At 44.6% G+C, this 71,458-nt stretch overlaps 3 protein-coding genes and 1 pseudogene across 12 annotated transcripts; all 4 read left to right on the forward strand.

The window, feature by feature from the left end:
• Positions 1-11,340: 11,340 nt before the first annotated feature.
• Positions 11,341-18,514, forward strand: LOC123090971 (RNA cytosine-C(5)-methyltransferase NSUN2). Of its 5 annotated transcripts, none has more exons than XM_044512347.1 (15): positions 11,341-11,655; positions 11,756-11,838; positions 12,402-12,468; positions 12,557-12,672; positions 13,859-13,925; positions 14,043-14,091; positions 14,265-14,350; positions 14,562-14,815; positions 14,883-14,962; positions 15,667-15,752; positions 16,326-16,418; positions 16,735-17,080; positions 17,206-17,708; positions 17,813-18,041; positions 18,114-18,514. In XM_044512347.1, the coding sequence occupies exons 1-15, from the start codon at positions 11,395-11,397 to the stop codon at positions 18,314-18,316; spliced, it is 2,523 nt and encodes an 840-aa protein (XP_044368282.1). In that variant the 5' UTR covers positions 11,341-11,394; the 3' UTR covers positions 18,317-18,514. The 5 variants fall into 5 exon arrangements, with proteins under 5 accessions (XP_044368282.1, XP_044368281.1, XP_044368283.1 ...); XM_044512346.1 differs by having other exon boundaries at positions 11,342-11,655; positions 11,750-11,838; XM_044512348.1 differs by having other exon boundaries at positions 11,342-11,655; positions 11,750-11,838; positions 14,910-14,962.
• Positions 18,515-20,491: 1,977 nt separating this feature from the next.
• On the forward strand, positions 20,492-22,220 carry LOC123090972 (lecithin-cholesterol acyltransferase-like 1). Its single transcript, XM_044512351.1, has 2 exons — positions 20,492-20,984; positions 21,099-22,220. Exons 1-2 carry the CDS (start codon positions 20,584-20,586, stop codon positions 22,015-22,017), a joined length of 1,320 nt encoding a protein of 439 aa, XP_044368286.1. The 5' UTR covers positions 20,492-20,583; the 3' UTR covers positions 22,018-22,220.
• Positions 22,221-22,907: 687 nt separating this feature from the next.
• LOC123090973 (serine carboxypeptidase-like 18) lies at positions 22,908-26,622 on the forward strand. Of its 6 annotated transcripts, XM_044512352.1 has the most exons (13): positions 22,908-23,138; positions 23,222-23,367; positions 23,480-23,556; positions 23,642-23,764; positions 23,863-23,965; positions 24,371-24,408; positions 24,519-24,620; positions 24,713-24,793; positions 25,149-25,220; positions 25,845-25,963; positions 26,053-26,166; positions 26,284-26,329; positions 26,417-26,622. In XM_044512352.1, exons 1-13 carry the CDS (start codon positions 22,954-22,956, stop codon positions 26,498-26,500), a joined length of 1,290 nt encoding a protein of 429 aa, XP_044368287.1. In that variant the 5' UTR covers positions 22,908-22,953; the 3' UTR covers positions 26,501-26,622. The 6 variants fall into 6 exon arrangements, with proteins under 6 accessions (XP_044368287.1, XP_044368288.1, XP_044368289.1 ...); XM_044512353.1 differs by lacking the exon at positions 25,149-25,220; XM_044512354.1 differs by lacking the exon at positions 24,713-24,793.
• Positions 26,623-34,858: 8,236 nt separating this feature from the next.
• On the forward strand, positions 34,859-36,291 carry LOC123090975 (lecithin-cholesterol acyltransferase-like 1; annotated as a pseudogene).
• The last annotated feature ends 35,167 nt before the right edge of the window (positions 36,292-71,458 follow it).

Raw genomic sequence — 71,458 nt, forward strand, 5'->3', positions numbered from 1 at the left:
TGTCTTCTCCACAACCACGATTCTATTCCACATATAGTGCTATGTCCATGACTCATGCTCATGTATTGCGTGAAAGTTGAAAGAGTTTGAGATTATTAAAGTATGAAACAATTGCTTGGCTCGTCATCGGGGTTGTGCATGATTAAATACTTTGTGTGATGAAGATAGAGCAACAGCCAGACTATATGATTTTGTAGGGATAACTTTCTTTGGCCATGTTATTTTGAGAAGACATGATTACCTTGCTTAGTATGCTTGAAGTATTACTATTTCTTATGTCAATATGAACTTTTATTTTGTATTATTTGGATCTGAACATTCATGCCACAATAAAGAAAATTACATTGAGAATTATGCTAGGTAGCATTCCACATCAAAAAATTCTTCTTTTATCATTTACCTACTCGAGGACGAGCAGGAATTAAGCTTGGGGATGCTTGATACGTCTCCAACGTATCTATAATTTTTGATTGTTCCATGCTATTATATTACCTGTTTTGGATGTTTATGGGCTTTATTTTATACATTATTATCATTTTTGGGACTAACCTACTAACCGAAGGCCCAGCCCGTATTGCTATTTTTTTGCCTATTTCAGTATTTCGAAGAAAAGGAATATCAAACTGAGTCCAAACGGAATGAAACCTTCGGGAGCGTGATTTTTGGAACGAACGTGATCCAGAGGACGTGGAGTGCAAGTCAAGAAACAGCCGGAGCCTCCACGAGATAGGAGGGCGCCCCCCCCCCCTATAGGGCGCGCCCCCCTGTCTCGTGGGCCCCTCGGGCGTCCACCGACGTACTTCTTCCTCCTATATAAGTCTACGTACCCCGTAAACATCCAGGAGCCACCTGAAGAAATATTTTCGCCACCGTAACCTTCTGTATCCGCGAGATTCCATCTTGGAGCCGTCGTCGACGTTCTGCCGGAGGGGGGATCCACCACGGAGGGCTTCTACATCAACATCCTTGCCCCTCCTATGAGTTGTGAGTAGTTTACCACAGACCTATGGGTCCATAGTTATTAGCTAGATGGCTTCTTCTCTCTTTTTGGATCTCAATACAATGTTCTTCCCCTCTCTTGTGAAGAACTATTCGATGTAATCTCTTTTTGCGGTGTGTTTGTCAAGATCCGATGAATTGTGGGTTTATGATCAGATTTATCTATGGATAATAATTGAATCTTCTCTGAATTCTTTTATGTGATTGAGTTATCTTTGCAAGTCTCTTTGAATTATCGGTTTGGTTTGGCCTACTAGATTGATCTTTCTTGCCATGGGAGAAGTGCTTAGCTTTGGGTTCAATCTTGCGGTGTTCTTACCCAGTGACAGAAAGGGTTGCAAGACACGTATTGTATTGTTGCCATCGACGATAACAAGATGGGATTTATATCATATTGCTTGAGTTTATCCCTCTACATCATGTCATCTTGCTTAATGCGTTACTCTGTTCTTATGAACTTAATACTCTAGATGCATGCTGGATAGCGGTCGATGTGTGGAGTAATAGTAGTAGATGCAGGCAGGAGTCGGTCTACTTGTTATGGATGTGATGCCTATATACATGATCATGCCTAGATAACGTCATAATTATTCGCTTTTCTATCAATTGCTTGACAGTAATTTGTTCACCCACCGTAAAACTTATGCTCTCGAGAGAAGCCACTAGTGAAACCTATGGCCCCCGGGTATATCTCTTATCATATTTGCTTTCGATCTACTTTTATTTGCATCTTTATTTTCTGCATCTATATTACAAAATACCAAAAATATATTTATCTTATCATACTTTCTCTATCAGATCTCACTTTCGCAAGTGGCCGTGAAGGGATTGACAACCCCTTTATCACGTTGGTTGCGAGTTCTTTGTTTGTTTGTGTAGGTTCGTGGGACTTGTTGAGGAGCCTCCTACTGGATTGATACCTGGTTCTAAAAAACTAAGGGAAATACTTACGCTATTGTGCTGCATCACCCTCTCCTCTTCGAGGAAAATCAACGCAAGCTCAAGACGTAGCAAGAAGGATTTCTGGCGCCGTTGCCGGGGAGGTCTTCGCTCAAGTCAAGACATACCAAGTACCCATCACAAACTCATCTCCCTCGCATTTACATTATTTGCCATTTGCCTCTCGTTTTCCTCTCCCCCACTTCACCCTTGTCGTTTTATTCGCCCTCTCTTTCCCAGTCTCCTCTTCTTCTTTTTGTTTGCCTTCCCATTGCCATGGTCGAATCAAAAAGAACTAAGGGATTTCTCCCGAGTTCTAGTGCCTTGGATAACCCCTCTATCCTCTCTAAGCTCATAAACAAAGATGCTATGGAAAGACCCACCGGGGTCACCAATGAGAGCTTAAATGATTTTGATGAAGATGACTCCAGAATTTTTCGCTATTTGCTTGATGAATCTTTAAAATATGCTTGGGATAGGTTATTAAGGATTCGGGCTAGCTATGTGCCACAATATCAAATTGATGTTTACTTAAAAAGTTTCTATGTTGGCTTGCCCGCTTCTTTCAAACAAGTTCTTGATTCTATTTTTGAAGAAGGTTTTATTGAAGGAGGCGCTATAGATACCTATGAAAAAATAAAAATCATATTTGGGCATCCTTTAAATGATAAAGTTGAATCAACTACTCTCTTGTGCTTTTATCAAAATGAAATTATCAAAGAAATGAAGTCTAGCTTAGATGCAAATTTCCGTAACGTGCTTAATCTTACTTCATCCATTAATGGCAATGTTCTTACCCTGAATAGAAGGATGAATGCCATAGAAAGGAGATCCTCTTTTTCCTTATCAAGTGCCAAAGATGGCACTACTTAGATCTATCTTCGCTTTTATGCCTAGCTAGGGGCGTTAAACGATAGCACTAGTTGGGAGGAAACCCAATTTTCTTTATGTTCTTTGTTTTTGTTCCTGTTTAGTGTTAAATTTTGTTTCCACTTTCTGTTTAGATGTGTTTTTAGCTTTTAATTAGTGTTTGTGCCAAGTAGAACCTATAGGATAACCTATGATATGAGTTGATTTGATTCTGCTGAAAAACAGAAACTTTGCGCTCACGAGAAAAAATTCAATAAATCACAGAAACGAGATTTTGCATTGATTCTTTTTGATTATGTTTAATAAACAAATTGTTTAGGACGTCCTATTTTGGTAGGATTTTTGAGGTTCCAGAAGTTTACGTTAGTTACAGATTGCTACAGACTGTTCTGTTTTTGACAGATTCTGTTTTTCGTGTGTTGTTTGCTTATTTTGATGCATCTATGGCTAGTAAAATAATTTATGAACCATAGGGAACTTGGAATACAGTAGGTTTAACACCAATATAAATAAATAATGAGTTCATTACAGTACCTTATGTGGTGGTTTTGTTTTCTTTCACTAACGAAGCTTATAAGATTTCCTGTTGAGTTTTGTGTTGTGAAGTTTTCAAGTTTTGGGTAAAGATTTTATGGACTATAGAATAAAGAGTGGCAAGAGCCTAAGCTTGGGGATGCCCAAGGCACCCCAAGATATTCAAGAATAGCCAAAAGCCTAAGCTTGGGGATGCCCCCGAAAGGCATCCCCTCTTTCATCTTCGTTCATTGGTAACTTTACTTGGAGCTATATTTTTATTCACCACATGATATGTGTTTTGCTTGGATCGTCGTGTATTATATTGGTCTTTGCTTGTTAGTTTACCACAATCATCCTTGCTGTAACACACCTTTTGGGAGAAGCCTATTTGCTTAGGATTTGATAGAATACTCTGTGTGCTTCACTTATACCTTTTGAGCTTGATAGTTTTTGCTCTAGTGCTTCACTTATATCTTTTAGAGCATGGTGGTGGATTAATTTTGAAGAAATTGCTAGTCTCTCATGCTTCACTTATATTATTTTGAGAGTCTCTTAGAACAGCATGGTATTTGCTATGGTTATAAATTGGTCCTAGAATGGTGAGCATCCAAGTTGGGTATAATAAAAACTATCATAGAAAGTGAATTGGATGCTATGATCAATTTGATGCTTGATAATTGTTTTGAGATATGGAGGTAGTGATATTAAAGTCATGCTAGTTGGGTGATTATGAATTTAAAGAATGCTTGTGTTGAAGTTTGTGATTCCCGTAGCATGCACGTATGGTGAACCGCTTTGTGATGAAGTTGGAGCACAATTTTATTTATTGAGTGTCTTCCTTATGAGTGGCAGTCGGGGACGAGCGATGGTCTTTTCCTACCAATCTATCCCCCTAGGAGCATGCGCGTAGTGCTTTGGTTTTTGATGACTTCTAAATTTTTGCAACAAGTATATGAGTTCTTTTGACTAATGTTGAGTCCATGGATTATACGCACCCTTTCACCCTTCCATTATTGCTAGCCTCTCTTGTACCGTGCAACTTTCGCTGGTACAATACACCCATCATATACCTTCCTCAAAACAGCCACCATACTTACCTATTATGGCATTTCCATAGCCATTCCGAGATATATTGCCATGCAACTTTCCACCATTCCGTTCATATGACACGCATTACTTTTGTCATATTGCTCTTTGCATGATCATGTAGTTGACATTGTATTCGTGGCAAGGCCACCTTCACAATTTTCATACATGTCACTCTTGATTCATTGCATATCCCGGTACACCGCCGGAGGCATTCATATAGAGTCATACCTTGTTCTAGCTTTGAGTTGTAATTCTTGAGTTGTAAATCCATAAAAGTGTGATGATCTTCATTATTAGAGCATTGTCCTAGTGAGGAAAGGATGATGAAGACTATGATTCTCCCACAAGTCGGGATGAGACTTCGGACTTTACAAAAAGAAAAAGAGAAAAAAAAAGAAAGGCCAAAAAAAGGCCAAAGAAAAAAAAGAATAATAAAAAAGGAAAAAAAGAAAATGAGAGAAAAAGAGAGAAGGGACAATGCTATTATCTCTTTTTCCACACTTGTGCTTCAAAATAGCACCATGATCTTCATGATAGAGAGTCTCATATGTTGTCACTTTCATATACTAGTGGAAATTTTTTGTTATAGAACTTGGCTTGTATATTCCAATGACGGGCTTCCTCAAAATGCCCTAGGTCTTCGTGAGCAAGCAAGTTGGATGCCCACCCAATAGTTTTATTTTGTTGAGCTTTCATATATATTATAGCTCTAGTGCATCCGTTGCATGGCAATCCCTACTCACTCACATTGATATCTATTAATGGGCATCTCCATAGCCCGTTGATACGCCTAGTTGATGTGAGACTATCTTCTCCTTTTTTTGTCTTCTCCACAACCACCATTCTATTCCACATATAGTGCTATGTCCATGACTCACGCTCATGTATTGCGTGAAAGTTGAAAGAGTTTGAGATTATTAAAGTATGAAACAATTGCTTGGCTCGTCATCGGGGTTGTGCATGATTAAATACTTTGTGTGATGAAGATAGAGCAACAGCCAGACTATATGATTTTGTAGGGATAACTTTCTTTGGCCATGTTATTTTGAGAAGACATGATTACCTTGCTTAGTATGCTTGAAGTATTACTATTTCTTATGTCAATATGAACTTTTATTTTGTATTATTTGGATCTGAACATTCATGCCACAATAAAGAAAATTACATTGAGAATTATGCTAGGTAGCATTCCACATCAAAAAATTCTTCTTTTATCATTTACCTACTCGAGGACGAGCAGGAATTAAGCTTGGGGATGCTTGATACGTCTCCAACATATCTATAATTTTTGATTGTTCCATGCTATTATATTACCTGTTTTGGATGTTTATGGGCTTTATTTTATACATTATTAGCATTTTTTGGGACTAACCTACTAACCGAAGGCCCAGCCCGCATTGCTATTTTTTGCCTATTTCAGTATTTCGAAGAAAAGGAATATCAAACGGAGTCCAAACGGAATGAAACCTTCGGGAGCGTGATTTTTGGAACGAACATGATCCAGAGGACGTGGAGTGCAAGTCAAGAAACAACCGGAGCCTCCACGAGATAGGAGGGCGCCCCCCCCTATAGGGCGCGCCCCCCTGTCTCGTGGGCCCCTCGGGCGTCCACCGACGTACTTCTTCCTCCTATATAAGTCTACGTACCCCGAAAACATCCAGGAGCCACCTGAAGAAATATTTTCGCCACCGTAACCTTCTGTATCCGCGAGATTCCATCTTGGAGCCGTCGTCGACGTTCTGCCGGAGGGGGGATCCACCACGGAGGGCTTCTACATCAACATCCTTGCCCCTCCTATGAGTTGTGAGTAGTTTACCACAGACCTATGGGTCCATAGTTATTAGCTAGATGGCTTCTTCTCTCTTTTTGGATCTCAATACAATGTTCTTCCCCTCTCTTGTGAAGAACTATTCGATGTAATCTCTTTTTGCGGTGTGTTTGTCAAGATCCGATGAATTGTGGGTTTATGATCAGATTTATCTATGGATAATAATTGAATCTTCTCTGAATTCTTTTATGTGATTGAGTTATCTTTGCAAGTCTCTTTGAATTATCGGTTTGGTTTGGCCTACTAGATTGATCTTTCTTGCCATGGGAGAAGTGCTTAGCTTTGGGTTCAATCTTGCGGTGTTCTTACCCAGTGACAGAAAGGGTTGCAAGACACGTATTGTATTGTTGCCATCGAGGATAACAAGATGGGATTTATATCATATTGCTTGAGTTTATCCCTCTACATCATGTCATCTTGCTTAATGCGTTACTCTGTTCTTATGAACGTAATACTCTAGATGCATGTTGGATAGCGGTCGACGTGTGGAGTAATAGTAGTAGATGCAGGAAGGAGTCGGTCTACTTGTTATGGATGTGATGCCTATATACATGATCATGCCTAGATAACGTCATAATTATTCGCTTTTCTATCAATTGCTTGACAGTAATTTGTTCACCCACCGTAAAACTTATGCTCTCGAGAGAAGCCACTAGTGAAACCTATGGCCCCCGGGTGTATCTCTTATCATATTTGCTTTCGATTTACTTTTATTTGCATCTTTATTTTCTCCATCTATATTACAAAATACCCAAAATATATTTATCTTATCATACTTTCTCTATCAGATCTCACTTTCGCAAGTGGTCCTGAAGGGATTGACAACCCCTTTATCACGTTGGTTGCGAGTTCTTTGTTTGTTTGTGTAGGTTCGTGGGACTTGTTGAGGAGCCTCCTACTGGATTGATACCTTGGTTCTCAAAAACTAAGGGAAATAGTTACGCTACTGTGCTGCATCACCCTCTCCTCTTCGAGGAAAATCAACGCAAGCTCAAGACGTAGCAAGAAGGATTTCTAGCGCCGTTGCCGGGGAGGTCTTCGCTCAAGTCAAGACATACCAAGTACCCATCACAAACTCATCTCCCTCGCATTTACATTATTTGCCATTTGCCTCTCGTTTTCCTCTCCCCCACTTCACCCTTGCCGTTTTATTCTCCCTCTCTTTCCCAGTCTCCTCTTCTTCTTTTTGTTTGCCTTCCCATTGCCATGGCCGAATCAAAAAGAACTAAGGGATTTCTCCCGAGTTCTAGTGCCTTGGATAACCCCTCTATCCTCTCTAAGCTCATAAACAAAGATGCTATGGAAAGACCCACCGGGGTCACCAATGAGAGCTTAAATGATTTTGATGAAGATGACTCCGGAATTTTTCGCTATTTGCTTGATGAATCTTTAAAATATGCTTGGGATAGGTTATTAAGGATTCGGGCTAGCTATGTGCCACAATATCAAATTGATGTTTACTTAAAAAGTTTCTATGTTGGCTTGCCCGCTTCTTTCAAACAAGTTCTTGATTCTATTCTTGAAGAAGGTTTTCTTGAAGGGGACGCTATAGATACCTATGAAAAAATGAAAATCATATTTGGGCATCCTTTAAATGATAAAGTTGAATCAACTACTCTCTTGTGCTTTTATCAAAATGAAATTATCAAAGAAATGAAGTCTAGCTTAGATGCAAATTTCCGTAACGTGCTTAATCTTACTTCATCCATTAATGGCAATGTTCTTACCCTGAATAGAAGGATGAATGCCATAGAAAGGAGATCCTCCTTTTCCTTATCAAGTGCCAAAGATGGCACTACTTAGATCTATCTTCGCTTTTATGCCTAGCTAGGGGCGTTAAACGATAGCGCTAGTTGGGAGGAAACCCAATTTTCTTTATGTTCTTTGTTTTTGTTCCTGTTTAGTGTTAAATTTTGTTTCCACTTTCTGTTTAGATGTGTTTTTAGCTTTTAATTAGTGTTTGTGCCAAGTAGAACCTATAGGATAACCTATGATATGAGTTGATTTGATTCTGTTGAAAAACAGAAACTTTTTGCTCACGAGAAAAAATTGAATAAATCACAGAAACGAGATTTTGCATTGATTCTTTTTGATTATGTTTAATAAACAAATTTTTTAGGACGTCCTATTTTGGTAGGGATTTTGAGGTTCCAGAAGTTTGCTTTAGTTACAGATTGCTACAGACTGTTCTGTTTTTGACAGATTCTGTTTTTCGTGTGTTGTTTGCTTATTTTGATGCATCTATGGCTAGTAAAATAATTTATGAACCATAGGTAACTTGGAATATAGTAGGTTTAACACCAATATAAATAAATAATGAGTTCATTACAGTACCTTATGTGGTGGTTTTGTTTTCTTTCACTAACGAAGGTTATAAGATTTCCTGTTGAGTTTTGTGTTGTGAAGTTTTCAAGTTTTGGGTAAAGCTTTTATGGACTATAGAATAAAGAGTGGCAAGAGCCTAAGCTTGGGGATGCCCAAGGCACCCCAAGATATTCAAGAATAGCCAAAAGCCTAAGCTTGGGGATGCCCCCGGAAGGCATCTCCTCTTTTGTCTTCGTTCATTGGTAACTTTACTTGGTGCTATATTTTTATTCACCAGAATGGAAGCCTTTGGCTGATTCCTCGTGACTCCGCGCCTGTGGCTTGCCTCCCTTGCACCAAAGAGGAAACTGGCGCCTGCGCCCGCTGGCGCCCGCCTGGCCTTGGTCGTCATGGCTCACGTCAGCTGAGCCTCGTGAGGTGCACCTTGCATAGAACTCTCCGCCCCTCGGGAGCCAGCCTGAAGAGGTCGATCCCCTCGGGGGTCTTGGCGTTGTCCGTCTTGCGAGGCTCAGCCCCTCGCGAGGGTCTTGAGCTGTTGATGTCGAAGCTGGGCCGTACCAGGCCGTCAATGGAGCCATGTGGTGGGCCGCAGGCAGGCAAGTCTGGATACCCCCATATCCAAAACGCCGACAGATGCATTGCTCGTAGCGCAGGCGCTGAACCGGAGAAAGCCATACTTCTCCAAGGAGGTGCAGCTGATTGAAGATATCAGGATCCAGAGGAACTTGTGGTTCTCACTGTGTGAAATCACACATTCTCCACGTGAGGTGAATCATGCGACTCACTGCTTAGCAAAGTTAGGCTTAAACGCCAACTTAGGAGGTGTTGATGTGTATGATGATGATGTACCAGCTGAACTTGCTGTGATTGTATCGGGTGATAGTGCCCACGTCTTTGAGTAATAAAGCAGTCTTTGCTTTCCAAAAAAAAATTGGGGTAGAATCAAAAAAAGGAAGAAAACCCCTCTTTTAGTAGGGCTTCAACCATTTTAGGAGCATTTCTCTCGATTTTATCCACGGACAAACCCTACCGGGCATCGGTGCCCCCTCCGGCGCAACCCTTGACTGGTGCCATGGCGTGGCGATGTCGCTTCTCCCTCATCGCCCCGTGCGGCAGCACCAGGCTTCCAGCCCACGCCGCCACCCTCGCGTCCCGCCATCTGCACCACCTCTACTGACAGTTGGGGAGAGGGGTCTGCCGCCACCTGGTTAGATTGGCCCGTACAACTTCGATCTCCCTCTGCTCTAGTCAAATAGACCAGGCTTCCCTCCGGTTGACTCCCTCCATTCCAGAGTCCAGACTAGGAGCAGCTGAGTAGGAAGACCAAGACGCCCAATCAATTACATTTTTTATCTGTGAATTGGTGCATTTATTGATAAAATATGTATTATTTTATTGCTTAAAAAACTGACAATCGAACCGGTGAACCGGCAGTCCGACCGTAAAAACATGAACTGGCAGCCTCACCGGTTCAATTACCGGTTCGGTTTTTAATCTATGCTTATCAGCTTGCTCAGCTACTTGCGCGACAGCTCCTAGGCAGGGCTAACGTTTCTTGAACTGTGTTGAAGTGCTATCGGTTCTGTATACTTTTTTGTGTGCATGTTTATTTGCACTGGTGACGAACTTTGATGTCTAGTGTATGTAATATGTTGTCTGGCTGCACTTTATTATATAGTGTATGACGATAGCATATCAGTGACAAATTTTGATGCCCAGTGAATAGTCTAGGTTTATTCTTCATTACTATGCCGTAATTTTTTTTATTCTATAGTGTATGTTAATTCATGGTTACTATATAAGCTATCGTCGCTTTCTTAGAAGGCCGAAAGTTTCGGCGGAGGCCAACATGCCAAAACATTATCGGTTCGTCATCGGTAATAAAAAAAGTTAAGCGAAGCAAACGGGCTGGCCAGCATCTTAAAGAGACATGGACTGCATGTTGTGATCATTTGCCAATCACCCGTCATAAAAGCTTGGACGTTGAACAAGTTGTCCTCCGACACTCAGAATTTCATATCATGTATTGGGCTCCACGCAATTCACATATTAGTGGAAAGAGACTGAGTGTGAAGTGGTTTAAGGTAAGAATATGAGATATGATCATCCACTTTATCCCATTCTTAGGTACATCTTCTCATTCTCCTATTAAATCATCGAAATCACCCTCTTACGAACCTAAGTTCTTGAGCAACTCATCTATGTTCACATCCTTGCGGTTCACAAACACTGCCTGAGATTTTGCTTGACGAGCTTGATTGAGCATCCCCTTCCACCACCATGAATGCCAAACGGAAAGAACACCACACAAGAACAGTAGATCGACTCGAAACAACCCAGCCTAGAGAGACAGATGTAGCTATCCATGAAACAACTTGTGCAACTGATGTCGAGTAGGAAACTAGGCGGGTCCGAGATTGAAGAGATTGGAAACTTAGGATGGACAAAGGTCCACACGAGTAGAGAGCATCCTAAGTTGGCACTAAGGGATCACGATATGTTCAATTGAGGCTACAAGTGGAGGTGGGATTAAGTAGGACTAACTAATCCATCCCACTTAAATTACTTTATTAATGGACTCCCATTGAAAAGGAAAAAAACAATAATCGGGCTAGTCAACTTATCCCATTAAGATCCCACCTTGCCCGCTAAGCTAGACAACCCAGGTGTCGCAGCATGCTACCGTCCGCCACTGCGCCCCCGCTCCCTCCTTCCAATGAAGTACATGAAGTCGGCCCGTTGGAGTTGCTCTAATCTTCTTTAAAAAAATAAAATCCCACGCAGCTATTCCAGCACCCACAATCCCGGCGGACACGAGGGCGAGCAACATGATAGCCCTACGGACACCCATCTCGCTCCTTCACCTCGGCGCCGCCGCCGCCGGCCAGAGGAAGCGATGCACCGGAGGCCACAGGAGGCGCGGCCACGCGCAGCGCCGCCACTTGAGCGGGGCGCCCGAGAGCCTCTGGAGGCGCAGACCCCGCCCTCCCCGTTCTCCCGCGCCAACCGCCGCCGCCACCCGCAGCGAGTCCAACACCTCGTCGCAGCCACCGCCCCTTGAGAACGCTGCCTTCGAGGAGTACTACAAGGTGCGGCTGCTTGCTCGTTCAGTCATACGTTGTAAATAAATTCTACTGAAATGTCGTTCCTTATGGCCTGCGTGCACATGTATACGCCTTGCAGGAGCAGCGAATCGTTCGCGAAGAGGAGTGGGACGCCTTCATGAGCGTGCTCCGGAGACCATTGCCAGCCACTTTTAGGGTCAATGCTAGGTGATACTGGTTTCTCTGAAATGATGTGATGCACTTACCAGTTACCACATTGGCCTTCCTTCCATCCTTTGATTTGACTACTTCCACATTTTTGGGCACAAACATTGCTTGTTGTATGTGCATTTGGACTGGATCCCCTGTTCTGTTCTGTTCATTTCTCTGCTTTCTTACTCCTAGAAACTGATAGCCCCTTCCAAATTATGTATAGTGTGATTTTTGTTCACAAGCTGGGCTCTACAGAATTGCTGATCCGGGATTTCTAACTGCGAACCGTTGCAATCACTAATACACACAAACGTGGCATGCTAACTGTGAAAGTTCATGTACTTTTTGGGCAAATAATTCCGATCTAGCCATTGCATGTGGTACCTCTACAAGCTGAAGTATTTCTAAAATATATACTAAACAAACCACAGAATTGGAGGGTTACCTTTTCTCGGCAATACCATGCTCCTTTCCCAGACTGTTATCTTTTGTATGTTTGATACAGTGACGATTACTTCATTCTTCTGGCCATGTTGGTGATTCTTACTTAATAAGTTGAAGTCACCTTTCCTTTTCAGCTGCCGGTTTTTGAAAGACATTTGCTCCAGATTAGAAAATGACTTCAGGAGATCTTTGGAAAATGAGGTTACATCTTGCTTGATTTATACACTTCAATTGATGCCAGTTCTTGTATTTTCTGATGCATTTCTTAACAAAAAAACTATTTGCAAAGGTTAGTGATGAATGTGGAGAATATGCTCTCAGTCCCCTGCCTTGGTATCCAGGCAATCTTGCATGGCATTTGAACTTATCTCGGAAGCAACTGAGGAAGAATCCTGCACTTGAGAGGTAGTAAAATCACATGATGATTATTTTAAAATAATATTTCTGATGGCATTGTGTAACCATCTGTCTTCATGTTGTAATCAAAGTCCTCCATGCACCAAATATGTGTCTTTAAATTCTGCAACATTCCTGCCTCAATGAATTCTTGCAGCCAAGCTTTTAAATCTAGGCCGATACGACCGATATATAGGCCGATATATCACTTTTGGGGCCCAACCGATATGAACATGACATATCATTTGGTAAATATCATTTTTCAACATATCATCCGATATGGACCGAAATATCGACCGATATGGCCGATATCTAGCTCGATATGTCCACCGATATAGAATGATACGTAGAAGACAACAATTCTTTATTAGAAAGCAGTGAAATAAGAGTATATTATCAAAGTCATGCACAATGTTTCATACAAATGCATATATATCGTATTGTTTTTAATCATAGAGTAAGGATTTTGTGAATCTTTCCTTAATATTTTCTTAATCAATAAGTTAAACTAGGAATCTAAAAGTGTTATGTTAAAGCATTGACATCATACATTTTCATTTACTAAAAATAAATGTTTTGAACGAGAATAATAAAAAATAGACATATTTTCTCCGGTATATCTACATATCGTCCGATATATCACCCGATATCCGACATCCGATATGTCGAAGCCAAACCGATACGAACCTGATATCCGATATTTTAAAGCTTGCTTGCAGCATATATCCAAATTGTTGCGTTTGTGGTTTGTAACACTCATGTACTAGATCATGTGAAATCCAGCTCTCCTTTTATGCTTTGCTTTAAAATTCTTATACCATTCATAGGTAGCAAAACCTGTCATACATTTCATTTGGGCCTTTATTATACATTTCATGAAATCTTTTTGGAGATTTTTTAGAGTGCCAATTGAAAGTAATTACACAGAATTAGCACAGATATTTATATTGTGCAGCACAGTAGCTACTCTTTATGTGTATAAAATAAGACTGCGTACTGAACTGTGAAATTTGGGGAGTGCTTAGTTTTATCGCTTGCCATTATTAACACACTGTAATATCTCAACTTATTTATCCACGATTTTCTCACATTCAGATCATTGTTATACTTAAAAATGAGTTGCTGTTGCAACTTCATGTACTTTTGTATCTTTGATTATACCACTGTTTGTAATCTAACCATTCGTACATCCCAGTTTTCATGAGTTTCTAAAGCACGAGAGTGAGGTTGGTAACATAACCAGGCAAGAGGCTGTTAGTATGGTGAGCAACTCTTACCGAACACCTCATGGCTATTTTCACCTCAGCTATCATGTATTTTAGTATCTCTTCGCAATATTACATTACACCATGTTTTGATAATTGAAATAATTTCTGCAGGTGCCACCACTATTTCTGAATGTACAAGCTGGCCACCATATTCTTGACAGTATGTTAGCCTACTACTCTTGGCCATAATCATGGACTCCAGTGTGTTCATACAAGTTGACTGCCTTCCAAGATATTATCGTATATTAGGACTCTTCGATTTGATAGGGAAACACAATAACTCTGTAATATATCCTCGCAATCTACTTATCTGGCTTTTTTTATCTTGTGCAGTGTGTGGTGCTCCAGGATCTAAAACGTTCCAGCTACTTGAGATGATTCATCAATCAAAAGAGCCAGGGCTACCTCCAACAGCGCTGGTACTGTTATACATGTCACATCTGTTACATATAGCACCACAATCTAATAGCTATGTTTCCAGAGAAGCTCCTGCTGATTTGCAGAGAAGAACTTTGGTTTCATTATATATTATGTGTAGCTAGCACGACACTTGTTATAGTTCACAAAGAAATAATCAGAAAAGAAAGTTGTAGTTATACACGTTCCTTTCCTTTGCGAGATTGTTGTTAGGTCATAGCTAATGATTTAAAAGTACAAAGATGCGACGTCCTCATCCATAATACAAAGAGAATGTGCACTGCCAACCTGATAGTGACAAACCATGAAGCACAAAGCTTTCCCAGTTGTTCTCTTGCGAAGGATGATTCAGAAGCTTACAAAGATCACTGCAAACCACAAAGGCTAGAATTCGACCGTGTACTATGTGATGTCCCCTGTAGTGGTGATGGAACACTCCGGAAGTCTCATGACCTTTGGAGAAAGTGGTAAGCAATTAAGCATTGAACCTTAATTCTACCACTGCTGTTATGTTTCCATTCAATTTTTAATCAGGGTCATAATATGTGCACTGTTCCGGAGCTCAAGCATGGGGAACGAATTTCATCTTCTCCAAGTAAACATTGCTATGCGTGGTAAGGTTTCCTATCATGTGAATTGTAGATGATACAGTTTCAGGGAGAAAAACACAAAATACAGAAAAATGCAACGAGAGAGGAGGCGGGTATAGAGATAATTCAACATGTTATCAACTACTCCCCCCGTCCCATAATATAAGATGTTATTACCTTGGTTCTGGGTGTAACCACTTAGCATTATGTTATCTTGGTTCTGGGTGCTGATATTTTTGCAAACCAAGCTATCAGCTATGAACCACTTAGCTATATGTTATCAACTATTTCATGACCCTGCATATGATCTTTGTACTTAGAGGTTTAAGGGTTTCTCTGTAATGGTTATTATAAAAGGCATCCGATTATAAGTGGTAATTCTGCTACTAGTGGAGGAAGAGATACCAGTAAAATCAGTCGCCAGGACCACTCAGATGGATCCCACACTATGAAAAGAGAGGCATCTGCTTAATCACATTTGAATTAAGCATTTGACTATTTGTTTTCCTCCTTTTTTTCCCAACATGGTCAGAAACCTGTATCCATGAGTTTTGAATCTTAAGGTTTATGGAATGGTAGAACCGAAGTTTTGAATCTTAAAGGTTTATGGAATGGTAGAACGGAAAACGGTGCTGAATATAATTTGGATCTATTTTGTGGCCAAAATGTACGTTAGTCGAAGTTTCCTTATAGCGTGTAGTATCAAAAGTTTAACTTTGTTTTTTCAGGTATTGCCTTACTTAAAGTGGGTGGTAGGATGGTTTACTCAACTTGCTCAATGAATCCTGTCGAAAATGAAGTTGTTGTAGCCGAGGTATTTGTTTGATTTTAGGAGCATTGATACATTATAGATTCCACCTACTGTTGAGCAAGTAGAGAGTATTATCTTTTACAAGGTATAGATATAGACTGAACTTGAGCCAAATCTGTGTGCACTTGAGGACCTTTTGGAGTACCTCTAGGTTTGTCTTTCTAGTTGGCTAGTTGCCTTATTTATCTTATAGCACAGCAGAAGTAGGCCTAGTAATGTACCTCCTTTCGTCGCTTAAAATGATGTTTACTTAACATGCTCACTAATCCGGATATGGGGCTTAAGACAAACATAAGCCCGTCTGAATTGCCTAATCATAAGATTCTTGATAGAGTTATTTTCTGGGGAGCAAGATTCCCAGTGGAGTACAAATGACAGTTTTCATGCTGACCAACTAATGCAGTTGGCTGGTTAGCAGCTACCATTTCTTTCTGTGTATTTATTGCATCTATGCTGTATCTCAGAACCTGGATATGTATAGAGCCTTTCTAAATTAATCCTTTTCTGTACTTGTTTTTTAATTTATGTTGCATAACATGATTCGTCGTCGTATTTGTTATTATTTTACATAATCAGCTTCTCCGGAGAACTGGAAGCTCTGTTGAACTACTTGATGTTTCTAATGAGCTACGAGAATTGGTCCGCCGCCCTGGACTTAGCACTTGGAAGGTTCGTTGACTCACATCGTGATTCTCTTGCTATTCTGTTTTCTCTGTGCTCTGTCCACCAGATTGGTGCTTTTTCCTAACTATTAGTTTTCTAGTATTTTAAAAAAATAATTTTCTATTTTCTTTTGTGTTTAGTCCACAATATAGGTGCCTGTTGTTTCTGCTAACTATGATATTATCGAATTCAACCTTTTTCTGTTTGGTGCTCAGTTGAGCAGTTGCTCCATACTGGGCAATACTGCATACTAGATATTAGGTGCCAAAACTTTGCTCTTCTAATCTGCTTTCCCCAATGGTTCCCCTTGTGACTTTTGCAGGTGAATGATAGAGGATCTTGGTTTCAGACTTATGAAGATGTTCCTGACAGTAGGAAGAATATAATATTGCCTAGCATGTTTCCTTCAAGGACAAGCATCCACGAAGGCCATACAGTGTATAACAGCTTTGATGTTAATTCAGAGTACAATGTGCCGTTCTCAAGAAATTTCAACATTGGAGATACAAACAATGTTAATTGTGATACAGGTGGCATTTCAAATAGTAATTCTGTTCAAAGCTTGGGTTCAAAATTTCCTCTGCATCGTTGCATGAGAATTGTTCCTCATGACGAAGACGGTGGGGCATTTTTCATTGCAGTTATTCATAAACTGTCCCCGTTGAATGGTAACCTCATGTTTTTGTTTCTGCATAAGATATTCTTTTACATTTCATAAATATTTCCTTATGTTCTGATTTACTGATATGCACTATCAATGATGCACTTAAATGTATTGTTGACATTATTTCAGAAAACCAGGTGATCAAGGTGAGAAAAACTGAGAACCTGCTATCAACAAACAGGACAGTGAAACTTCAGGAGCAATGTCAGCATAGAATTGTTTCTGAAGCTCTTGATGATAAGAAGTTGCTTGATGGACAGAATAAATTAAGCGTGGCCAACCAAACTTCAAAGGATGACAACCGTATTGAAGTTAAGGTGGTATCTGATGATGTAGAATATAGTCAGACAGAATCAGGCGATAGAAGTCATAGAATGGATAAGTTGGATTATCAACACAAGTGGAAAGGAATTGATCCAGTCCTATTTTTCAAAGATGAGGCTGTGATAAAAAATATAGTATCTTTCTTCGGTATCGAGGAATCGTTTTCACTAGAAGGTCATCTGGTGACAAGAAGTACTGATAATGCAAGGAGAATGTACTATGTATCAAAATCAGTACGAGACATTTTAGAACTGAATGTACAAGTTGGTGAGCAGATTAAAATTGCTTCTCTTGGCGTAAAGATGTTTGTAAGCGCTCCAATCAAGCAGATTTTAATATATTTTCATGGAAAGAGTGCATATTTTCTTTAGCCGAAGCAATGAACTAACTCTGTTTCCTTGTTCACGGTCAGGAAAGGCATAGATCAAAGGATGGATGTTCATGTGCATATAGGCTATCTTATGAGGGGCTGTCATTGCTCTTCCCATACATGAGGAAGCGGATACTACACGCATCTCCAGTCGACTTCCAGCATCTTTTACAATATCGAACCATTAACTTTGCTTGTTTTGCCGATGCTAGATTCGGGGAGGAGGCTTCATCTTTGATGCCTGGTTGCTGCGTTGTAGTGCTGCGTGAAGGTAACATTATGCCCTATGTAGACCTGAAAGAACCCATCACTTATGGTAATGTAAATCTTGTTAATATTTCAGGGTGTCAAGTTGCGGATTCCATAGCCAAGGACCCCTCCCCAATCGCCATTGTTTGCTGGAGAGGAAAGGCGACTATGAATGTTTTGGTTTCTCCGGCCGATCGGAAGGAACTGCTAGAATATCGCTTTGGGTTCAAAGCATTCAAAGTCGAAGATGAGAAATCCAACAAAGAAATCGATGCATTAGCTGAAGGGAGCCTATAACAATGCTGTAGATGATCAGAACTTGCATTCCAATGAGGCATAGTAAACAAAGTTTACCGGCATTGCCAGGATTTGCTGCTGAATGTCGAAGGACTATTTAGAGCAACCCGAAGGTGATTATCTGCTGGTTTTCAGTGCACATTTTTCACTAATCTTGTAATACAAGTTAATTTCATATGAAAAAGAAATGTTAATAGCTTTTGAATGTGCCAGACCATGCACCATCGAGGAAAAAAAACATGTCACCATGAATTAATCCATACCAACTTAGGTAAAAGGGCAAAACCACAGAGCAGGTAGTTGCTTGTTGATTGAAGAACCTGCGGCAAAGAACAATATGTAGAAGAATTCTTTCTTTCTGAAAGAAAGAAAATTGTGGATGCAATATCTGACTTTTCATTATGTGGTAGTGATGCACTGGTAATTCTGAAGTGAATGAGATGAAGTAATGTGCAAATGTTCTCAAATGTCTTAGGATAGTCGCCACTGGTATTTGATCTTTTTTTAAGGACATTGCTAGGCAGCAAACGGTTGCAGCGTTGCACAAACGAGCGCGTTTCTATTTTGGGCAGGTGTCAGCGCATAGGCCCACGGTCCATACATAAACGGCTTTGCTGCTCACGCGCCACATATATTAAGTGTTGAAGAGGCGGGAATCCATGCTTGTCTTGCTGGGTCTGTACGTTTGGTTGCCTGCATCTAGCCCAAACAACCCCGTTGGATGCAAGGAAAGCTGCTTGGTTCTGTACATAAGGTTCTCTCCCTCTAGTCCTCATCCCGGTGGTGCGTCTAGTATCATTAGTGGGCGTGTGAAGATGCGTCTCCGGTGGATCTATCTTTATCTTTGGTGAACCTGCTCGGATCTGATCGTCGTTCGTCTACGTTCGTGAGTCTTTAGATTGGATCCTTTTGATTTACGATACTCTTCATCGGCGGCGGTTGTTGTTCTCGTGCGCTGGTCTTATGGGGTCTTAACAAGATGACTTTTCGCTTGTATATTACAACAGGTTTTGCTGGCTCCGGTGAGGGAAGGGCGATGACGGCGGCGCGTCTAAAGCTCGTTTCAGTGCTTGTAGTTGTCGCTTGGTGGTCTATGAATCTGCATGCAATTTTTAGTCGCCACTGGTATTTGATCTTTTTTTTAAGGACATTGCTAGGCAGCAAACGGTTGCAGCGTTGCACAAACGAGCGCGTTTCTATTTTGGGCAGGTGTCAGCACATAGGCCCACGGTCCATACATAAACGGCTTTGTTGCTCACGCGCCACATATATTAAGTGTTGAATAGGCGGGACTTCATGCTAGTCTTGTTGGGTCTGTATGGCGCATTTGGTTGCCTGCATCTAGCCCAAATAGGCCCGTTGGATGCAAGAAAAGCTGCTTAGTTGTGTACACAAGATTCTCTCCTTCTAGTCCTAATCCCGGTGGTGCGTCTAGTATTGTCGATGGGCGTGTGGAGTTGTGTCTCCGGTGGATCTGTCTTTGTCTTTGGTGGATTTGCTCAGATCTAATCGTCGTTTGTCTACGTTCGCGAGCCTTCAGGTTGGATCCTTTTGATATGTGATACTTTTCAGACGGCGGGTGCTGTTCTGGTACGCTAGTTTTAGGGGGTCTTAGCCAGACGACTTTTCGACTGTATATTACAACAAGTTTTGCTGGCTCCGATGAGGGAGGGGCGATGACGACGGCGCGTCTTCGGCTCGTTTCAACGCTTGTAGTTGTCGCTAATTGGTCTATGAATCTGAATGTAATTTTTATTATTTCTGGTGTCCGTTGCACTGCCACGATTGAATATGAATATTTTTGGGGCGCTATTTTTTTCCAGAAAAGCTTAGAAAGGGGTTAAGCTCTGAAGAAAGGAAGAAGTTTTTTAGTGCGAGGGGTAGAGATGCTCGAAGCTCGGTGCGTATGAACAGAGCAATCGATTGCACGGCGCATAGTAACAAGTACTAGCAACGATGCAGCGTGTGCAGTGAGTGACTGGTCACTGTCCCCACTTAAATCGCAGGTAGGCTACCAAGGAACGCTACGCGGCTACGCAGTACTGTGGCGTGATTAAGCAGTAGTTAGACGCGAATTGATCGCAGATTCACAGCGCACCCGAGACTACCGACCCCTCCAAGGACGACGTAACTACCATTTCCACCGTACGCGCGCCCTGCCTTTTTAGCCACTACTACAAGCCATCCGATCCCAAGAGACAAAACAGCGAACACCAAATCCCAAAACAAGCAAGAAAACCAAAAATTCCATCACACAAACGCCCATCATGGAGAGATATCCGCTACGTATGGTCGTGCTGTTAGCTATGCTGTCGCTGAGCTCGTGCTGCGCCTCGTCGGCCGGCGGGGGCGGCGGGCAGCTGCTGCACCCGGTGATACTCATCCCGGGCTCCGGCGGCAACCAGCTGGAGGCGCGGCTGACGGACGACTACAGGCCGTCCAGCCTGACCTGCCGGGTGTGGCCGCTGGTGCGCGGCCGCGGCGGCTGGTTCCGCATGTGGTTCGAGCCGTCCGTCGTCGTCGCGCCCCTCACCCGCTGCTTCGCCGAGCGGATGATGCTCTACTACGACCGCGACGCCGACGACTACCGCAACGCGCCCGGCGTCCACACCAGGGTCTCCGAGTTCGGCTCCACCTCCACCCTCCGCTACCTCGACCCTACCCTCAAGTAATCCATCGACCTCTTCTTCTTCTACTACTATTTCTTCATGTCAATGATGCAGATGTCGCAATCAGCAATGGGCCAATGGCAGTGAGACGACATGCCAAAATTGACGTGCAGGGTCCTGACGGGGTACATGGACGTCCTGGCGAGCACGCTGGAGAAGGCCGGGTACGAGGAGGGGCACGACCTCTTCGGCGCGCCCTACGACTTCCGCTACGGGCTGGCCGCGCCGGGCCACCCGTCGCAGGTGGGCAGCGCCTACCTGGAGCGCCTCCGGCTGCTGGTGGAGTCCGCGTGTGCGGCCAACGGCGGCAGGCCGGCGATCCTCATGGCGCACAGCCTAGGCGGGCTATACGCGCTGCAGTTCCTAGCGCGCGCCCCGCCCGCCTGGCGCGCGGCGCACGTCAAGCGGCTGGTGACGCTGTCCGCGCCGTGGGGCGGCTCCGTGCAGGAGATGCTCACCTTCGCCTCCGGCAACACCCTCGGCGTGCCCTTCGTCGACCCCACCCTCATCCGCGACGAGCAGCGCAGCTCCGAGAGCAACCTCTGGCTGCTGCCCACGCCCAAGGTGTTTGGCAACACCACGCTCGTCGTCTCCCAGCGCCACAACCGGACCTACTCCGCCAAGAACGTCACGCAGTTCCTCAACGACATCGGGTTCGCCGACGGGGTGGAGCCGTACCGGGCGCGGATACGGCCGCTCGGCGAGGTCCTGCCGGAGCCGGGCGTGCCGGTGACATGCCTCGTGGGCACCGGCGTGGACACGGTGGAGAGCCTCGTGTTTGGGGACGAGGGCTTCGACGCGGGGCCCGTGGAGGTGGTGTACGGTGACGGCGACGGGACGGTGAACCTCGCCAGCCTCATGGGACCGATCAAGGCCTGGTCCGACTCGCCGTCGCAGGTCCTGGAGGTGGTGGAGCTGCCCAAGGTGTCGCACATGGGCATCCTCAAGGACAAGAGCGCCCTCGACCAGATCCTCAGGATTCTTGATTCCATCAATCTAAACGCCACGAGCACCACGACTTATCAGTCTTAAAACAAATATATGTTTGCAACAGTAGGTTTTTTCAGGGTCTTTTCGTTGGGAAAATGTTGTTGGGATTTGATAGCTAGTGGCACTTGCCAGATGGGAGTAGAGATCAACCATCTTCTTATTGACTTCAACAAGGATTCAACAAAGAGACATCTAGTGTTGAGTCGGAATATGGGCATATTTTATTTTAGAAAAGAAGAATTATCCCCGTCCTATGCATTATAATGATGCATGCAACCATTTTATTAAGCAAATATCCGAAAAGTCTGTGATGTGGTACAAGCTCGCTCGGAGCTAAAAAAGTAAAGTTAAGATAAAAATTGCCCGGCAAAAATAGGACGAGATGACTAAACATCTAGACCTAGGTCCATGTTTTTTTAAACTCCTTGGATTTGAGGAGTTTTTTTTCAATAAAAATGAGTTAAAGTTTGAAAAGGCATTTAAGGAGTTAAATTCAGTTAGAGATGCCCCTAAGATAGCTACTCCATCCGACTCGAAATATAAAATCATTTCTGATACTATAATAGTGTAAAAGATGGTCTTACATTTTGAGACGGGTGGAGTACTTTCTCGTTCTTTCCTTTCCTTGTTCCCTGTGCTTGGACAAAATCTTGCATTTCCATTATGTGACTAACAAAAAGGGCATTCGTAAAAAACTGAATTCTGATTTTGTCCACAGTGAGCTTGAATATCCTGGTTCACCGTTTCTCCGTGGCGTATATATACTGGTTTTTCATCTCTACTTGTTACATATTCTGGTCGACAAAACATTCTCCTGTCGACGGAAATTAGTGAGTAGGCGAGCTTTCCTTTTCGGAAAGAAGGTGACATGCCAACCGTTTCCACGTGACAATACCTTCCACGCATCCAAATTGATTCGAGCAGCAGACAGCAGTACAGGTACGGCTACGTGCCTAGAGGCACAAAGAAAGAGAAAGAATGTCCTCGAAGCTTCTCCGGCTGCGTACCGCCAGGCAACGCCACTTCCTGCCGCCGCCGCTGCTGCAGCTCGTCCCCGTCCTCCTGCTCCTGCCGCCGTCACGCCCGGCGTCGGCGGCGGCGGCGACGGCGGTCACGCACCTTCCCGGATTCGATGGCCCTCTGCCCTTCAACCTTGAAACAGGGTAAGCTCTAGGTGCGTACCTCCACAACTAAAGCTTGGTTGAAATGGCACCAGACTCATGGCCGGAGTGGCCGTGTGATGCAGGTACGTGGGCGTGGAGGAGGAGACCGGGGCGGAGCTTTTCTACTATTTCGTCGAGTCGGAGAGGAGCCCCGGCACCGACCCTCTGCTCCTATGGCTCACCGGCGGTCCCCGCTGCTCGATCATCATGGGCCTGGCCTTTGAAATCGGTCAGTTCACCAAATCGACTCCCACTTTCTGACATTTTTTTCGAAAAGGACTCCCACTTTCTGACATAATTCCTGCTCATATACATCTATCCGCCATTGTTTTGCACCATAGGTCCTCTGAAGTTTGTGTTGGCACCGTATAGTGGCGGTTTGCCGGAGTTGGTGTATAACCCATATTCATGGACAAAGGTGAGATTATAGATGATATCTTCGTCGAAATCAATTTCATTTTTGATCAGCTTTACATGGTTTAGTGACGACAATTCTCGATCAGATGGCAAACATACTCTTATTGGATTCACCGGTCGGTTCCGGTTTTTCGTTCGCTCGTGATCCCAAAGGCTACTATGTTGGGGACTACTCGTCATCTTCGCAGGTCCAAACATTTCTAAATAAGGTGATGAGAGGCATCACTGATGTCGTACCATCATACTGTTTTGCATGGAGAACTTCAAAGTGTTGATTATTGGCCGCTCTATGCATGTTTATGTACAGTGGTTCACGGATCATCCGCAGTACCTTTCAAATCCTTTCTACATTGGTGGAGATTCATATGCTGGAAAGGTGATTCCACTTATTGCACAAGGCATTTCAGAAGGTAATTATTAGCTCTTTAGAACATTGCACATCCATGCGCATTCCTGAATGTATAATAACAAGCGGGAGAAGAGAAGTAGATGGGATCATAATCAACACGACGGCGGGAGAAAAGAAGTAGAAGAGAAGAGAAGTAGATGAGAAGAGAACACTGTTTGCACACTTTTTAGGATAAAGTAACTTTTTATGTTTTTGCCTCAAATTCTAACATGGACAAAGGGGAGAGAGCTGATGTCATGGTAATGATGTCTTGTCCGACACATAGGACAAAACCGGTAAAACCTGCCGGGGGTTACAATCAGCACATTTTTCTAGAGTTGTCATATGAACTGAGGCGGTAATTTGGAATTTCACCAAGAGTTGAGGAGGTAATGTGGACTTACCTCTTGATTATAATATTCTCCAGGAATTGACATGAGGCAGCAACCTGTCATCAATCTCAAGGCAAGTTATTAGCTATCCATTGAACATTTAACTCGACAACAACAGTATAATGGAAAAGAGTGCGAGACCGTGTATTTATTCTATTGCCATGTTAATGCAATTATTTTTAGGGATATATGGTTGGCAACCCTATAGCAGATCCAAAGTTTGATGAAAATTACAAAATTCCTAGTGCTCATGGCTTTGGGATAATATCTGATCAAATATATGAGGTGATGCCACATTTGAACACTTCAACAATAGCATGTGATTTTTTTTGCAATATGCGTTGATCTAAGTTGTAGCATGGTTTCTTTTTGTGAAGAGTGCTGTGAAGAATTGCAAAGGAGATTACGTTAACCCCGTGAATGAAATGTGTGTTGAAGTGTTGCATACTATCAATAATGTAAGATTCATGTATTGCTCTATTGTTATGAACTAGTATGGTATTGCAAACATCATCTAATGCACTTCCCTTCTATCACAACTCATTTCTGAAATTTCAATTGAACACATCTTGTACAAAAAATGTGACATTGTTGCGCCAAAGACCATAGACGATGCTTCAAGAAGAAATATTTTGTTGGAAGAATCTACCCAGTTAAACAAGCCACCTGCTCGTCCAACTATAGATTGTTTTGTCAGTCTCTCTTCATCCATGGGGTGTCAGTTTGATATAAGAATTTCGGTGAATGTGAAAATTGTCACATGATGTTGTTCCCATAGCACAAACTTATCTAGAATTGTTTTCTAAATTGTAGACATATGGTTACTATCTGGCTTACTTTTGGATGAACAACAACATGACTAGAAAAGCTCTTGGGATCAAGGAGGTACACACCATGTCTGTTGCATGAAACTTATTTCATAGAGTATGCATCCGAAGGTATCATTATGTAGTTTTAACTTCTTTAGATATAAAATTAGACATGGTAGGGTAAAAAAATGTTGTAGAAGTAGAAAAAGTAAAGAAAACCATCACCTTTTGAATCCTGGACTTTGCATCAACTCTATATTTACTCATGAATTTTTGTTAAACATCTAAGTACACTAGACACTTCTATAACATCCATTGACATCATGTGGTTTGCACTAACATGACATCCAAAGCTAGTGTCACTTGGATGGTTGCGACATAGATACAATACACACGTTTGCTAACAGTGTGAGGTGAAGGTGAGGGCGACCGGTTTAAAAGGAGACGATTGGTAACTGGCAACTTTGTACAAGCCTTTATTTGCATTTTATTTTCCGAGTGTACACAATTTATTAATTCTAAATTGTATGGTTCTCTTTAGACGATTTCAAAGTTTTCATACCAAAACAGAACTTGGTGCAAGGTTTGGATTTGAGGTTGACTTTTTAGCTTAATAGGTGCCATGTAGGAGCACACCTGGCATTCTTTTTCCATTCCACATCATTTGGAACACTACTGATGAAAGTTAATTTGGCAACAGGGAACAACGAGTGAGTGGATACAATGCAACATAGGGCTCCCCTACACATACGAGACACCGAGCAGTATACCGTATCATCTCAACCTCACTATGAAAGGTTATCGTGCACTTGTGTACAGGTAAAAACAAGGGCATGAGAAAAAGTTTACTTCACATTGGCTCAAAATGTTCCTTTGCACCTCATAAGTGAAACTACTTGTGAGCGCAGCGGAGACCATGATCTCGAGGCGCCATTTCTTGGCACACAAGCATGGATAAGATCCTTGAACTTTTCCATCGTTGCTGACTGGAGAGCATGGCATCTTAGTGGGCAGGCTGCTGGGTTAAGTCTTTCTACCTCCCTATTTCAAATATAAGAAAAACTTCATGGCACATCCCTTGTGTGTTGGCTTTCTCCCCACTCTTTTTTGACATGGGATGCATCTTTTATTTTTTGTAGATTTACCATAGAATACACAAACAATATGACATTTGCCACAGTGAAGGTGATCTTGTTTTCCTTTCCAAATCATGTCCATGGGTAACCATATATGTACTAACATGGTAGAGGTCATTAATCATTATTTGTACAGGGTGCTGGTCATACTGCTCCAGAGTACCGGCCTAAAGAATGTTTCGCCATGGCTCAAAGGTGGTTGGACAATGAGCCTCTCTGAGGCATATACCCTTACCACTTTATTTTCTGTATTAACACATATCATTCTTATGCCTTTCTGCATCCATACATGAAAAGATGAACGCAATAACAGTTTTAAATGAACTTTATTTACCCTTCCTAGAAAGATTTGTTGTGGGAGAGAAAAGCATCCATCAAGGCCAGATATACCCGATCAAATTTGAAAAGAATTAAATGGGCGAATTGTGTTAGGGCATCTCGAACGGTGACCTCAAACCTCCTGCATACGTCTAGACCGCATTGTCTGGACCGTGGAAGCTACCCAACGCAGACCTATATCGGTTCGCAGCGCGGTCCATGCCGGCGGGAGGACTCTTGCTCCGTTTTTAGGTGTTTTTTGGTGCCTGTTTAGTGTTTGTGTCTTGCTCAGAAAGACGAGACAACGACGGCTATCTAAAGTTGGAATAAGGTTCTCCCTGCCTAGCCTCTATTATGGTGATGCGTCTAGCGCTATCGGAGGTCATGTGGAGATGTGTCTCTGGCGTTTGTCTTCGGTGGATCCACTCGGATTCGGTCTTCCTTCGTCTGTGTTTGTGCGTCTTCAGATTGGATCCTTCGATCTACGTTTCTCTTCATCGGCGGCAATTGCTATTTTGGTGCGCTGGTCCTTAGCACCACGACTTTCCGACTGTCTACTACAATAAGGTTTGCTCGGCTCCAGTGAGGGAGGGGCAATGACGGCGGCGCGCCTTCGGCTCGCTTCAGTGCTTGTAGTCGTCGCTAGGTGGTCTACGGTTCTGGATATAGTTTTTACTTCTTGTGTTCTTTGTATTGCCTTGATAGATGATAAATATCGAAAGCTTTTCCCGCAAAAAAGAAACCTATCTCCTGTGTGAACTTCCACTGAGAACCTCCCACCAGGCAACATGCATTAGTATATTCTTAAGTGGATTTCAAATCTTTTTTTTTGCGGCCAGAATATTGTTGCATTTACTTGTGTTTTTTTGCGGGTAATGTTGCATTTACTTGTGGAATCTTAAAACTCTTATCTTAAGATTACTTTTTATTTGATCTGCTGGAACTTCTCACATGATTTGAATCTTAATGAATATATCTATACATTCTATGCAGTTTTTAGAAATCAAATCTTCTTCTTTTTTGCGAATAAAGAAATCGAATCTTCAATTCCGCGTCAACACGTGGGGCACCATCCAGTAAAAGTCAGTGAGTGCAACCACACCATGAGCTTGGATTTGCTTCCGGCCAACTCTAATCACAGCATCTCGAACGCAATAACATTAAAATAACCGATATTAAAAAAAACATTAAAATAACCGACCAAGTCTTTTGTTCAAAACTTTTCAAATGATCGTAGCACGTATGTATGACACGCCTTAAGTTCTCGTTGACTTTCAGTAGATGAGCATTCATCGTTGCTGCACTCATCAACGCGACGTCCACATAGACGTGCCAGACAAAGCACGTCCGATTTGAACCGGCCAAACCCAACCGGAGTCCCGCAGCAGAACAGATGAGCAAGCGAGTGCGAGTCAGACCTCCCGTGCTCCGCAACCAGCCCTCCACCTACGACCCGTCACGTCACTTGACCCAGAACGAGTCGCCGATCCCTTCATATATAGCCCCAGCGACAAGCACAAACACTGCAATTTGTACGCCGTCTCCCCGCTAACAAACGGCAAAGGCGTTGCCTTCGATCAGATATGTCGGCGGCGAGCAGGGGCGTGCGCGCGCTGGCCATGCTGGGGCGGTGCGTGCGGGCGCTGGTCCGCGCGTGCGACCTCTACGTGAGCCGGATGGCGGCCTGCGCGGCGGGACGCGGGCCGGTGGGCATAGCGGCCGTGTCCCGGAGCCGGAGCCACGGGTTCCACTTCCACCACTCGGCGGGCGGCGACGGCGCCGACGCCGACGTGCGTGAGCTCATAAGGGCCGCCTCGCGCGCCGGGCTGCCCAGGCCCGCCGGCGTCGGGCCGCGGAGCCAGAGCGTGGCCATCGGGAGGATCGACGAGGACCGCCCCTGCGAGTTCGGGCTCGACGACGGCGCCGCGGCACATGCGCTGGGCCCAAGGAGCAGGAGCTGCGCCGTCGGGTCCACGGCCAAGACGCCGCGCAGGCTCGGCGCTGTCGCGACCGCTTAACGCTCGCCGACGGCACGGATGGCGGTCCGACCGTCGACTCACTAGCTAGAAATGTGCGGAGGCGCGTAGGTGACAGTGTGCTTGAATATACTAGTTGCCGGTTCGGACTGATGCGTCCGATTAATTTGAGTGCTACGCTCACTTGCTGCGTGTCAAAGTAGTGAAAAACTATGGAGTTTTTGTTCTTTTCCCGGCCTCAGGGACTATTCATAATATTTCAAAGCTGTCAGCTTCCTTGACCGTCGCCATTAAAGAACGGCATGCCCCAACCATGCCGGCCGGGTGGACGTGCTCAGCGACTCTCTTTTCTCTCGGACTCGAGGCGATCGATGTATCCGGTTTTCTTCATTCAACAACGGAATGTTTTGTGTTCGGTTAGATGGCGGCTGATTTGTCTTCTTTTCGAAATCAGTATTTTTTACAAAAATCACTCCCACCTCATCAATCAGGTTGAGCGTCACTTCGCGACTTTCTTTTTTCATAGATTTGTTTATTCAAAACGTTTAGCTCATAAACCATGTGTCTAAATCTCGAACCGTTTTTATCGTTGGATTCCTCGCGCCGACGCATTTGAGGCGCAAATTTGGGCCGCAAATGAGTCGGCGCGGACGCCAGACGGACACGAATTGAGTTTGGGTCGGCGCGTTGGGTCGCCATTTTTGTCCGCGCCGACCCAAACGGACGCGGGTGGACGAAATGGATCACCCCATTGGAGTTGCTCTAAGCTTGGTTGAAACAGCGCCAGACTCATGGCCGGAGTGGCCGTGTGATGCAGGTACGTGGGCGTCGAGGAGGAGACAGGGGCGGAGCTCTTCTACTATTTCGTCAAGTCAGAGAGTAGCCCCGCACGGACCCGGTGCTCCTGTGGCTCACCGGCGGTCCCTGCTGCTCGGTCATCATGGGCCTGGCCTTTGAAATTGGTCAGTTCACCAATTCGGTTTCCACTTTTTGACATACAGTACGTACTAGTTGCTGCTCGTATTCATCTATCCGCCGTTGTTTTGCACCGTAGGTCCTCTGAATTTTGTGTTGGCACCGTATAGCGGCGGTTTGCCAGAGTTGGTGTATAACCCATATTCATGGACAAAGGTGAGATTGTAGATGACGAAAGGGCTAGTTATCGACTAGAGGGGGGGGGGGGGGGGTGTGTGAATAGACGATTTTTATGAAAGTCTTCAATACATGAAAGTTTCGAAGACCAATAATAGAAACAACACTATTTGAATGCAGCGGAAGGTAGACTACACTAGACAAGCCATAGTCAAGTATTCAATGAAGTGAAAGCACAAAGACTATTAGCAGCTAGGTAGTAAGGATCAGAAAGGAAGATAGTGCGAAGCCAATCAGGATACATGCTTACAACAATGGAGACAGGCTTAACACTGAAGGTCTGATAACTGACTGAGAAAAATAGACTAATGACTGAAATGATACTAAAATATAAAACAATGAATGTTTGAAGACATGCTTAACAATGGAGACATGCTTACAACAACGGAGGCATGCTTAACACTGAAGGTCTGATAACTGACTGAGAAAAATAGACTAATGACTGAAATGATACTAAAATATAAAACAGTGAATGTTTGAAGACATGCTTAACAATGGAGACATGCTTACAACAACGGAGACATGCTTAACACTGAAGGTCTGATAACTGACTGAGCACTTATACTAAAAATTGAATACTAACACTGTCTTTTTTTTGCGGGAAATCTTCCGATCTATTCATCTTCAATCATGGCAGTACAACGAATACCAAAAATAATAAAAATTACATCTAGATTCGTAGACCACCTAGCGACGACTACAAGCACTGAAGCGAGCCGAAGGCGCGCCGCCGTCATCGCCCCTCCATCGTCAGAGTCGGGCACAACTTGTTGTAGTAGACAGTCGGGAAGTCGTCGTGCTAAGGCCACATATGACCAGCGCACCAGAACAGCAATCGCCGCAGATGAAGAATAACATAGATCGGAAGGATCCAATCCGAAGACACACAAACGTAGACAAACACCAACGAGATCCGAGCAAATCCACCAAAGATAGATCCGCCGGAGACACACCTTCACACGTCCACCGGAATACATCAGCGACAAATATAGATTAACCGAATCATATGGTTAATCCTGTCGACTGAGACTACACTAATTCTCGGTCGACTGAATTTTAGCAGCCCCATATTAAAATACTGGAGTTGCATTACAGGAGTTGAAAAGTCGGACGTGTCATCTTGACTTTCACTAGATGAGCATTCATCGTGGCTGGACTCATCAACGCGACGTCCACATAGACGTGCCAGACAGAGCACGTCCGATTTGAACCGGCTAAACCCAACCGGAGTCCCGCAGCAGAAGAGATGAGCAAGCGAGTGCGAGTCAGACCTCCCGTGCTCCGCAACCAGCCCTCCACCTACGACCCGTCACGTCACTTGACCCAGAACGAGTCGCCGATCCATTCATATATAGCCCCGGCGACAAGCACAAGCACAAGCACTGCGATTTGTACGCCGTCTCCAGGCGCTATCAAACGGCAAAGGCGTTGCCTTCGATCAGATATGTCGGCGGCGAGCAGGGGCGTGCGCGCTGGCCATCCTGGGGCGGTGCGTTCGGGCGCTGTTCCGCGCGCTGGTCCGCGCGCGCGACCTCTACGTGAGCCGGATGGCGGCCTGCGCGGCGGGACACGGGCCGGTGGGCATAGCGGCCGTGTCCCGGAGCCGGAGCCACGGGTTCCACTTCCACCACTCGGCGGGCGGCGACGGCGACGACGCCGACGTGCGTGAGCTCGTCAGGGCCGCCTCGCGCGCCGGGCCGCCCAGGCCATTCTTAGGTAGATCTCGGGCATGCCTGGATTCTTATGCCTAAAACGTGGCTAGTGCCTAGGTCAACTTGTGGGCTTGGTTGGGCCTTTGACGCATTCAGCTGATTGTGCCTCGATTGTCCGCATTGCACAGAAAAGAAAAAATATGTCGAGAAGATTGAGATTTGTACGAGCATTCGTTTGTCAAATTAACATGCATGCATCAACAGCACGAGATGGGGCAAGTACAGCCAGCCAGCTTAGCTTTTGTCAAAATATAAAATTTCAGTGTCGTACTAAGAAATATGGTGAAAACAGGTCAAACATTCAAAATCTACAGGACAACTGGTAGGTGTGTTTTACGAGTAATAATAATGATACTTGTGAAGCAGAAAAACCATACAAGATGAGCAAACAAGAGAAAAATTCAAGAGTTTGATTCATCGTGTTGATGTTGACGTTTCATAGCCACATCAAAGTAGGATTGCAGACGCTGGTTGGATTTTAGAGCTAGCACACAAATCGTTGTGACTCATGCCATCAACTTTTACTTTACCTATCAGATTTCCTACAACCAAAAAAATGCATTGCATACATACACGCACCATAGAATCGTACCAATGACACGAATAAAGAATGAAACCAAATAAATGGCCGGAAAATGGGCACTTCATACATGTGAACACTCAATCGTAGTTATTTCAAGCAAAGACATAACCCCATACCAAACCGAATCAAACATGTTTGTTTTGTTCTGAACAGAAAATACAAAGCAAAATGCTCAGGCTCAGATGCATGCATCATCAACCCTAGCACCAATTCCTCCTCCCACAGGCACACCTCTCCACAATCTTTGCTGCGCAAACCAAACGCCTCTACAATCTTTCCTTGGCAAACCAACCAAAACGCCTCTACAATCTTTCCTTGGCAAGCCAAACGCCTGAACCGTTGCAGCAACTCGACAGTCAAAAGCAGAGAAAGACAGCCACTAGAATCATCTTCCTAGTTACCGCCACCAACCAAACCTACATACCAAACATGAATGGTCAAGCTGGTTAATGCAAAAGAATAGATCAAAAAAAGCTATGTAAAACAGATACAGACTTAAAAACTGACAAAACCAAATAATAAGAGCAAGCAAGCAGTTCAGCTTTCAGACAAAGCGTTTGAATGCAGATTGTTCTCCCACATTTTCAGACCCAGATAAATATACAGTGAAACACATGAAATCATTTTGTGAAGACCGTGTCGTGTGGAACAACTCAGATCAGACCACTTTTATTTAACCCAAAAGCTGTGTTTTTAGAGTCTAGCTGCAAACAGTAGTGCGTCACTCTTGGAACGAGAGCAAGCTGGACCTAACAAACTCAAAATAATACGACAAGCAGGCATGGAAGGCCAAGCTTGGCAGCAAATGGCGCAAGAAATGTTGCATTCGACCACCATAAAACCCCTAGTCCAAACACTACCTCACCGCCAAACCGTCATCGCAAACGCCTCCTCCATGCATGATGTAACATCTTTAGATATCTCTCTCACTCTCACAGGATATAATGACATGCCAACCATTAATCAAGGAGACCAAAGAAGAGTCCAGACTAGTAGCGATTACGGTAGACTAGTGGCACTTATTCGGCTAACGTTTGTCTTGAGTGGATCCACGTGGATCTTGTCTTCGTTCGTCTATATTCGCGTGTCTGTAGGTTGGATCCTTCTGATTTACGCTTCTCTTCATCGGCGGCGGATACTGTTCCGGTGCGCTGGTCGTATGGGGCCTTGGCACGACGGTTTTCCGATCGACTGTGTACTACGTACAACAAGGTTTGTCCGGCTCCAATGAGGGAGGGGCGAAGACGACGGCGCGCCTTCAGCTCACTCTAGTGCTAGTATTGGCTGCTAGATGGTCTACGGACCTAGATGTACTTTTTTACTTCTAGTATTCTTTGTACTACCATGATAGTTGATTAATATACTTCCTCCGTCCGGAAATACTTATCGCACAAATAGATAAAAATAGATGCATCTAAAACTAAAATATAACTAGATTCATATATTCTCAAAAAAAAAAGAGAGAAGAATATATAAATGGGCCTAGCAGGTTCATATATATTAGACTAAAGAAAGAGGCCTAAGTCATGACGCGAAGCGTCTGATGATCGGGTTTAAAAAAAAACTGGGACGGAAGGCGTATTACGGAAAGACGTGTGTCTCTGAAACGCGCATCGGGGACGAACAGAGGAGGGAGAGAGAGACAAGATTGATCGATTGAATTTGAGGGCGAGAGAGAAAAAAAAGAGGAATGGGTGCCGACGGGCTGTCCGCGCGTCACGGGCGAATCGTCCATTCTCTGGATCTCAGCGCAACCGTTTGACATTGATTTTTTTGACCTGATGATTGACGCGCTGCTTAATCCTCCTGTCGTCGTCTTGTCTTGTGACGAGTCGCGGCGTGCACAAACAAACAAACGCCCTCACTGCTGCTAGGCTCGATCCCGCGGTGCACACTAACGCGTTCTATGGAGTGGTGACCGACCCTTCCAATCCAATCCAAGGACGACGTAAGGCCATCTCCACCGCAAGACCCTATCTTGTCCGCCGGACACAGTTTAGGTAAAAGCGGACACATGCAACGATCCAGCGGCTGATCCTATTTTACTTTTTCGTCTGTTTCGTGTCCCTTTCACCCCATCTCTAGTTCAACGTTGGTCTGGATTTGAGGCAAAAGCGGACAGAAAACGGACGCCTCGGCGTCCTCGCCGTCCGTTGTGTCCGGGCGTGCCCCACATGTCACCCTCTCTCTCTTTTCTCTTCCCTGGCCCATCGTGTCCACCCACCCATCCACACATGCAACCACAGGCTTGTCTACCAGAGCGGCGCGGCGTCGGCCGGAGCGGGGCGCTGGCGCGGCGGCCGGAGCCGGACGCGGCGCGGTGCAGGCGGCGGCCGGAGCGGGGTGCGGGCGCGAAGCAGGCGGCCGGCGAGCTCGGCGCGGACGCCGGAGAGCGCGCGGGCGCGAGCTCGGCGCCGGCGAATCTGGCAGGCGCGGGGCGCGGGTGGCCGAGCGGCGTCAGCTCATGGCGGGGCGGGGCGCGCGAGCCTTCCTCTCTTCCCCATCGACGAGAGCTCGCGGTGGCCGGGCGAGCGGGAGCGGCAGAGCGAGAACGCGGCCGGCACAGGCGAACGCACGGCCGGGCGGCAGCCAGCGCTGCGGGGCACGACGGGGCACGGCTGCGGGCGCTGCGGAGCCGGAGCAGGGCCGCTGTGTCCTCGTCTCCCGCGGGCGTGGCCGCAGGCCGCAGGCAGCCGGGCGGCGTGGCAAGGCGGGGCCGACGAGCACGGTGCGTGGTGGGCTGCTGGTGCTGCAGGACACGGCGGCGCGCGGGCACAACAACAGAAGGAGCTGCGGCGAGCGCGGCGACCGGCCGCAACTGCTGATAGCGCCGGCTTGCTTCCTAGCTAGCCAGCCCGTGCGCGTGCTTGCTAGCTAGCTAGCGAGCCGCCGCGGGTGCATGCTAGCTTGGGCTTGCAGGGCGAGCGCGGCAGGCGCACGAGCGTGCAGACGGGCCCTGCCGGCGCGCGAGCACGGGCGAGGCATGGTGGGGTCTGGCGGGACAGTTTGCGATGGTTTATTGCCGCTGCATGCACAAGTTGGCGAACGACCCAAACCGGACATGCATGTCCGTTTTTTTATCCCAAACGGACCAAATCCGGACAAAGGCGGACATCTGTTTGGTGTCTTGCGATGGAGATGGCCTAACTACCGCTTCCACCGTACGCGCGGCCAGCCGGCCTTTTTATTAGCCACTCCAACCCATCCCGTCTCGATGTGGATGCTGCAGGTGTCGCGATGCACGCTGGAGAAGGCCGGGTACGAGGAGGGGCACGACCTCTTCGGCGCGTCGTACGACTTCCGCTACGGGCTGGCCGCGCCGGGGCACCCGTCATAGGTCGGCAGCGCGTACCTGGAGCGCCTCAGGCTGCTGGTGGAGTCCGCGTGCGCGGCAAACGGCGGCAGGCCGGCGATCCTCATGGCGCACAGCCTCGGAGGGCTCTACGCGCTGCAGTTCCTGGCATGCGCCCCGCCCGCCTGGCGCGCGGCGCACGTGAAGCGGCTGGTGACGCTGTCCGCGCCGTGGGGCGGCTCCGTGCAGGAGATGCTCACCTTCGCCTCCGGCAACACCCTCGATGTGCCCTTCGTCGACCCCTCCCTCATCCGCGACGAGCAGCGCAGCTCCGAGAGCAACCTCTGGCTGCTGCCCATGCCCAAGGTCTTCGGCAACACCACACTTGTCGTGTCCCAGCGCCACAACCGCACCTACTCCGCCAAGAGCGTTACGCAGTTCCTCAACGACATCGGGTTCGCCGACGGGGTTGAGCCATACCGGGCGCGGATATGGCCGCTCGGTGAGGTCCTGCCGGAGCCCGGCATGCCGGTCACGTGCCTCGTCGGCACCGGCGTCGACACCATGGAGAGCCTCGTGTTCGGGGACGGGGGGTTCGACGCGGGTCCCGTCAAGGTCGTGTATGGCGACGACGACGGGACGGTGAACCTCGCCAGCCTCATGGGACCGATCAAGGCCTGGTCCGACTCGCCGGCGCAGGTCCTGTAGGTGGTGGAGCTGCCCAAGGTGTCGCACATGGGCATCCTCAAGGACAAGAGCGCCCTCGACCAGATCCTCAGGATTCTTGATTCCATCAATCTAAACGCCACGGGCACCACGACCTATCAATCTTAGAATATACTACTCTGGAAGCCTTCCTTCCTCCAGCATCACGGACCTTTTTTTTAGAGTTGGCAACTTGGCATCACGGGCTTGTACGTGGATGAAGTTCATGTGGGATGGTTGGTTTGCATGTTTCGCCAACATACACGCACGCCACTAAACTACACCCTATATTTGAAACTGCCTTATGGTGATACCATTACGCAGTTAGCTGAAGGCTGAGTGTTCCCCGAAAAATTAGGAGCCACCTCAGGAGGCGATTAGGGTTTCGAGTGGAAAAGAGGGCGGCCGCCGGTCAATTCTTGCCGGCGGGCTGCACACAGGGAATCCTGATGGCCGCGGCATCAGATTCGTCGAGCGGCAAGGAGGCTCTCTCGCCAAGGGCGGCCAGGGCGCGCATGGAGGAAGCCATGGGGAAATTAGATCTCACGGAAGAGGAGGCAACGCCATTGATCCTGGATGATGTTAATGATGGCGCGAGGCCAATCTGGGTGATCGCGGGGAAGGTTCTCCACCGGAATTTGTTGCATATTCAGACGATCGCCAATGCTTTGCGCCCGGCTTGGGGAAACCCTAGAGGTCTGGTGTTCCGATCGGCTGGTGAGAATATCTTTGTGGCGGAATTTGAGACTTAGCAGATCGTGATCGCGTGTGGGATGGCTCACCATGGCATGTGAGCAAGCATGCTGTGATTCTCACCGAGTTCAAGGAGAGTATGCAGCCGTCAGAACTGCAATTTGACAAACTCAGGATTTGGGCTAGGGTTTTGAACCTGTCGTTCAATCTGAGGAGTGACACAAGGGGCAAAGTTGTGGCTAGGCAAATTGATACGAACACATCTGCTGTCTAGTTTGATCCTGTTGGGGGGTTCCTGTGTGCAAGGGTGACCATAGATGTAAGGAAGCCTTTGCGCAGGTGGATCTTGATTGACTCTGCGGCGAGAGGCAGCAATGATTGGTATGACATACAATACGAGCAGGTGCCCAATTTCTGCGTCTCGTGCGGACGATTGGGCCACTCGGATCTTCATTGTCCGATGCCTGGATCACGGGATGAGAACGGTGATTTATCATTCAAAACTAGCTTGAGAGCGCCGGAGGAGAAGAAGAAAACAGTGTCCAGCGAGAGCTCGTCTAAAGAGCAGCAATCTAGTCAGAATAGCAACAAGGAGGCTCGTACGATGAATGCAAAAACAGATGCCGATACTGAGGTTGTTTCCCCTCCAAAGAAAAACATCCAGAAGAATAAGAGGAAGGGAGGTCCTCAAAGTTAGAAACAAGTGTATAGACAGATTGCGCTGCCACCGGTGACTACCGTGGAGCAGGTGCAAGAGAAAGAAGCCACCAATGCAATGGTGGTTTTCAGAGCGGGAGAGAATGCATCGGTGGGTGAGGACAGAGACGTTGGGACAGAACGGGAGCTGAAGAAGAAAAAGCCCACACCCACCAATTCTCAGAACTCGGATGAATCGGCGATGCCTGTAATGCAGCCCCGCCGGGCACAATGAGTTGCTTAAGTTGGAACTGCCGGGGGCTTGGGAACCCCGCGACTGTTCGTGAGCTTCGCAATATTGTGAAGCAAGTGTTGGGGAACGTAGTAGAAATTCAAAATTTTCTATGCATCACCAAGATCTATCTATGGAGATACTAGCAACAAGAGAGAGGAGTGCATCTACATACCCTTGTAGATAGCGAGCGGAAGCGTCCAAGAGAACGGGATTGAGGGAGTCGTACTCGTTGTGATCCAAATCACCGAAGATCCTAGTGCCAAACGGACGGCACCTCCGCGTTCAACACACGTGCATCCCGGTGACGTCTCCCGTGCCTTGATCCAGCAAGGAGAGAGGGAGAGGTTGGGGAAGACTCCGTCCAACAGCAGCACAACGGCGTGATGGTGATGGAGGAGCATGGCACTCCAGCATCGCCAAGCACCGCAAGAGACGAGGAGGGAGAGAGGTAGGGCTGCGCCTTGGGAGAGTTCATCTCATGTCTTGGGCAGCCCTAGACCTCAACTATATATAGGGGGGAGGGAGGGGACTCCGCCCCCTCTAGGGTTCCCACCCCAAGGGGTGCGGCAGCCCCTAGATCCCATCTAGGGTGGCGGCCAAAGGGGGAGAGGGGGAGGCGCACCCGGGGTGGGCCTTAAGGCCCATCTGTCCTAGGGTTTGCCCCCCTCTTGTCTTGAGGCGCCTTGGGCCTTGGTGGGGGGCGCCCCAGCCCACCTAGGGGCTGGTCCCTTCCCACTATTGGCCCACGCAAGCCTCTGGGCTGGTGGCCCCTCCGGAATATCCTACTCACCGCTCACTGCGGCAAACTGCCCCCGCTTCGCACAGGGACAAGCGCGGAGTGATGCTTTTTGGGCCGGCCCACTTAGGAACTTCGCACTCCGGTTTTGTGAACCTTCTAGTAGGTTCCATGAACCGTTTTTTTCTTTTATTGGTTTTTCATGTTTCTATTTTTTTTCGTTTTCTGTTTCTTTTTTTTATTTCTTTTTTTCTTGTATTTTTTGGAACATATTCGCAGTTTTCCAAAATGTTTAGGATTTTATTTTTTATTTCTTTTTCTTTTCTTCTCTTTTTTTCAAAAATATCGATATTACAAGTTTTGTTCGTGTTTCAAAAAAATGTTCTCAAAATTCAAAAATTGTTCTCTCTACACAAAAAAGTTCAAAACTTTCGAAATTTAGAAAATGTACCAGATTTCAACTTTTGGTTCACATATTCAAAAAATGTTCGCTCTTCCAAATTTGTCCGGGAATTTTCAAAATTGTTCTCTGTTTCAAAATTTGTTCTCAAGATTCAAAAAATGTTCATGCTTTACAAAATTGTTCGGGATTTTTCAAAATTGTTCTCCATTTCAAAATTTATTCTCAAGATTCAAAAAATGTTCGTGCTTTAAAAAATAGTTCACTTCCAAATTTGTTCTCAAGATTCAAAAATCATTCATGCTTTAAAAAATTGTTCTCAAATTCCAAAAATGTTCATGTTTTCGTAAATGTTTGGGAAATTTAAAATTTGTTCATTTTCATAGAATTTGTTCGCATTTAAAAAAAACGTATGTTAAAAAAATTACTCAAATTTTGGAACAAAAAGTTGGAATTTTAAAGCACAAATGTTCCCGTTGTCAATAAATGTTTGTGTTTTCAAAAGTGTTCCTGTTTTCTAGAAAACTTGAAGAGTTTCATAAAATGTTCCCATTTTCCAAATTTGTTCCCGAGTTTAAAAAATGTTCGTGTTTTCTAATTTTGTCTGCGTTTATTATTTTCTTTGGAGTTTAAAATGTTCCCGTTTTCAAAAAATGTTTGTGTATTCAAAATTGTTCGTGTTTTTAGAAAAAAACTCAAGAGTTCAAAAATGTTTCCATTTTCCAAATTTGTTCCGGAGTTTAAAAAAAGATTGTGTTTTCAATAATTGTTCGCATTTTTATATGTTGTTCGGGAGTTTAAAATGTTCCCGTTTTCAAAAAATGTTTGTGCTTCCAAAATTGTTCGTGTTTTTTAAAAAAAATTCAGGAGTTTGGAAAATGTTACCATTTTCAAAATTTGTTCCGGAGTATAAAAAAATCTTCGTGTATTTAAAAATTGTTCGTGTTTTAATATTTTGTTCAACAGTTTAAAATGTTTCCGTTTTCAAAAAATGTTAACCTTTTCCAATTGTTCTCGGAATTTCAAGAATACCCGATTTCAATTTTTTTCGTAGACCCTAATCATGTTCATACTTTCGAATTTGTTCAAAGTTTTAAAAAATATTCCTGTTTTTGCAAACTTCATTCAAAGTTTTGAAAATATGTTCCCGTTTCTCAAAATTGATCAATGATTAAAAAAATGTTGATGTTTTCAAGAATAATCAAGATTTCCCAAAAATATTTTATGTTTTAGAAAACTGTTTGAGTTCCTTTTTCTGAAATACTCTTTACTATGTTTTAAAAAGGCGCGTTTCATAATAATATGCAAGTTTGCAGAGAAAAGGTTGCGTTTGAACTTTATTTAAAAATCAGATCTGTTGTTGGCGTTCCTTCTTAAGAATTTGCGCTGCAGTTTAAGTCAGTAACAAATGTTAGGTCAGGTGGCAATGGACAATCAACCGTAGCAGGAGGTCTATGGTTCGAACCCACTGCATCGTGTATAAATTTTTGTGACTTATTCGCCCGCTACAGTATCCACAAGCCACGCTACACGCTACAGTATGGCACGCCCCGATGGGCCGGCCCAGTTGGCAGGTCCCTTGTGCGAAGCCCCGATTGTGTGCTGCAATAAGCGGCACATAGGAGCTCCCGGCCCCTCCCGGTGGACCCCTGGACCCTTCCTGTGGTCCCGGTACATTACCGGTGATGCCCGGAATACTTCCGGTGACCAAAACCTCACTTCCTATATATAAATCTTTACCTCCGGACCATTCCGGAACTCCTCGTGACATCTGGGATCTCATGCGGGACTCTGAACAACATTCGGTAACCACATATATCTATTCCCTATAACCCTAGCGTCATCGAACCTGTGTGTAGACCCTACGGGTTCGGGGACCATGCAGACATGACCGAAACAACTCTCCGGCCAATAACCAACAGCGGGATCTGGATACCCATGTTGGCTCCCACATGTTCCATGATGATCTCATCGGATGAACCACGATGTCAAGGATTCAATCAATCCCGTATACAATTCCCTTTGTCTACCGGTATAGTACTTGCCCGAGATTCGATCATCGGTATCCCGATACCTTGTTCAATCTCATTACCGGCAAGTCTCTTTACTCGTTCCATAACACATCATCCCGCGATGAACTCCTTGATCACATTGTGCACATTATGATGATGTCCTACCGAGTGGGCCCAGGGATACCTCTCCGTCACACGGAGTGACAAATCCCAGTCTCGATTCGTGCCAACCCAACAGACACTTTTGGAGATACCCGTAGTGCACCTTTATAGCCACCCAGTTACGTTGTGACGTTTGGCACACCCAAAGCATTTCTACGGTGTCCGGGAGTTGCACAATCTCATGGTCTAAGGAAAAGATACTTGACATTTAGAAAAGCTTTAGCAGACGAACTACACGATCTTGTGCTAGGCTTAGGATTGGGTCTTGTCCATCACATCATTCTCCTAATGATGTGATCCCGTTATCAACGACATCCAATGTCCATGGTCAGGAAACCATAACCATCTATTGATCAACGAGCTAGTCAACTAGAGGCTTACTAGGGACATGGTGTTGTCTATGTATCCACACATGTATCTGAGTTTCCTATCAATACAATTCTAGCATGGATAATAAACAATTATCATAAACAAGGAAATACAATAATAACCATTTTATTATTGCCTCTAGGGCATATTTGCAACAGTCTCCCACTTGCACTAGAGTCAATAATCTAGTTCACATCACTATGTGATTGTAATGAATCGACGCCCATGGGGTTTGATCATATCTCGCTTGTGAGAGAGGTTATTAGTCAACGGATCTGAACTTTTTAGATCCATGTGTGCTTTGCAAATCTTTATGTCATCTCCTAGATGCAACTACCACGCTCTATTTGGAGCTATTCCAAATAACTGTTCTACTATACAAATCCGGTTTACTACTCAGAATAATCCGGATTAGTGTCAAAGTTTGCATCGGCGTAACCCTTTACGACGAACTCTTTTACCACCTCCATAATCGAGAAAATTTCCTTAGTCCACTAGTTACTAAGGATAAGTTTGACCGCTGTCCTGTGATCCATTACTGGATCACTCTTGTACCCCTTGACTGACTCATGGCAAGGCACACTTCCAGTGCGGTACACAGCATAGCATACTATAGAGCCTACGTCTGAAGCATAGGGGACGACCTTCGTCCTTTATCTCTCTTCTGCTGTGGTCATGTCTTGAGTCTTACTCAATACTCACACAATATAACACAGCTAAGAACTCCTTCTTTGCTGATCTATTTTGAACTCCTTCAAAATCTTGTCACGGTATGTATTCATTTGAAAGTACTATTAAGCGTTTTGATCTATCCTTATAGATCTTGATGCTCAATGTTCAAGTAGCTTAATCCAGGTTTTCCATTGAAAAACACTTTTCAAACAACCCTATATGCTTTCCAGAAATTCTACATCATTTCCGATCAACAATATGTCAACAACATATACTCATCAGAAATGCTATAGTGCTCCCACTCACTTCTTTGGAAATACAAGTTTCTCATAAACTTTGTATAAACCCAAAATCTTTGATCATCTCATCAAAGCGTATATTCCAACTCCGAGATGCTTACTCCAGTCCGTAGAAGGATTGCTGGAGTTTTGCATACTTGTTAGCATCTTTTAGGATTGACAAAACTTTCTGGTTGTATCACATACAACCTTTCCTCAAAAAATGGTCGAGGAAACAATATTTTGACATCCTATCTGCAAGATTTCATAGATAATGCAGTAATTGCTAATATAATTCCAACAGACTCTTAGCATCGCTACGAGTGAGAAAGTCTCATCGTAGTCAACTCCTTGAACTTGTCGGAAAACATCTTGACGACAAGTTGAGCTTTCTTAATGGTGATACTTATCATCATTGTTCGTCTTCCTTTTAAAATCCATCTATACCCAACAGCCTTACGACCATCAAGTAGTTCTTCCAAAGTCCACACTTTGTTTTAATACATGGATCCTCTCTCGGATTTTATGGCCTCTAGCCATTTGTCAGAATCCGGGCCCACCATCGCTTCTCCATAGCTCGTAGGTTCATTGTTGTCTAGCAACATGACCTTCAGGACATGATTACTGTACCACTCTGAAGTAGTACGCATCCTTGTCACCCTACGAGGTTCGGTAGTGACTTGGTCCGAAGTTTCATGATCACTATCATCAACTTCCACTTCAATCGGTGTAGGTGCCACAGGAACAACTTCCTGTGCCCTGCTACACACTGGTTGAAGTGATGGTTCAATAACCTCATCAAGTCTCCACCATCCTCCCACTCAATTCTTTCGAGAGAAACTTTTCCTCGAGAAAGGACCCGTTTCTAGAAACAATTACTTTTGCTTTCGGATCTGAGATAGGAGGTATACCCAACCATTTTGGGTATCCTATGAAGATGCATTTATCCGTTTTGGATTCGAGCTTATCATGATGAAACTTTTTCACATAAGCGTCGCAGCCCCAAACTTTCAAGAAACGACAGCTTAGGTTTCTCTAAACCATAGTTCATACGGTGTCATCTCAACGGAATTATGTGGTGCCCTATTTAAAGTGAATGCGGTTGTCTCTAATGTTTAACCCATGAACGATAGTGGTAATTCGATAAGAGACATCATGGTATGCACCATATCCAATAGGGTGCAACTATGATGTTCGGACACACCATCACACTATGGTGTTCCAGGCGGTGTTTAGTTGTGAAACAAATTCCACAATGTCTCAATTGTGTACCAAACTCGCAACTCAGATATTCATCTCTATGATCATATCATAGACATTTTATCCTCTTGTCACGAAGATCTTCAACTTCACTCTGAAATTACTTGAACCTTTCAATAATTCAGACTTGTGTTTCATCAAGTAAGTATACTCAGCATCTACTCAAATCATCTATGAAGTAAGAACATAACGATATCCACTGCGTACCTCAGCACTCATTGGACTGCACACATCAAAATGTGTTACTTCCAACAAGTTGCTTTCTTGTTCCATCTTACTGAAAACAAGGCTTTTCAATCATCTTGCCCATGTGGTATGATTTGCATGTCTCAAGTGATTCAAAATCAAGTGAGTCCAAACGATCCATCAGCATGGAGTTTCTTCATGCGTACATACCAATAGACATGGTTCGCATGTCTCAAATTTTTGAAAAAACGAGTGAGTTTAAAGATCCATCAACACGGAGCTTCTTCATGCGTTTTATACCAATATGACTTACATGACAGTGCCACAAGTAGGTGGTATTATCATTACTATCTTATATCTTTTGGTATGAACATGTGTATCACTACGATCGAGATTCAATAAACCATTCATTTTAGGTGCAAGACCATTGAAGGTATTATTCAAATAAACAGAGTAACCATTATTCTCCTTAGATGAATAACCGTATTGCAATAGACATAATCCAATCATGTCTATCCTCAACGCAAACACTAAATAACAATTATTTAGGTTTAACACCAATCTCGATGGTAGACGGAGCAGGCGATGCTTGATCACATCAACCTTGGAAACACTTCCATCACACATCGTCATCTCCCCTTTAGCTAGTCTCCGTTTATTCCGTAGCTCTTTTATTTTGAGTTAATAACACTTAGCAACCGAACCGGTATCTTAATACCCTGGTGCTACTAGGAGTACTAGTAAAGTACACATTTAATTCAATGCATATTAAATATACTTCTGTCAACCTTGCCAGCCTTCTCATCTACCAAGTAACTGGGGTAGGTCTGCTTCAGTGATCGTTCCCTCATTACAGAAGCACTTAGTCTCGGGTTTGGGTTCAACCCTGGGTTTCTTCACTGGTGCAGCAACTGATTTGCCGTTTCATGAAGTACCCCTTCTTGCCCTTGCCCTTCTTGAAACTAGTGGTTTCACTAACCATCAACGATTGATGCTCCTTCTTGATTTCTACTTTTGCGGTGTCAAACATCGTGAATATTTCAAGGATCATCATATCTATCCCTGATATGTTATAATTCATCACGAAGCTCTAGTAGCTTGGTGGCAATGTCTTTGGAGAAACATCACTATCTCATCTGGAAGATTAACTCCCACTTGATTCAAGTGATTGTTGTACCCAGACAATCTGAGTACAAGTTCAACGATTGAGCTTTTCTCCCTTAGTTTGTAGGCCAAGAAGCTCGTCGGAGGTCTTATACCTCTTGACGTGGGCACGAGCCTGAAATCCCAATTTCAGCCCGTGTGATGGATGCTAGCATGTAACACATCATATCACTTTGCAACCTCACGCACGGTATTCCCACGGGTGCCACCTTACCTGGACCGGGACTGTTTGCGCATTTTGGCTCACGTATATGATAGTGCCGCTAGCATCCATATGACAAAGAATCCGGGCTGACATGGCTAGTCGTGAACCCAAAGTGGCACTAACTTACAGGGACAGGCATACATGACCCAACAACGAACGTGTCGGTCATCAGCGAGTGAATCCGGGCTGTAGCAACTGGGCTAGCAGGACTCCGGTAAACCGGGCTGTAGCAGGCTAACAGGACTCCGGTAGACACCGCGTGACATTTCCCCGAAGGGACAGACACAGGATCGAAGAAGAACACATGCCGGCCAGCCTAAGTGTTCCGGAGCAGTAGCAAGCTACCATGGCTCAGTGGAAGCAGGAGGTGGAGCTCGGGCGCGCGCGTCGACACGCCTCTGCCTACTGGCAGAGGTTGAAGATGGTGGGGAGTTGGGCTGGGCCTCAGCCACAGTGCTGGGCCAGGTGGGGTGCTAGGTGGGCTGCAGGTAGGTGGCCCACGTAGTTCTTCTCTCTTTCTCTTTCTTTTGTTTTAGTTTTCTTTTTTTTCCTGTCTTGTTTTTATTTAGTAAATATACCAAACCATTTGATAAAATGCTAAAAATAACTGTGGGCACTTGTGAAATTATTCCCAACAGCCCTCAAGTAGTTTCAGAATTTTTAGAGCATTTAAAATATTTATAGGATTTATATGCCCTAATTCAAATACAATATGAGTTAATTTAAAAATCCAAAAATGATCTAAGAATATATTCATCATTTTTGGCAGAGGTTTCCACCTTAACCAGAAATCATGAACTTTTCTTAGGGACATTTTGGGTTTATTGAAAAGATTTTATGGTTGACCCTATTTGATTTAATTTTGGTGCTAGGGTTTGTCAATCCCCAATTCAACTTAAATAAAATTTAAACATGATGCAACAAGATGCAACACCAGGCAGTACCAGAAGCTAGGGATGTGACAACTCACCCCCACTAAACAAGAATCTCGTCCCGAGATTCAAGACGTGAGGTAAGTAGACAGAGGGGACACAAAGCTAACATGAACTTCATGATCCAATTGCCCTTCTCGAAGATGTCGATTCATTTCTCCAATTGATCTTGACGTCTTTGCTTTCAAGACCTTCATCAAACACGAGGACAAAGACAACTCTACAATGATGGATCATCTTAATGATCACAAGATCAACTTACGAAACGAGACGTAGAAACATCTCTCGAGCTGAGACACGAAGCACACATCTAAAGGAATGGAGTGGAACAGATGACGAGGGTTCACTAGGTAGACAACAATTCCACACCTAAGAGGGTGGTGAACGGTTGTCAACGTAGCGAGAATTTGAGTTGCCATGATACCATAGCGAGACACCTCAGAGAAGGTGACTCGTGGAACCACTACCTTAAGTGGCAAAAAGAATTACTTTTGATTCAGAGAGCATTGAAACTCTTCATACCAGCCCAAGGAAATTCAAAATTGATCGTTTGAAGGAATTCGAAAGAATGTCATATCCAGTTTGGAACAGAAATTACAGTTATCGAACAACTTGGCAAAAGGAAGGCACATTCAGATTGATACTGAGGATATAACCTAGTGTCTGAGCGTGCTCTCAAGAACTTGAGCATTTCCATATTCATCAAGGTTTTACCTATATCCGTGTCAAGCATCCTGGCAACACAACGTACTACCATGATGAATACCGGTGGAAGAGATGCAGATGCAAAGGAAGATAACACCGTCTCAGATTTCACCTTGGCGGGGCCAAGGAAACAAAATCTGGATGATCGACCGAGAGACATTTAGCACTCCGCTTCTAATGTTCTCCTTGATGTGCTAGCATACCCATTTATTGAAATGGTTTGATATCTAGAACATCAAGTAAAAGGTCAGACTTCGGGAACACAAAAATCATAAGGCACAACTAGGGAGTAAATCCTACGAAGTCCTTATGGAAAGGTGGCAACTTCTTCAATCAAGATATTACAATAACAGGTCTTCCGACTGGGTGTGTTGGCCACGACATCCACTTTACCGGGTTACAGAGAGACCAATATTATAGCTCTTGGGAAACGTTCCAACCATCATATCTGCCTAAGATTCAGATCTGGTTGGTGTCAGGATATTCCAGACTCACATGTCTGAAAAGAAGAGTTGCAACACAAGTCGACGAGATAACGTTGCGAGATTCTCGGGAGATGAACTAGGATAGCAAGCTCCAAAACATGAGCTGGTTCTGCTACAAACCTGTGAACACGCTGTCCAAGACAAGCATGACCACATAGTAGTCTTATAATAAAACACTAATGAGTTCAGGTTGGGAAACCATCATTGCGGATAACGAAGTCATTGCATAAGTCATATGATTAGCTCTTATGAAGGAACTTCTTCTCCTTGAACAAATCAATCAGTGGCTTGGGGTGCTACGGAATACATATGGAGTGGAGGTAATTAATCTACCAAACCATAGTATACTTTGCACATGTGTGAATAACTTGGGATGATTCCAAAGGAAACAAACATTGACTTCCTTGAATTCATGGCGACAACTTGCATCAGATGCACATGAATTAAAGGGAGTCACTTCTTTCATCCGAACATATGCTTCATGCACGGGACATGAAGATAATGCTTATAAAGTTTCCAACACTAGCTCAATGTTCAACATGAATCATGGAGGAGACAAAATGCTGCTGATGGGCTCAACAACAACTCATCAGAATTTCCATATCACTGGAATTCCGCCATTATGTGAACAAGGTGATAGTATTGGTCAGACCAAAAGATATAATAGTGTATGCTCGAGGGACAACCACGAGTAAGACAACATTACGAACATCGTTGGTTCTGATTTGATTTGACGATAGCCCATACTCAAATCAAAGTTTTTATAAGACAATAGGTCCAATAACTGATCACAGGGACCAATCGATGAAGATATCATCTTTCTTCAACTAACACACCAACACCAGGATATCCCTTTGAAACGAACTAAGTTAGGTAAGCTTTTATCTTCCAACTCTCCAAGTTGTCGTTTAGCTTAAGCAACTAGCTCAGGGGTATCCAACACGGATTCTTGGAGAAAGGGTGGTTTACAGGAATAAACCAACTTGATCACGAACTCAACATAGCGGTCAGGTGACAACCTGGTAATACTTCCGAGAAGATATACGGAAATTCACGAACCACCGATATGTCACTAAGCTCGAGAACAATCTTGCTTTTCAGGGCAAGATGATATGATAAAATGAGTGAGGATTTGACAAAATCCTAACTCATCAATCAAAGAGTGCACCAGGAAATGAGGACTAGGTAGCACAATCTATCTTAGAATGATGATTCAATAACCAACATGCTAAGAATGAGAATATTGTCCATTTACTACCAAGCAACTAGTTGCTATGGGTATTGATTTCACACATCATAGTTCACCCGTCGGCATTCCGGTTGCAACAACACGGAAGCCGAGAAATGAATAATGATGGCGAGAAGTATCACTGCAACAAGAATTCATAAGAGGGTGTGCAATTCCAATGATATTCCTGATATAAAGATGGTAATACCTCAAGGTAGAACAGACCAGAAGCTGGATTGCAACTTGATCTGCGGAACACAACTGCTTTGACCCAATCCTGGAAATGGAAAAGGGTACTGGAGTTTGTTTCTCCTAGTCACTCTGGAATAGAATGGCTTGATGGACCACAAGAGTAATAGGCATCGATGAACGAATGCACACATACTCTTGACTATCAATTGATAGACGAGGGTCAGAAGACAAAATAAGAGGGACAACTCAAAGGAACATACGATTTTCTGAGTTGTGGATGCATGGTTTAGCATGTCGAACGAAGTTCAACATATTTCTTCCGGATAACCCATGCAGAAAGGTAGAACTGGCAGAGCCATAATATATAATGGAGAACTCATCGAGGATATTCCTGTTGTGATCTTTTGATCCAACAAACTTCTGCCATAAAGTGGTTCATAGTATTTGGAAGAAGGAAATACCACGAACTTCGAGGACTATCGCAAAGGTTACTAATAACCTAAGGGAGATAGCAATTACTATCAACATGAAGTAAGTAGGGTGAATCTCGGGTTCAAAACCCAGAAGTGAAATGCCTACTAACTAAGTGGCATCACGGGATGCTTTCGAGGATGACGGCCAAAATGATCACACTGGGAACACAAAACATGGCTAGACTACTAGATGATCCCCTGAGACACCTAGGGTCATAATAATAACTCCAACATAAATGTCGAGGCAATAGAGTACCTCAACTCACCGTCTAGTGTGGTTAACCTGGCCAGAGAGGACATCGGGAACCGGAAGAAGGAATTTGCAAATGCATCAGACTGTTTAGAAACCTGGGATGACTCGGACAGCATAACGGCTGTAAATGCTCAAAAATATTGGAGACATGCTACAAAAATGGTGGCATAGCCAGTCAGAAGCACAATATCAAGGTTTCGGGATCAACAGTTATCATACGGAAGTAGTAGGAACTGAACAAAGGCTTAAATCCATAAATCCTATAAGTCTACGGATTAGTAACACGTGATCCTGATAGAAAGAAAAGATAGCCTAGTTCCTTAACCCCGTAGGAAAGATAAGATGACTCGGATCAGAATGCATAAGGTATAAGGAGTAAAAAGAGCCTTACGTTCCATCCCACAATCAATTCCCTTATATAACTAAAGAATTTCTAGACTCAACTTCGACCAGTTTGGCTTGGTAATCCTACAGGCAGTCAAGCTCTGATACCAAAGCTGTCAGGACCCCGATCTAGCATGTAATACATCAAATCACTTTGCGGCCTCACGCACGGCATTCCCACGGGTGCCACCTTACCTGGCCCGGGACCGTTTGCGCATTTTGGCTCACGTATATGATAGTGCCGCTAGCATCCATATGACAAAGAATCCGGGCTGACATGGCTAGTCGTGAACCCAAAGTGGCACTAACTTACAGGGACAGGCATACATGACCCAACAACGAACGTGTCGGTCATCAGCGAGTGAATCCGGGCTGTAGCAACTGGGCTAGCAGGACTCCGGTAAACCGGGCTGTAGCAGGCTAACAGGACTCTGGTAGACACCGCGTGACATTTCCCCGAAGGGACAGACACAGGATGAAAGAAGGACACGTGCCGGCCAGCCTAAGTGTTCCGGAGCAGTAGCAAGCTACCATGGCTTAGTGGAAGCAGGAGGTGGAGCTCGGGCGCGCGCACATCGACAAGCCTCTGCCTACTGGCAGAGGTTGAAGACGGTGGGGAGTTGGGCTGGGCCTCAGCCACAGTGCTGGGCCAGGTGGGGCGCTAAGTGGGCTGCAGGTAGGTGGCCCACGTAGTTCTTCTCTCTTTCTCTTTCTTTTGTTTTAGTTTTCTATTTTTTCCTGTTTTGTTTTGATTTAGTAAATATACCAAACCATTTGATAAAATGCTGAAAATAACTGTGGGCACTTGTGAAATTATTCCCAACAGCCCTCAAGTAGTTTCAGAATTTTTAGAGCATTTAAAATATTTATAGGATTTAAATGCCCTAATTCAAATACAATATGAGTTAATTTAAAAATCCAAAAATGATCTAAGAATATATTCATCATTTTTGGCAGAGGTTTCCACCTTAACCAGAAATCATGAACTTTTCTTAGGGACATTTTGGGTTTATTGAAAAGATTTTATGGTTGACCCTATTTGATTTAATTTTGGTGCTAGGGTTTGTCAATCCCCAATTCAACTTAAATAAAATTTAAACATGATGCAACAAGATGCAACACCAGGCAGTACCAGAAGCTAGGGATGTGACAAGTTCCCGCATCGACGTCGGTGATGCCTATCCCGCATCCTCGTCGTCGTCGACTCGGCGGTGGAGGCTTGCTTGATCAGGGCCATGTTCGGGACTGGGCTCCGCCGGGCTGGTATTGGGAGGTGCTACCTTCCGGGGGACGTAGGTTGGTGAGGAGGCAGCCCATTGTTGACCCGATCCTTGTTTGGTGGCGGTCACGTGGGCCAGTGACGGTGCCGAGGCTTCTGGACACCACGGAGGTGGTACGTCACCGTGTCAGCGAGGAGGACGAGCACGTCCGTCGCTACATGGTTGCATTGGAGGGCAGGTTCAACAATACCTGGCAGGTTCTTCAGGGATCTCACTGGAGCTATGATCCTGTGATGGTTCCTTACCTTTGGGTGTCCATCGCCCGTGTCGATACCCGTCGGGCGCTACGGTTCTAGTTGTAGTGATGCTATATTAGTGATAATATTCGACGATGTACGGACACCAAGAGATGATGTACTTTTGCTTATAATTATTGAATGCATGCTAATTTGAATACTACTTTATATTATTGTATGATTTGGTTTTGCTTATTTTATGATTTGGTTTTGTTTATTGAATGCTCATATTGGATAAGTTCTCCTTCATTCCCGTGTGCTAGACAATTTGATGTAATAATGCACTCGGGAATGAAAGGAGGAGCTACGTACATCACCGATAGTCAACCTGTGATTAATAATCTAGTTTAATATTTGAATTATGAACATAGGCCGAAAATGTCATACTCGGACGACGAAAACCGCCCGGGGGAGTGCGACTAGTGCCACGATGACCGAGGTATCTGCGACAGGTTCATTGAGCTGGACAAAGATCGTCGCTTCAGCATTAAGCTCGAGGAGACCTTCAATGTTCATACGATACACAACCGACGACAATATTTTTTTTCGTAATTACTCATGACTTCAACTATTTTAATCATGACAATATTTTTCATCTTTTCCAATTCGACTAGCTTATCCCATGCTTTGCAAGACGCTATGTCTTGGAGAGGATGGGTTTTGAAGACCATGAAAGTTTCAAAACCAAAAAAATTATCCTAAGTGTAAGAACATGCGGTGCCCCCATGTTTGGTTTTGGCAATTGATGACAATCTCTATGGACTAATGGTTGCCTTGAGTTATATTTGAAGGATTTCTCCATAGGCTTTTCTTGGAGTCCATTTGTTGGTTTCAAGGAGAGTTTGTGATGACCAAGTTGCTATTAAGGAATTATCCAGAGATTGGTCTTATGAGTGTTGAGCTTATTGCAAGCATGTCTTGAAGAAGAAGATTGTGTGATCATTCATGTTTACCTTCAAGACATCATCCAAATGAAGAGAGTTGGAAAGATTCAAGGTTGATCAAGACTAAGTCAAAGAATGAATCAAGTTGATCAACACACAAAGCATAGAAGATGTACCGAGAGGGATCAAGCGATCCCATGGTATGGTAAGCATGGTCAATTATGCTTTGTGTACTAACCCATGGTCTTCGTGAGAGTTCTTTGTGGGGTTAGGTTGCGGTGTGCAAGCTCAAGTTGAATCATCACGAAGAGATCATATGCTTGAAGCTTGCCGTCCATTGTGGCGACAATGGACTTGTGAAGATGTGCAGAAGAGTGGCTCACCCATAGTGGAGTATGGGGGAGCAATCAACTAGTTTTCTTCGAGCCAATGCAATCAAGAAAGGTGGTCCAACTTGAGGGAGTCAAGATCGTCATCATCTAGCTCAAGTGGACCATGTGCAAGGCAAAGGTTTGCCCTTGATAGGTTTTCTATTTTACCGGTGTCATGGTAGTTGTGGGAGACCGGGTTATAGGATCATTTGCCGTACTATCAAGGGGGGCTCTCGATGAGTTGCTTGATCGTATCGTTCGTAGAGAGCTCAAACCATTGCATCCTTGCATCATCTTTTTGGTTCTTGTTTGGGTCTTCTCCTTGTGAGATTTGGAGCTTATGGTCATTTTTATGACAAGCTCGAGTTCATCGAAAACGGAGTTCTCATGCATCTTCTATGATGTTTTCGATGTTGGAGGGTATGCCGGTTCTTCTCGCTGTTTTGATGCTACTCGTCTTGCTCTATCCTACAAGCTTGAGTTTGCTCAATTCGGAGCTCATATGAAGAAGTTATGGCAATTCTGGTTTTCCTTGGAGTATTCTTTGTTTTCGTGGTTGTGGCTTAAGGTTGGTGCCAGCGGTAGTACCGCGACCCTCAGCGGTAGTACCGCCGAAGCTCCCCAGCGGTAGTACCGCTCTCGGAGCGGTAGTACCGCTCCAAGCGGTAGTACCGCTCTCCGAACAGTAGTACCGCTTGGGAGTTTCGGCCGTAGTACCGCTGTGCGTCTGGGCTACTTCTGCCTCGATTCTCGAATGAAGTTTTTCGTGTCGGGTTTTGCGGCACTAAGGGAGGTAGTAGGAGCGGTAGTACCGCCCTAAGCGATAGTACCGCTCTTCCCTAGCGGTAGTACCGCCCTGGGGTCAGGGACCTGGCAGCGCGGCAGTACCGCTGGGTTGAGCGGTAGTACCGCCCTTCCCTAGCGGTAGTACCGCTCTGTGCGGGGATGTTTAGTGGGGTAACGGTTGGATTTTCCCCCTCCTATAAAAGGGGGTCTCCTTCCCCATTGAACCTTATCCTTAGAGCTCGTGTTCTTCCCCCATTGTTGACCTTCTCCGAGCTTGCTATCTCTCAATCCCTCCATGGATTCTTGCTAGTTTTTGGGGGAAAAGAGAGAGGAGATCTAGATCCACATTTCCACCAATCACTTTCTCCTCTATGTGAGGGGAACCCCTTGGATCTAGTTCTTGGAGTTCTTGGTGTTCTCCTTCTTGTTCTTCCTCTCATTTTCCTCCCTAGCATTAGTTGCTTTGGTGGGATTTGAGAGAGAAGGACTTGGGCACTCTGTGTGCCCTTGCCATTGCATTTGTGCATCGGTTTGAGTTCTCCACGTGATACATGGAAGTTACAAGTTGAGAAGCTTATTACTCTTGGGTGCTTGGTGCCCTTGAGCTTGTTCCTCTTGGGTGCTTGGGCACCCTAGTCGGTTGGTGGTGTTCGGAGCTCAATCATTGTGGTGTAAAGCTCCGGGCAAGCGTCAGGGTCTCTAATTAGGTTGTGGAGATCGCCCCGAGCAATTTGACGGGTTCCGGTGACCGCCCCCAAGGGTTGCCAAAGTGTACGGGTTCGGTGACTGCCCCCAAGGGTTGCCATTTGTACGGGTTCGGTGACCGCCCTCAAGGGTCCCTTAGTGGAATCACGGCATCTTGCATTGCGCGAGGGCGTGAGGAGATTACGGTGGCCCTAGTGGCTTCTTGGGGAGCATTGTGCCTCCACACTGCTCCAAACGGAGATTAGCATCCGCAAGGGTGTGAACTTCGGGATACATCGTCGTCTCCGCGTGCCTCGGTTATCTCTTACCCGAGCCCCTTTACTTATGCACTTTACTTTGTGATAGCCATATTGTTCTTTGTCATATATCTTGCTATCACATAGTTGCTTATCTTGCTTAGCATAAGTTGTTGGTGCACATAGGTGAGCCTAGTTGTTGTAGGTTTTGTGCTTGACAGATTAACCGTTAGGTTTATTCCGCATTTGTTCAAGCCTAAACCGTAATTATTTTAAAGCGCCTATTCACCCCCCTCTAGGCGACATCCTTGATCTTTCACTAAGTACCCATCATGGTGTGGATTTTCAAGTAAAGCTGTAGAATGCTCAGAGTGTAACCCATTTTGGTTGCAAAAATTGGGAAGCACTTTGCAAGATGTATGGTCTTGATGAGGGTATGTTTGTCACCATGGATCTTGGTGATCCTATAATCGAGCAAGAGAGACCTTCGATTTGGGTCCTTGTGGATACACCTCCAATTCTTCCCCCATGTGAGCTTAACATAGTTATTAAGTAATTTATATTGTTTATTTCAAAATAGTTGACAACTTATCTCCATTGACAGCTTATTTTCATTCTTCAAAGAATGTGCGGAAGATGGTAGACAGAACCTACTACACCGAAGGCTCCGAATTAACTTATCAGGAGAAAACTCATCTGGTCGCATTTTGTACTGATCTTGAGAACTACAATATCTACAATCAAACTCCTCAACATTATGGTCAATACGTGCCACTAGTCCATGTGTTGAACTACGGTAACTACCATGGAGATACCCTGGTAAGATTTTTTTACTATTACGACATCCGTGATCTTTTTGCACACTTCTAAAACTAGTACATCATTGCTAACTACGAAGTTATTACTATGTTTTTCAACAGATAATCCCGAATGATTGTGTGCCTCATCTGATGTATACGCATGGTAGCCTTCATGTTTTGAACATACAACCAGGTCATCCTACGAATCTCAACTGTCCATACCGGGTTTCTAAAAGAAGTGGAGACATAACAATCAAAGAATGGAAAAAATGTATGGACAGTCATAAGGAGCTTCTTGGAAGCAACAAGCAGCGAAGGGCAAGAATTGGAGACAGGATGATCGCCATTCTTCATAATGGAGAGTCAGGGTCTATATTGTTTTATGCTATTTTACCTTAAGGGTGTTTAGGTCCTACCCGATACTGATGATCATGTGCTAAGAACAATTATGTAGGGTTGGGTTCGATGACTATGAGGATGATCGTATGACTTATTATTAATAACGAGTAGAAGTTGTATGATGATGCATAGGACTTGTTATTATATATGATGGTGTATGATATTGCGCATGCATGAGCATGTTATATCAGCGGGTGAAATGAACATAGCAGCAACATTGATATAAGAGAGAACTCTCTATTAGCTAGCTAATAACAACCTAAAAATAACCCCCAAAACCCCTAAAGCAGCCACATTTGTAAAAAAAAATTGAACTTTTGGTCCCGGTTGGAGCCACCAACCGGGACCAAAGGCCCCCCTGACTGGGCTCGGCGGACCGGCCACGTGGAGGCCCATCTGTCCCGGTTCGTGTTTGAACCGGGACTAATGGGTGGAGGTATTAGTAACGACCCATTAGTCCCGGTTCATGAACCGGGACTAAAGGCCCTTACGAACCGGGACTAATGGGTGTTTTCCTACTAGTGTAATGAACTCCCACTCAGATAGACATCCCTCTAGTCATCTAAGTGATACATGATCCGAGTCAACTAGGCCGTGTCCGATCATCACGTGAGACGGACTAGTCATCATCGGTGAACATCTTCATGTTGATCGCATCTACTGTACGACTCATGTTTGACCTTTCGGTCTCTTGTGTTCCGAGGCCATGTCTGTACATGCTAGGCTCGTCAAGTCAACCTAAGTGTTTTGTGTGTGTAAATCTGGCTTACACCCGTTGTATGTGAACGTTAGAATCTATCACACCCGATCATCACATGGTGCTTCGAAACAACGAACTTTCGCAATGGTGCACAGTTAGGGGGAACACTTTCTTGAAATTATTATGAGGGATCATCTTATTTACTATCGTCGTTCTAAGTAAATAAGATGCGTAAACATGATAAACATCACATGCAATCAAATAGTGACATGATATGGCCAATATCATTTTGCTCCTTTTGATCTCCATCTTCGGGGCTCCATGATCATCATCGTCACCGGCATGACACCATGATCTCCATCATCATGATCTCCATCATCGTGTATCCATGAAGTTGTCTCGCCAACTATTACTTCTACTACTATGGCTAACGGTTTAGCAATGAAGTAAAGTAATTACATGGCGTTATTCAGTGACACGCAGGTCATACAATAAATAAAGACAACTCCTATGGCTCCTGCCAGTTGTCATACTCATCGACATGCAAGTCGTGATTCCCATTACAAGAATATGATCAATCTCATACATCACATATCATTCATCACATTCTTTTGGCCATATCACATCACATAGCATACCCTGCCGAAACAAGTTAGACGTCCTCTAATTGTTGTTTGCATGTTTTACGTGGCTGCTATGGGTTTCTAGCAAGAACATTTCTTACCTATGCAAAAGCCACAACGTGATATGCCAATTGCTATTTACCCTTCATAAGGACCCTTTTCATCGAATCCGATCCGACTAAAGTGGGAGAGACTGGCACCCGCTAGCCACCTTATGCAGCAAGTGCATGTCAGTCGGTGGAACCTGTCTCACGTAAGTGTACGTGTAAGGTCGGTCCGGGCCGCTTCATCCCACAATACTGTAGAAACAAGACAGGACTAGTAACGGTAAGCATATTGAACAAAATCAATGCCCACAACAACTTGTGTTCTACTCATGCATAGAATCTACGCAATAGACCTAGCTCATGATGCCACTGTTGGGGAACGTAGCAGAAATTCAAAATTTTCTACGCATCACCAAGATCTATCTATGGAGAGACTAGCAACGAGAGAGAGGAGTGCATCTACATACCCTTGTAGATAGCAAGCAGAAGCATTCAAGAGAACGGGATTGAGGGAGTCGTACTCGTCGTGATCCAAATCACCGAAGATCCTAGTGCCGAACGGACGGCACCTCCGCGTTCAACACACGTGCAGCCCGGTGACGTCTCCCGTGCCTTGATCCAGCAAGGAGAGAGGGAGAGGTTGGGGAAGACTCCATATAGCAGCAGCACAACGGCGTGGTGGTGATGGAGGAGTGTGGCACTCCAGCAGGGCTTCGCCAAGCACCGCAAGAGACGAGGAGGGAGAGAGGTAGGGCTGCGCCTTGGGAGAGTTCATCTCATGTCTTGGGCAGCCCCTAGACCTCAACTATATATAGGGGGGAGGGAGGGGGCTGCGCCCTCTCTAGGGTTCCCACCCCAAGGGGTGTGGCAGCCCCTAGATCCCATCTAGGGTGGCGGCCAAAGGGGGAGAGAGGGAGGCGCACCTGGGGTGGGCCTTAGGGCCCATCTGCCCTAGGGTTTCCCTCCTCTTCTCTTGAGGCGCCTTGGGCCTTGGTGGGGGGCGCCCCACCCCACCTAGGGGCTGGTCCCTTCCCACTATTGGCCCACGCAAGCCTCTGGGGCTGGTGGCCCCTCCCGGTGGACTCCCGGACCCTTCCGGTGGTCCCGGTACATTACCGGTGATGCCCGGAACACTTCCGGTGACCAAAACCTCACTTCCTATATATAAATCTTTACCTCCGGACCATTCCAGAACTCCTTGTGACGTCTGGGATCTCATGCGGGACTCTGAACAACATTTGGTAACCACGTATATCTATTCCCTATAACCCTAGCATCATCGAACCTTAAGTGTGTAGACCGTACGGGTTCGGGAACCATGGAGACATGACCGAAACAACTCTCCGGCCAATAACCAACAGCGAGATCTGGATACCCATGTTGTCTCCCACATGTTCCACGATGATCTCATCGGATGAACCACGATGTCAAGGATTCAATCAATCCCGTATACAATTCTCTTTGTCTACCGGTATAGTACTTGCCCGAGATTCGATCATCGGTATCCCGATACCTTGTTCAATCTCGTTACAGGCAAGTCTCTTTACTCGTTCCATAACACATCATCCCGCGATCAACTCCTTGATCACATTATGCACATTATGATGATGTCCTACCGAGTGGGCCCAGAGATACCTCTCCTTCACACGGAGTGACAAATCCCAGTCTCGATTCGTGCGAACCCAACAGACACTTTCAGAGATACCCGTAGTGCACCTTTATAGCCACCCAGTTATGTTGTGACATTTGGCACACCCAAAGCATTCCTACGGTGTCCGGGAGTTGCACAATCTCATGGTCTAAGGAAAAGATACTTGACATTTAGAAAAGCTTTAGCATACGAACTACACGATCTTGTGCTAGGCTTAGGATTGGGTCTTGTCCATCACATCATTCTCCTAATGATGTGATCCCGTTATCAACGACATACAATGTCCATGGTCAGGAAACCATAACCATCTATTGATCAACGAGCTAGTCAACTAGAGGCTTACTAGGGACATGGTGTTGTCTATGTATCCACACATGTATCTAAGTTTCCTATCAATACAATTCTAGCATGGATAATAAACAATTATCATAAACAAGGAAATATAATAATAACCATTTTATTATTGCCTCTAGGGCATATTTCCAACAGCAAGAAGGGCCTGATCTCCTATTTGTTATGGAGACGAAGATTTCGACAAACAGGGTGGAAAGTCTAAAACTTCTGCTTGGGTTCGCGGGCTGTTTTAGTGTTAGCAGCGCCGGTCTCAGTGGGGGAATTGGTATGTTCTGGTCCCGGGAACTGGATGCAGAGTTGAAGAACTATAGTTTTGGCCATATTGATATGATGGCGCGAAGCAATGGCGGGTGACAGGGTTCTATGGAGCCCCGAAAGTTGAGAATCGTCATCATAGCTGGAGGTTTATGAGGACACTACATGCACTTCAGCATGATGCGTATACGTGCATTGGAGATTCCAATGAGACCTTGAGTGGTTCGGAGCACTTTTCCAGAAATCCCAGACCGGAGTGGCAAATGAGGGATTTTAGGGAAGTGACGGACGACTGCTCTCTTATTGATTTGGGTTGGTCGGGGACTGAATACACATGGGATAATATGCAGTTTGGTAGATCGAATGTGAGAGCCCGACTGGATCGGGCGTTTGTAACTCCGCTCTCTTGCAGATGTTTTCACACATAAAGGTCAGACATATTGTAACAACGGAGTTAGATCATTGTTTTGTGTTTGCGGATCTCCGCGAGCACTTGGAAACGGCAGTACCCAGAGGGCCAAAACCTTTTAGATATGAGGACATGTGGCAAACACACGTGGACTATGACAAGCTGGTACTTGACTCATGGCAAAAGGGTGCGGGCCGGGAAGGACTACGAGGAGTGAGTCAAGCTCTTACGGCGCTACAGGGCAACCTCGTGGCATGGGGAGTGAAGGAGTTTGGCTGTTTGTCGCGCAGGATCAGGAAGTTGCGAGAGCAGCTCTCCCGACTGCGTGCCAATCCTCTACGACGGGGACCTACAAAAGAAGAGAAAGCAGTGGCTCAGAAACTTAAGCTGGCTCTGCATCAAGAAGAAATCTGGCTCCGTCCACGATCACGTGTTCCATGGCTGTGGGAAGGGGACCGAAACACAGGTTATTTTCAGGCCCGGGCCACCCAACGCAAGCGCATGAATAAGATAGAAAATCTTGTCTGCAGTGAAGGATCGGTGTGTACTAATTTGGAGGAAGACCGTGTTGAGGTGCAGCAGTTTTATGAGCAGTTGTATACCTCGCAAGGTTTCCATCGAATGGATGAATTGTTGGATGTTGTACCGCCACGGGTGACTCCTATTATGAACGAAGCACTTACCAAGCCTTATACAGAGGAGGAGGTGCACCGAGCACTCTTCCAGATGGCTCCTTCGAAGGCCCCGGGGGTGGATGGTTTCACTTCTGGGTTTTTTCAGTGCCATTGGAATTGGCTCAAAGACGACATTGTTCCAACGGTGCTTGACTTTCTTAATGGGGGAGAACTACCACCAGGGATAAACATACTTCTATCACATTGATCCCCAAGGTATGATTCCCACATAGTATCACTCAATATTGTCCTATCTCTCTCTGTCCGGTTTTGTATAAGATCATCTCCAAGGCCATTGGTAACCGTCTCTGAGAGTTCTTGGATGATATTATCAGTGCTGAACAAAGTGCGTTTGTCCCTGGTCGCCTGATTACTGACAATGTGCTAATTGCACATGAAAGTGTGCATGCGATGAGAAGAAGGAAGAAAAGGGGGGAATACTGTATGTGCTATCAAGCTGGACATGATGAAAGCATACGACCATGTAGAATGTCACTACTTGCAAGCGATCATGTTGAAGCTTGGTTTCTGTATGGAGTTTGTTCGCCTAGTCATGAAGTGCGTCACTTCAGTCAGATTCTCAATACGGGTGAATGGTGAACTTCTTCCTTTTTTCACTCCCTCTAGGGGGCTACGACAAGGGTGCCCAGCATCTCTGTACTTATTCCTGCCATGTGCGGAAGGATTAACTTCACTTCTGAACCTCTTTGGTGGTTTGAGAGTAAACAAGGGCATTCGAGTCAGCTACCGATCTCCGTGGATCAATCATCTTCTATTCGCGGATGACAGTCTAATATTTATGCAGGCAAAGGTGGACAGTGCCCAAAGGCTCAATGAAATACTGAGAATTTATGAGAGGGGCTCAGGGCAGGCTGTCAACAAAGAGAAAAGCTCTATTTATTTCAGTCCGAACACCTCTGTCCTAGATAAGCTACTGCTGAAGCAAACTCTGAACATTTCGGTAGAAGCTTTCAGCGAGCGTTACCTTGGTCTACCTACGGCTGTGGGTAGGATCACAATTGGTATTTTTGACCATATTGGAGAGAGGATTCGAAGCAAACTCCAAGGCAGGTCGGAAAGAATGATTTCTTGTGCTGGAAGGGAAGTGCGTATAAAGACTGTAGCCCAAGCTATACCTATTTTCAGCATGAGATGTTTCAAGTAAACAAAGAAGGTGTGTTAGAGCCTCACTTCCTCCTTCGCTAAGTATTGGTGGATCAGCTCCCTGGATCGCAACTCAATGCATTGGAAGGCTTGGACGGCTTTGGCAAGTCCAAAAGAGAAGGGCGGAATGGGATTCCGGGATCTTGAGCTTTTCAACACAGCTCTTCTCAGCAAACATGGTTGGCAACTGATGACGAACCCATCATCGCTTTGTGCTAGAGTTCTCAAAGGGAGATATTTTCCCACTTGCGATTTTATGCAAGCTACAGTCTTGCGTTTTTCCTCGGCGATGTGGCGTGCTATCATTGCATGGAGGGATTCTTTGCAAGTCGGTCTAATCAAACACATAGGAGATGGCAGGTCGGTCTCTATCTGGGATGATAAGTGGATCCCCGGTACTCTTTCTATGACCTCGACTATCAGAAGTACTAATACACAATTGCAAATAGTCTCAGACCTTATTGATACGTGAAAGAACATGCGGTGGCCCCATGTTTGGTTTTGGTAATTGATGACAATCTCTATGGACTAATGGTTGCCTTGAGTTATATTTGAAGATTTTGTCCATAGGCTTTTCTTGAAGTCCATGTGTTGGTTTCAAGGAGTTTATGAGTTGACCAAGGTGCTATTAAGGAATTATCCAAAGATTGGTCATGTGAGTGTTGAGCTTATTGCAAGCATGTTTTGAAGAAGAAGATTGTGTGATCATTCATGTTTACCTTCAAGACATCACCCAAATGAAGAGAGTTGGAAAGATTCAAGGTTGATCAAGACTAAGTCAAGAGTAAATCAAGTTGATCAACTCACAAAGCGTAGAAGATGTACCGAGAGGGATCAAGTGATCCCATGGTATGGTAAGCATTGTCAATTACGCTCTGTGTACTAAACCATGGTCTTTGTGAGAGTTCTTTGTGGGGTTAGGATGCGGTTTGCAAGTTCAAGTGATGCATCATGAAGAGATCAAGTGCTTGAAGCTTGCCGCCCATTGTGGTGACAATGGACTTGTGAGGATGAGCCGAAGAGTGGCTCACCCATAGTGGAATATGGGGGAGCAATCATCTAGTCTTCATCGAGCCAATGCAATCAAGAAAGGTGGTCCAACTTGAGGGAGTCAAGATCGTCATCATCTAGCTTAAGTGGACCATGTGCAAGGCAAAGGTTTTCCCTTGATAGGTTTTCTATTTTACCGGTCTCATGGTGGTAGTTGGGAGACCGGGTAATAGGATCATTTGCCGTACTATCAAGGGGGGCTCTCAAGTTGGTAGCTTGACCGTATCGTTAGTAGAGAGCTCAAACCATTACATCCTTGCATCTTGTTTCTTGGTTCTTGTTTGGTTATCTTTGTGAGTCTTATAGCTTATGGTCATCTTGATGACAAGCTTGAGTTCATCAAAAATGGAGTTCGCATGCGTCTTCTATCATGTTTTCGGTGTTGGAGGTTTTATCGGTCTTATCCGAGGAAGGGTTCTCACCATTTTTGTATGGGACTTTTTCTAATTTGCTTCTTTTGGTATTTCTTTCAATATTGTGTTATCCCTTGTCGCTAGCTTTCCAACAAACTTGGTTTCATCGAATTCGGAGTCCATTTGCAAAAGTTGTGGCAGTTTTGGTGTTCTGAAAAGGCTACAGTGGTACTACCGCGAATTGGAGCGGATGTAATTTTTTACTACCCCTCCAAATGCGGTACTACCGCGGCTCCTACAGCGGTAGTACCGCTCTGGACCAAAAACTCGTCCCAAGTCCTGCGGTGGTAGGCCCGGATGTAATTTTTTATTACCGCTCACAAGCAGTAGTACCGCTATCCTTAGCAGTAGTACCGCTACCCCAAGCGGTAGTACCGTGAGGTCAAGCGGTACTACCGCTCCGACGGTTCTTCTGGCCTTTTTTCCTCCTCGCTGTTGTGTTTCGAAGGGGTACTACCGCCCTAGCGGTAGTACCGCTCTGTGCGGGCTGTGAGCATAACGGTTAGATTTTTCCCCACCTATAAAAGGGGGTCTTCTTCCCCATTGAACCCAATCCCTTGAGCTCGTGTTCTTCCCCCATTGTTGACCTTATTCGACATTGCTAACTCTCAATCCCTCCATGGATTCTTGCTAGTTTTTGAGGGAAAAGAGAGAGGAGATTTAGATCCACATTTCCACCAATCACTTTCTCCTCTATGTGAGGGGAACCCCTTGGATCTAGATCCTGGAGTTCTTGGTGTTATCCTTCTTGTTCTTCCTCTCATCTTCCTCCCTAGCATTAGTTGCTTCGGTGGGATTTGAGAGAGAAGGACTTGGGCACTCCGTGTGCCCTTGTCATTGCATTTGTGCATCGGTTTGAGTTCTCCACGTGATACATGGAAGTTACAAGTTGAGAAGCTTATTACTCTTGGGTGCTTGGTACCCTTGAGCTTGTTACTCTTGGGTGTTTGGACACCCTAGAGCTTGTTCCTCTTGGGTTCCTTGGCTCCCTAGACGGTTGGTGTTGTTCGGAGCTCAATCATTGTGGTATAAAGCTCCGGGCAAGCGTCAGGGTCTCCAATTAGGTTGTGGAGATTGCCCCGAGCAATTTGACGGGTACCGGTGACCGCCCCCAAGGGTTGCCAAAGTGTACGGGTTCGGTGACCGCCCCCAAGGGTCGCCATTTGTACGGGTTTGGTAACCGCCCTCAAGGGTCCCTTAGTGGAATCACATCATCTTGCATTGTGCGAGGGCGTGAGGAGATTACGGTGGCCCTAGTGGCTTCTTGGGGAGCATTGTGCCTCCACACCGCTCCAAATGGAGATTGGCATCTGCAAGGGCGTGAACTTCGGGATACATCGTCATCTCCGCGTGCACTTTACTTTGTGATAGCCATATTGTTCTTTGTCATATATCTTGCTATCACATAGTTGCTTATCTTGCTTAGCATAAGTTGTTGGGGCACATAGGTGAGCCTAGTTGTTTTAGGTTTTGTGCTTGACAAATTAACCGCTAGGTTTATTCCGCATTTGTTCAAGCCATAACCGTAATTATTTTAAAGTGCCTATTCACCCCCCCTCTAGGCGACATCCTCGTTCTTTCAATTGGCATCAGAGCCTCATCTCTCTTTATTAGGATTTACCGCCTAGAGAGTAAAGATGTCGACTAGGGGATTAGGATTCTCTGACACTCTTAGTTTCGATGGCACAAATTTTGATGTTTGGGTAATTCACATGTTTAATCTCTTTAGGGTCATGGACCTAAATTTAGAGCGAATTGTAGATATGGGTTTTTCTCCTCCAAAGGATCCCCAAAGATTATCCTTAGAGGATGAGAAAAACTCTTATCTTAATGCTTAAGCTTCTAATGTGCTTTTCGATGCTTTGAGCAATGTAGTTATATTTCAACTCATACCGTTCCGGGATGCTCATGAGTTGTGGACGAAGCTTCAAGATAAATATGGTGTGTCCAAGATTTGTGGGGATGATTGTTCTCCCTCCACCTCCGGTCATATAGTCTTCTCAACTTCTTCTACTTCACCTACATGTGGTTTGCCACAAGGTAACGATATGGTGAGTAGTGTTGGTCATTGCAATGATGATAGTATGCTTGTTGTGGATGATCCTTCATCACTATATTATTGCAATGCTCCTTATTTGGGCTTTAACACTTTGAGCACTCCAAATGTTTCAAATGCTTGTGTTGATAGTCCTTGCATATCATGTAGAAATTGTTTGACTAAATCTCATGATGATATGCTTGCTATGTCTTGTTGCCATGATAAAAATGCATCTATTTCCTTGAATTGTTGTGCTAACGATGTAGAGGAAACCCAACACTCCATGGAACAAGATGTGGTGTTTAATGGTGCCTCAAGGGATCCTACATCATCATCTATTGATTTTTGCCTTATGGCTAAGGCGTCAAAGGTATCTCCTAATTTGTACCCCAATATGTCTCTTGATGATGATGTTGATGCTAATGATGATGAGGATAATGATGAAGAGAATGACAATGTTGCCTCCTTAAAAACTAAGGGGGAAATGATTTTTAAAGCTCTTCATAAGAATAAAATTGCTCGTTCCAACTTCATGGAAATAATGTCCATTGCCATTGATGGCAAGAAATACATTGAGGAGTTGGAATCTCATCTAGAGGAGCATGAGGTCACCATTCAGAAAATGGAAGCTCATGAGCGTGATTACGCAAATGAGATCGCGGAGCTATCTCAAGATCTTGAACATGAACAAATCACCTCCGAATCTCTTTAGGAGACTTTTGCTCTACAATTATCTAGAGTGAAGGAATCTAATGATAGAGCTCTTGAGGTGGCCAATATTTTTGAAACTAAAAATGCTAAGCTTGAAGTTGCTCATGCTAGACTCCTTGAGGATTTTGAGCACCTCGAAAATGGCTCAAGGGTCATCAAGGGTGAGCTCATCAAACTCACCGAGTCTCATGCTCAACTTGAAGCTTCTTATTTAAAAGAGCTTGCCAAGTTGCCTTCTCCTCTTGTTTTTAATGATGATGCTTGTGCTACTAACTCTATTTCTTGTGAAGCATCCATTTTAAAGGAGAATGTTGAGCTAAGGGCTCAACTTGAGTTGCTATCTAGCAAGTATGGGAAATTGGAAGAAAGTCATGAAAAGATTTCTAGCTCTCATGATGATCTTCTTGTATCCCATAATGTGCTAAAAATAGCTCATGAGGCTATGATTGCTAAGGTAACATCTAGTGAGCCTCATGTGGACATTAGCACCACTTTTAGTCAAAATGCTATATTGCCTTGTGCTAGTTCTCGTAATTCATCTATGCATAACATTGGTACATCTTGTGATGAATTGCTTTCCTTGCCTTGTTTCTCTAATGATGAAGCTTATACTTCCTCTAGTACTTGTGTTGAGACTAACTATGTAGAGGAAATCAAAGAGCTCAAGGCCCAAGTCACTTCTTTGAAGAAAGACTTGGAAAAGAGTCATGAAGGGAAATCCACACTCAACATTATCTTGAGTGTGCAAAAATCCCCCAATGACAAAGGTGGACTTGGATTCAACTCCAATAAGAAGAAGAAGTCCAAGATGAACAAAAAGAAGGGCCAAGAACAAGTCAATAATTCGGCCAAGATTGTTTGATTCAAGTGCAAAGTAGAAGGGCATCATGTTAGATCTTGGCCATTGAAGAAGAAGCTCATTAGTGAAAAGCAACAAGGGAAGCGTCCACAAGTTCACTTTCATGCTCAACCTCAAGTTGAAGAAAGGCCTCTTCCCAAGAAAACTCGAGCTAATGCTTCTCTAGTTGAGAAATCAAGTGAGAAGAAAGTGAAGAGTAGACATTGCTACCTATGTCGTGAGAAAGGTCACCTCGCTTCTTCATGCACAAGTGGTAACGTATCCAACCCAATTATTATTGATGATGTCTATTCTCTTGGGAAGTATAATGTTGGCAATGTGTTTGCAAAGTTTGTTGGTACTCAAAGTGGTGTCAAGAAAAGAACCATTTGGGTGGCCAAGCCTATTGTGACTAAACTCTTAGGACCCAACTTGGTTGGGGACCAACAAGTTAAACTTGATCAATAGGTGTTGATGAAGGTCATTGGAGACTTGGCTACATTATGAAGAATTAAGGGGTCTTCATCATTCATATTGTCTCAATCCAAGTCATTCGGATTATCAAGTTTCTATCTTATATCCAATGTTCCCCCTTGCGGTAACTTGTGGTTAAATTGTTTACATTGAAAGTTACTTGCCCCTTAGCGTGTTATGGTTTTGTACCTTGCATGTGTCTGTATATGTTATGCTTCCAATTTGCTTATCTTGAGAAATCAAGTATGTGCATGTTGGTTCGCACATCATGTACGTGTGTGTAGTGTGTTGAGCTTTTGTTCATCTTGTTTATATCTTAGTTGGATATTGTGAGAGATTAATGGAACATCCCATTTTGGGGGAGTGATGTGCTTTGTGCACCTCACAATCCTAAAAATGTGTGTACATGAGGAATACCCTCTAGTATTGATATTACAAGATTATCTTGTCTCTATGTGGTATGTCTTCTCATGAGAAATTCAAATTCTATTTGGTCCATTAATTATCTCTTGTTGGTTCTCTTTTGCATCTTGTTAAGTTTTTCATTGGTATCACATTATGGGGGAGTAATATGCTATGTGTATATTACAAGCCTAGAAAATGTGTACATTCGAGATATTGTCACTTAGAATTGTTTTTGTAAATTATATTGTTCCTAGGTGGCATGTTAGCTCTACAAGTTGCAATTTGCTTGTGTTTGGTGTGAAGATGATGTCGGATATCCTTGCTATCTACCACCGAGAATTATTTCCAAATACTTCTTGTCTTCTGACAATTGGTACTCACTTATGTGTGGTAGAAATTATTGATCATCTTCACGTTGGCGTTTGCTTTTTATTTGCCTTATCTCTTGCCAAGTTTGTGTCAACTCCCATTGCCTTCCGTGCCACTTGAGGATCTTGTTATTTTCTTGGTCTTGTCTAGTGTTTTCCTTGATATAGTGAACGTGGTGATCCTACCTTGTGCATTTTATATTCAAATGCAAATTCTCTATAATGCACAACTCGTGGGGGAGTTATCCTATTTTCTATAAAACACTAAACTTGTGATCCATTTTAAGTGTGTGTTGGTGGATGGCAAGTCATTTCTTTTGGTACTTTGTGCCATCATGAAACTTTGTAGAGAGGTTGGTTTGTTTGGAACCATCCTCTCCTTTGGGAGTTTGACACCTTTTTGTGTGTTCCAATGGATATCTCATTCCTTGATGTATCTTTTAATGATATCTTCCAAGTGATGATTTCTCCATTTGGTATCCTTTTCACTTGGTTTTTCCTTTTATTTTGGTATCGGTTCTTGAAAGTCTTGAGCATGCATTTTAACTTCATGTAGTTCCTTTGGCATGTTTTCTTTATTTGACCCAATATATAGGGGAAACTCCACCAAGTCTCAAATTGGATGAGATGTGCATGAGATTCATTTTCATATCTATATGCACACATCTATGTGGAGTTTGTCCTATGTATTGTTGGTTCTCGAACTCTTTGGTCCCAATGAGTTTGGGTACCAGTTTGTTTGTGTTGTTGTTCTAGGAACAATTGGAGATGCATTGGATACTCGGCTCATTCAAAAGGAAGGTGTTGTCACCATGTGCTTATTGGAGTCAAGCTAGGATGATCAATGAACTACTTTCTACCTTCAATTGGTATCTACTACATCCTTCCAATGCTGTCTCGGTAACAAGTATCATCATCTACTACATGCACACATTATTGCATCAATCGTGTGTAGATTGTATCATGGCATGTTATTCTTTCTTTCTTGTGATACTTGTTTCCTTTCTCAAAGCATCCCAACAATGATCTCTTGTTGCTAGTTGTGATGTCTTTGATGGTTGTGTGGTAGGAATTCATTTATATACAATAAGACCATATCTAGCCTTGGGCTATGCTTCCAAGCACATATCTTATTGGTATATGTATGACTTCCTTTTGGATATCTTGTTCCTTCGTGTTGTAACTATTTCGGTGTACATCCTGTTGGGGAACGTAGCAGAAATTCAAAAAATTTCCTACGCGTCACCAAGATCTATCTATGGAGAAACCAGCTATGAGTAGAAGGAGAGTGCATCTACATACCCTTGTAGATCGCTAAGCGGAAGCGTTCAAGTGAACGGGGTTGATGGAGTCGTACTCGTCGTGATTCAGATCACCGATGATCAAGTTCCTAACGGACGGCACCTCCGCGTTCAACACACGTACATCCCGGTGACGTCTCCCACGCCTTGATCCAGCAAGGAGAGAGGGAGAGGTTGAGGAAGACTCCATCCAACAGCAGCACAACGGCGTGGTGGTGATGGAGGAGCGTGGCAATCCAGCAGGGCTTCGCCAAGCACCATGGGAGAGGAGGAGGAGGGAGAGGGGCAGGGCTGCACCAACGAGAGATCAAATCGCGTGTTATGGGCAGCCCCATGCCTCAATATATATAGGGGGGAAGGGGGCTGCGCCCCCTTTAGGGTTTTCCCACCCCCTAGGGGCGGCGGCCAGCCCTAGATGGGTTTTGGGGTGCGGCCAAGAGGGGGGGGGGAGGAGTCCATCCTCCCCAAGGCACCTCAGAGGTGCCTTCCCCCTTGAGGACTCTTCCCTCTAGGGTTCCCTAGGCGCATGGGCCTCTTGGGGCTGGTGCCCTTGGCCCATGTAGGCCAAGGCGCACCCCCTACAGCCCATGTGGCCCCCCGGGGCAGGTGGCCCCACCCGGTGGGCCCCCGGGACCCTTCCGGTGGTCCCGGTACAATACCGATGACCCCGAAACTTGTCCCGATGGCCGAAACAGGACTTCCTATATATAAATCTTTACCTCCGGACCATTTCGGAACTCCTCGTGACGTCCGGGATCTCATCCGGGACTCCGAACAACATTCGGTAACCACATACAAGCTTCCTTTATAACCCTAGCGTCATCGAACCTTAAGTGTGTAGACCCTACGGGTTCGGGAGACATGTAGACATGACGAGACGTTCTCCGGTCAATAACCAACAACGGGATCTGGATACCCATGTTGGCTCCCACATGTTCCACGATGATCTCATCGGATGAACCACGATGTCAAGGACTCAATCGATCCCGTATACAATTCCCTTTGTCTAGCGGTATTTTACTTGCCCGAGATTCGATCGTCGGTATACCGATACCTTGTTCAATCTCGTTACCGGCAAGTCACTTTACTCGTTCCGTAACACATCATCCCGTGATCAACTCCTTGGTCACATTGCGCATATGATGATGTCCTACCGAGTGGGCCCAGAGATACCTCTCCGTTTACAGGGAGTGACAAATCCCAGTCTCGATCCGCATAAAACAATAGATACTTTCGGAGATACCTGTAGTGCACCTTTATAGTCACCCAGTTACGTTGTGACGTTTGATACACCCAAAGCACTCCTACGGTATCCAGGAGTTACACGATCTCATGGTCAAAGGAAGAGATACTTGACATTGGCAAAGCTCTAGCAAACGAACTACACGATCTTTGTGCTATGCTTAGGATTGGGTCTTGTCCATCACATCATTCTCCTAATGATGTGATCCCGTTATCAACGACATCCAATGTCCATAGCCAGGAAACCATGACTATCTGTTGATCACAACGAGCTAGTCAACTAGAGGCTCACTAGGGACATATTGTGGTCTATGTATTCACACGTGTATTATGATTTCCGGATAATACAGTTATAGCATGAATAAAAGACAATTATCATGAACAAGGAAATATAATAATAATACTTTTATTATTGCCTCTAGGGCATATTTCCAACAGTCTCCCACTTGCACTAGAGTCAATAATCTAGTTCACATCACCATGTGATTAACACTGACAGGTCACATCACCATGTGACCAACATCCAAAGAGTTTTGGGTTTGATCATGTTGCTTGTGAGAGAGGTTTTAGTCAACGGGTCTCAACCTTTCAGATCCATGTGTGCTTTACAAATCTTTATGTCATCTCCTAGATGCAGCTACCACGCTCTATTTGGAGCTATTCCAAATAACTGTTCTACTTGGAGCTATTCTAAAATGTTGCTCCATTATATGTATCCGGTATCTCTAATCAGAGCTATCTGGATAGGTGTTAAGCTTGCATCGTCGTAACTCTTTTACGTCGAACTCTTTATCACCTCCATAACCGAGAAAAATTCCTTAGTCCACTAGTTACTAAGGATAACTTTGACCGCTGTCCTGTGATCCATTCATGGATCACTCTTGTACCCCTTGACTGACTCATGGAAAGGCACACTTCAGGTGCGGTACACAGCATAGCATACTGAAGAGCCTACGTCTTAAACATAGGGGACGACGTTCGTCCTTTCTCTCTATTCTACCGTGGTCGAGCTTTAAGTCTTAACTTCGTACCTTACAACTCAGGCAAGAACTCCTTCTTTGACTGGTCCATCTTGAACACCTTCAAGATCATGTCAAGGTATGTGCTCATTTGAAAGTATTATTAAGCATTTTGATCTATCCTTATAGATCTTGATGCTCAATGTTCAAGTAGCTTAATCCAGGTTTTCCATTGAAAAACACTTTTCAAATAACCCCATATGCTTTCCAGAAATCCTACGTCATTTCTGATCATCAATATATGTCAACAACATATACTCATCATAAATTCTATAGTGCTCCCACTC

The sequence above is a fragment of the Triticum aestivum genome, chromosome 4B, assembly GCF_018294505.1.
Source record: "Triticum aestivum cultivar Chinese Spring chromosome 4B, IWGSC CS RefSeq v2.1, whole genome shotgun sequence".
Classification (NCBI taxonomy): domain Eukaryota; kingdom Viridiplantae; phylum Streptophyta; class Magnoliopsida; order Poales; family Poaceae; genus Triticum; species Triticum aestivum.

Coding starts and splice junctions, on each gene's coding strand:
- LOC123090971 (XM_044512346.1), top strand. CDS start 11,395: ATGATAGCCCTACGGACACCCATCTCGCTCCTTCACCTCGGCGCCGCC. Junction 13,926..14,042: donor GGCAAGAGGCTGTTAGTATG/GTGAGCAACTCT, acceptor TAATTTCTGCAG/GTGCCACCACTATTTCTGAA. Junction 15,753..16,325: donor ATGAAGTTGTTGTAGCCGAG/GTATTTGTTTGA, acceptor TTACATAATCAG/CTTCTCCGGAGAACTGGAAG.
- LOC123090972 (XM_044512351.1), top strand. CDS start 20,584: ATGGAGAGATATCCGCTACGTATGGTCGTGCTGTTAGCTATGCTGTCG. Junction 20,985..21,098: donor TACCTCGACCCTACCCTCAA/GTAATCCATCGA, acceptor ATTGACGTGCAG/GGTCCTGACGGGGTACATGG.
- LOC123090973 (XM_044512352.1), top strand. CDS start 22,954: ATGTCCTCGAAGCTTCTCCGGCTGCGTACCGCCAGGCAACGCCACTTC. Junction 23,139..23,221: donor CCCTTCAACCTTGAAACAGG/GTAAGCTCTAGG, acceptor CGTGTGATGCAG/GTACGTGGGCGTGGAGGAGG. Junction 26,167..26,283: donor CTTAGTGGGCAGGCTGCTGG/GTTAAGTCTTTC, acceptor TATTTTTTGTAG/ATTTACCATAGAATACACAA.